The sequence below is a fragment of the Nansenia antarctica genome (assembly GCF_963989245.1).
Source record: "Nansenia antarctica genome assembly, chromosome: 6".
In the NCBI taxonomy this organism is placed as follows: Eukaryota; Metazoa; Chordata; class Actinopteri; order Argentiniformes; family Microstomatidae; genus Nansenia; species Nansenia antarctica.
In genome coordinates, this window is record NC_137676.1 from 46492164 (window position 1) to 46563404 (window position 71241).

The 71241-nt window shown below is 42.1% G+C and overlaps 6 protein-coding genes across 7 annotated transcripts; 4 read left to right on the forward strand and 2 right to left on the reverse strand.

The window, feature by feature from the left end:
* Positions 1 to 2212: 2212 nt before the first annotated feature.
* Positions 2213 to 6489, forward strand: atp5pb (ATP synthase peripheral stalk-membrane subunit b). The gene is made up of 7 exons (XM_080535324.1): positions 2213 to 2326; positions 3174 to 3210; positions 3329 to 3474; positions 3693 to 3856; positions 4138 to 4263; positions 5709 to 5888; positions 6244 to 6489. Exons 1-7 carry the CDS (start codon positions 2299 to 2301, stop codon positions 6316 to 6318), a joined length of 756 nt encoding a protein of 251 aa, XP_080391450.1. The 5' UTR covers positions 2213 to 2298; the 3' UTR covers positions 6319 to 6489.
* A 375-nt stretch (positions 6490 to 6864) lies between these two features.
* On the forward strand, positions 6865 to 14952 carry eps8l3b (EPS8 signaling adaptor L3b). 2 transcript variants are annotated; one of them, XM_080535271.1, is made up of 21 exons: positions 6865 to 6994; positions 7154 to 7190; positions 7673 to 7737; positions 8312 to 8382; positions 8494 to 8558; positions 8720 to 8878; positions 9184 to 9333; positions 9557 to 9714; positions 9840 to 9976; positions 10267 to 10400; positions 10540 to 10660; positions 10786 to 10856; positions 11199 to 11273; positions 11444 to 11589; positions 12040 to 12256; positions 12483 to 12514; positions 12654 to 12747; positions 12881 to 12997; positions 13314 to 13399; positions 13499 to 13631; positions 14067 to 14952. In XM_080535271.1, exons 3-21 carry the CDS (start codon positions 7697 to 7699, stop codon positions 14106 to 14108), a joined length of 2049 nt encoding a protein of 682 aa, XP_080391397.1. In that variant the 5' UTR covers positions 6865 to 6994; positions 7154 to 7190; positions 7673 to 7696; the 3' UTR covers positions 14109 to 14952. The 2 variants fall into 2 exon arrangements, with proteins under 2 accessions (XP_080391397.1, XP_080391398.1); XM_080535272.1 differs by having other exon boundaries at positions 9223 to 9333.
* Positions 14953 to 15002: 50 nt separating this feature from the next.
* On the reverse strand, positions 15003 to 18400 carry LOC308159520 (glutathione S-transferase Mu 3-like). The gene is made up of 8 exons (XM_080533326.1): positions 18254 to 18400; positions 17865 to 17940; positions 17627 to 17691; positions 17423 to 17504; positions 16177 to 16274; positions 15979 to 16074; positions 15763 to 15873; positions 15003 to 15571 (listed from the first exon to the last, which is right to left on the reverse strand). The coding sequence occupies exons 1-8, from the start codon at positions 18287 to 18289 to the stop codon at positions 15476 to 15478; spliced, it is 660 nt and encodes a 219-aa protein (XP_080389452.1). The 5' UTR covers positions 18290 to 18400; the 3' UTR covers positions 15003 to 15475.
* Positions 18401 to 19970: 1570 nt separating this feature from the next.
* On the reverse strand, positions 19971 to 33514 carry ampd2b (adenosine monophosphate deaminase 2b; the record flags this gene model as incomplete). Its single annotated transcript, XM_080534554.1, has 18 exons — positions 19971 to 20186; positions 20327 to 20437; positions 20665 to 20838; positions 20974 to 21094; positions 21342 to 21505; positions 21640 to 21766; positions 21929 to 22092; positions 22226 to 22357; positions 22508 to 22702; positions 22840 to 22969; positions 23317 to 23406; positions 23641 to 23782; positions 24387 to 24573; positions 24744 to 24849; positions 25375 to 25443; positions 25584 to 25714; positions 25879 to 26003; positions 33421 to 33514. The coding sequence occupies 18 exons, from the start codon at positions 33512 to 33514 to the stop codon at positions 19971 to 19973; spliced, it is 2478 nt and encodes an 825-aa protein (XP_080390680.1).
* A 22-nt stretch (positions 33515 to 33536) lies between these two features.
* LOC308160610 (pyrin-like) lies at positions 33537 to 36909 on the forward strand (the record flags this gene model as incomplete). The annotated part of the gene is made up of 4 exons (XM_080534555.1): positions 33537 to 33583; positions 33724 to 33868; positions 35587 to 36547; positions 36707 to 36909. The coding sequence occupies 4 exons, from the start codon at positions 33537 to 33539 to the stop codon at positions 36907 to 36909; spliced, it is 1356 nt and encodes a 451-aa protein (XP_080390681.1).
* A 3247-nt stretch (positions 36910 to 40156) lies between these two features.
* Positions 40157 to 42470, forward strand: LOC308161285 (methyltransferase N6AMT1-like; the record flags this gene model as incomplete). Its single annotated transcript, XM_080535277.1, has 6 exons — positions 40157 to 40284; positions 40377 to 40463; positions 40766 to 40856; positions 41333 to 41416; positions 41552 to 41693; positions 41946 to 42470. 6 exons carry the CDS (start codon positions 40157 to 40159, stop codon positions 42050 to 42052), a joined length of 639 nt encoding a protein of 212 aa, XP_080391403.1. The 3' UTR covers positions 42053 to 42470.
* Between the last annotated feature and the right edge of the window lie 28771 nt (positions 42471 to 71241).

Consider the following 71241-nt stretch of genomic DNA (forward strand, 5'->3'; position numbering starts at 1 on the left):
CTCTACTCATTAAGGATTCAGGTGTTATCTTCCATCTATTAAGATCTTCTCGTATTTTATTTTCAAGGGCTTGATAATTGTCGGTGTATAATGTTGTTATATCTCCAGTGAGGTAGATTCCTAAATATTTGATTTTCTTTGCATCCCATTTCAACTTGTATTTTTCCTTGATTTCCGAATCTATCTGTTCTCCAATTGTTAATACTTCACACTTACTTTCATTTAGTTTATAACCAGAGTGTTTACTATATTCTGTAATTGCTTCCATTAGGCTTGGTAAGGATTGGGCTGGTGATGTTAAATAAACAACCACGTCATCTGCATATAATGCCAGTTTGTGCTGTTCCTCTTTTATCGTTATGCCTTTGATGGTATTATTTTTCCTTATACTTTCTGCTAGTCCTTCCATGCATATAGCAAATATAACTGCTGAGAGTGGGTCTCCTTGTCTTGTACCTTTATAGATTGGAAATCTTCTGGATATTGTGCCATTTACTTTTACTCTTGACACTGGATTTTTATACATTCCTTGAAGCCATTTATTAAAATTCTCATGAAATCCATGGCAGGCCTTGTAAGCTATTATGGTGTAGTGTGTAAAAACTGCAATTACACATGTCAAAGAGAATGTCTTTTCAGTTTAATTGAGCACACCACAAATGAAGCCCTTGACAACTACTTGATAACCACTTCCGTACATGAAAGCACATTGATGGTGTAGAGGTGGACAACATGTCATGAAGAATGTGGGGCCTCAATCAATTAGTCAATGAAAGACACCTGGGAGCAGCAGGTGAAGGTATTTTCTTTAGATAGGCCTACTCATTAAAACATTTTCACGTCTATCAAATGTTTGTCTTCTTTGATGAAGAAGGACCAAGCAATTTTGCATTCATTTATAATAAAATGAATTTAAAATAACAACCATAAACAAAATACATAATTAGTATAGTTATGCTATATCCAAAACCAGCTCAAATGCTTAAACTATACACTGATCAACCTATCTCATAGATAAGAGATGGATATATATTTTGTGATATCAAGTCAGTCTTTTAAGCAGCCTATGTGCATATTCAATATACAAATGTGCCCACTCCGGTCATGATATCTTGTTTGATTCCATACAATATCTGAGTGAGCAGCAAATTTGATCAAATGTGGCCTATATGTCAGTTTTACTATGCAGTTGATAAGACTGTAAGTTGTCCTCCTCAAACTTGAGAAATATTTCAATAAAGTAAGTCAGTGCAAGCATTACCACTGAAGCAGTTGTCATCAAAGGTAACGTTTTGATGCCTAAAGCAATCTTCTACCAACAGTGCATTTCTAGCTTTGGCACATTAGATAACATTATGGAGCTTTGGAAGAGAATGTAAGCATGGAGGCATTAAGATAGAGGTTTTAGATACAGTAACTGTCAAGTTATTGTATAGTGCAAGTTACCTGTTCAGTCATTAAGATGGTCCTGTCGGTGTCTTCTCTGACATGTAGCTTTTTCTGTGTTTTATATTTGACAGGAAGTAAGGGGAACGCCGCCAGTGTGTTCCTTATCTCACCACCCACCCACATTAAAACTTATGCCACTCTAGGTTGGGCCCTCAGATTAGAGATAGACCTTGCCAGTTGCCTCTGTAATTGGGGATAGAATGTTTTTAAGGATAGATTTATTTTATTTTACCCCAGCTAGTGTTTTGGATATTTTATGCAGACACAAAGTGCAACATTAAAGGTGGTTTCTTATGCAAATAATTGCAGTACTTGATTTGAAGTAGGCTATAATCTAGTCAATCAGTCTAAAGCTAAACATCTAACCCAGTGTGCATGTGTGTGTGCATGTACTGAAGTTGTTATTTGTTGTTGCATAGCCTATAGGCCATCCCTGACTCTTGGCTCAGAATAATTTAGTAGTGTATATAATAGTGCAAAAATGTTAATATTATCCTGATTTCTGAAGGCCATACAAGATTTTTTAAGTTGTCGTGACATGACAACAAATACATGAATTAACGAAAAATAAAGACACATTTGTCACAGACAATAAAGAGACAATTTTGCACTTCCTTTCATATTCATCAAGCTTATTAAAGTCCATGCCCTCTAGAAATCTATGTAATTTGTGCCATCTAGTGGACACAAGTTTGAACAACAGGATGATGAACTAGAGGTCAAAGTCACACAATCTCGCGTTATTTGACGAGCACTCCTCCATCTTTGTGGCTCTGAGCAGAAGAAGGGCACGGAGAAGCAAAGGTGCCCAGTAAAGCAGCAAAGGACTTGGCACTTCTTCGTTCAACCATGCTGTCCAGGCTCGTTCTCCTTTCAGGTAGGACATTTTATAGCTTTGAAGATACGAATGAAATAGTCATTGTAATATCATTGTCATTGTATGTATGTCTGGCTGTTAGAAGTGAATGTGAAGCTGAAGGGTAAAGTGCAGGCCTCATACATTGAATGACCAACACATGCTAACCAAGCTAGGCAGCTAGCTATTTAGCTAGTCGTAGCGAATATAGGCTACAAGCAATGAACACAGAGAGCGAAAATCGCATAGATCTATCTATACAAATGAATGTCATTCACAGAAGCTTTGCAGGGTATTGTTGTTGTAAGGCTAGTTCCCTGTAGCTAGCTCTGGTCTTGGCCAGACAGCAGTAATCTGCCCTTGCACAGTGTGGAAAGCTGCTGTGACTCGAGTCTAGCGAATGCAACTTGCGAGCTCGCAACTGCACTACTGTTAACATCACTGAGTGTTTGTAGCTCAATTGCAATGCATCTGACAGTCACGTCAAAAACATGAATTGTTTCAAGCTTATGGACAATCGAATTATGTTGGCATGCTAACTAGTTTAGCAAAGCTGTCATCTCGCGCTTGACAGCTAGCAGCATACCCAGCTAATGGACATTGCACACAAGTCACAACCAGACTGTTTGATTGCATACGGTGACATTAATCATATATTTATCTCTACCACTGTTGATGGATTTGTTGTTGTTGTTGCGAATTATGACAAAGGGGGTAAAGACACTCCCCGACCTTTAACTAGATAGCTATCTTGCTGGCTACCATGCTAATGTCACCTGTTTCCTTGACAGTCACTTGTCATTGACATTCAACAAATTTGTACTTATCCTTTTAAATTATTGACAGATTTGTTTTCCTCCTTTTCCAGCCAATGCTGTCAAAAGCGGTGGTCCCCTTGGAGCTGGGTATGTGCCCTCATCTCTTTTTATAAGTTAAGCTTGTTTGTCTGAGATATTTGCTAGACTTTCTGCATTCTCTATGTATCATTTCTATTAATGCATGAATGTCACTGTTTTTCCACAGCATGGTCCAGTTGTCCCGTTCTCTCCACGCGTCTCCTCAGAGCTTGGCCCCAGTACCCCCTCTGCCAGAGAAGGGAGGCAAAGTCCGCCATGGAATCATCCCAGAGGAGCTCTTCCAGCTTCTATACCCAAAGACTGGTGTCACAGGTCAGTAAAGCTCTCCCAAACCACATTCCACTCTCTGCCTCAGATTTGAGTATAGTCTGTACCTAACTCCTATGTGTCTATTGTATGATTACTAGCCAATGACCAGCTTTCCCTGTTGCTATGCAGAGGAGTATTTGGGTAGAATGGTAGGCTCTTGGGCTCTAGTGCTACGGTGTCTGCATCAGCCATCATGCTCACTCCTGTTCTGTGCTCCCCAGGTCCCTACATGCTGGGCACTGGCCTCCTCCTCTACATGCTTTCCAAGGAGATATACATCATCAACCACGAGACCTTTGCTGCTGTTTCCATAGGAGCTGTCATCATATACGCTGTCAAAACATTTGGCCCAGACGTTGCAGCTTTCGCTGACAAACTGAATGAGGTGGACCATCTGTTTCAGGAGTTTTGCGCTGATCACAAAATACTATACTATTATTATCTATTTTTTAAAATAAATGTTTGTACCTATGAGCTATTTATAGAGTATGAATTTAGCCATTCCAAGCACTTTTAGGTGTTTTATGTAGTTGATGTACAGTAACAGGTCCACGCTGTTACTCCATATATATATATATATATCCCCTTAGTTCCCTCCAGTAAGAGTTATGTTTATAGAAGACTTCTGGTACCCTGCCCCTCTGACACAATTGTGTGGGTTTGCAGGAGAAAGTAGCCAAGGCTCAGGAGGTGAAGGACCTAGCCATGACAGGCCTGGCTCAGGCCATTGAAGAGGAGAAGAAGGAGCAGTGGAGAGCAGAGGGACGCCAGATGCTCTTCGATGCCAAGAGGGTGAGTAGTGACCAGGTTTACGGTCTGGTTTAAGTAAGACGTGTGTCAAAAATGTCTCACAGGCGGAAACTAAATCCCGAACAACAGTTCCTTCAAGTGTCTTTTGGGAAATATTAGTTATTTACGAGATAGATATTTTGATGGATAGTGTGCTAGATTGATAGACATACCTATTTTACACCTTTTTATTTATCTATCTATCAACTTGCATCGACAACGTCACAATGGTGTGTTTGGCGCAGGGGTTAAGGCAACCAGCCAGCTAGAAGTCCGAAGGTTGCCGGTCCGATACTTGATTTAATTTAATGTTGTTGTTTTTTTACATTTGACCGAAGCCTTCATGCAAATCGATTTACAATATATCTGTCTAAGTAAGTGAATCATCTATCCATCAGTAATCAATCAATCCAGGGTCCAGTTAGAAGAACATCATTTACTAGTCAGAAAGGCTTCAAACACTATTGTAATCATGTCAGTTCTCGTAAATTAGCCTACACCATAATTTTATAGCCTACATACATTTTTAGATTAGATTCAACTTTATTGTTATAGAGTACAAGCATCAGACAACGAAATGCAGTAAAAAGTGTGTCAGAAGAGGGATTTGAACCACCATCTTAAAATGACAATTTGATACCATGGCAGCAGTTAATACCACTATGCCATCGTGACGATATGACCGTATATAGCCTGCAGCTGATATCACCACAGTAGTGAATATTCATTTATTAAAATATGAACATAAAACAATAGGTAGGGGCTAGTATGACCTACGCATTTAATCGGTCAACAATTTCTTGCCAAACCATTTCCCTCGCCTTGTTAATTGCAGCAGTATTAAACTATTTTACATCTTATTTTTCGTCTTCATGAAGATCAATAATTAGGACCGCTGCACTTTCACTTTCCAGTCTAGTATCTTCTTTAGTTCCAGTCTAGTATCTTCTTTAGTTCCAGTCTAGTATCTTCTTTAGTTCCAGTCTAGTATCTTCTTTTCGATATCGGCTCTTCTGGGCTCCTTTTGCCTGCGAGCACGTGCCGAAATCGAACATTTCCAATTCGGGCTTGTGTGTAAATTGATGACACAAGCCTGATTCTCATTCGAGGAATCACTTGAGGCTTGAATCCCAATCGAGAGTTGCCTGAACGAGGCTTTCCTTTTAATCACGAATATACTAATCAACGTACGTGGAATACCCCCCAGGGACATCCTTATTTACCAGTTTTCATAGTGCAGGTAAGAGTTTATTATTGCCCTCACTTTCACACCCGTCTAACCGATAAATCCTTGAAGAAAAATAAAATACAAAATTCAGTCAGATTAGCTAAGTTTCAGAGTTGAGAACATTGTTGATTGGGGTTCAATTGGGTTCTTCTCTCATACTGTACATGTTCAAGACTACATGACCGTAGGTTATGGTTTGCTAATGTTTTTTCCCCTCCAGAACAACGTGGCTGTGCTGCTGGAGACCAACTACAGGGAGAGGATTCACATGGTGACCAATGAGGTGAAGAAACGCCTGGACTACCAGATCGCCATGCAGGACCTCAACCGCCGCATGGAGCAGGAGCACATGGTCAACTGGGTGGAGAAGAATGTCGTCGGTAGCATCACCCCCCAGCAGGTGAGTGCCACAGCCACCTAGCTTAGCAGCTGTACCCGCTGTTGTGTAAATAATGGAAATGTTGCTATTCATAGTATTCAAGTTCCCATTTTAAGAAACTTTGTTTGACAAATGATTCACCAGGGGGGTATTCCATCAACATCGCTAAAGGAAAATCCAGGCTTATTTTGATATGTCTTGCGAGAGTTAAACAATAAGGCTGGATTTTTTTTGTAAATCTTGCAGGATTTATCAAAATAAGAACTATTAGACACTTAGGTACATTTCTGCGAATTTTCTCAAAATTCCCTTGACTCTTGACCTCAAGTTTTCGTTTTGATATGGACTGACTCTGTATGTGTTTTCTATCTTTCAGGAGAAGGAGAGCATTGCAAAGTGCATCACAGACCTGAAAATGCTGGCTAAAGCCTCCCAGGCCAAGGCTGTATAACGATCAGTCTTCAACGAAGACTCCCCATAATCCCCCAACTCATTGTCCTTGAGACACCAACTTTTCATTACACAATAAATAACCTATTTCCTCCTAAAGATGGTCTCTGTCATATTATGAATGTGTATATACAGATCAGCTCATGGTTAAAATAAATGGATTGCTTATTCACTAACCTTCTAGTTTGGTGTTATTTTCAACCACATTATGATAACATTATTATCCTAAATCGGTAACTTTGTCTGCATTAAATATGTCCTTTTCTTATCAAATTTGGAGATGGTGGTCACACTTACAAATGGCTTGATAAGACTGTCACCTGTGGTAGGTGTACAGGTTACTTGTACTGTTGATAAATCAGAATGTTAGAAAATTGCAAGACAGGTTTATGCTTTTGCGTATTGTGATCCACTTATGACCAACTGAGATCAACAGGATATATTGCCAGGCGTTCCCAAACCTTTGGACTCATAAGGACAAGCACAGAGATTTGTTGCTTTCATTCCAACCTTAATAACCCATCTAGAACAACATGCTGGACTAGACCGTGACGGTCAGATGAACTTTGATCGTGGCAGTTCCAAGCAGGAAACCAAGGATATTTGCTCTCTTCAGCTGAGAGCATGAGAGGGTTAACAAAGAAGCAATTAACTGAAGACATACACCACTTTCACAGGTAAAGGGGAAATGTCTGGTAAAGGACCATGTAAAGAATGAGCTTTGTAACAACTGTGTTAGTCATTTGCGTAGGGTGATATTGCTGTGGTGGAACGGTGGGACTGTGAGTTGGTGATCCAAATCTTCGCTTTGTTCTGTGTTGTTATCCATTTTAAAGGAAGACGGTAGTGCTGTCGTGATCAAAACAATTTAAGGTATGTGTTCTGAGGTTTCACATGCCCTTTTTATAATGATTAATAATCAAGATACCACCTCTTCTGGGATCAGTCACACACTCCTAGTAGTCACTAGTCAAATATTTTTACCGCTTTGGTATTAGATACTACCAGTAGTGATCACTTAACAGTAACTCATGACATTAGAAATCAGTTGCTTTATACAGCACCTTATCCGTAACCTGTTCTATTTGTATAATTATGTTAGCGATGGTATGAATAGATGGGATCGTAAGTGCTTATGCTATGGTGCTCCAAGCACTTGGCAGCCCTAATATCCTCATGAGTATTCTATGTATGATTTGTACAACATTGATTTGGATGTTCCTTTGGGACCATTATTTCAATGGAATCTGCATTTTTTTGTAACATGAAACTCAGGGGATTACTCAGAGCGTAGGGTGTGGGTGCTTTCAGTGAAACACTGTCATTATGTATCCAATGACCTTTGCCTTTTGCAGACTTGTGACATCGCGATAAAAAAAATGTATGGGAATAACGCCCCCTTTTCCTATCAACAACCAAGGTAGAGTACCAATAACGTTTTCATAATGTTAAGTGGTAGGCAGCACAGTGATACAGCAGAGATTTGATCAGCCTGATATTGTGGACATCTGAATCAGAATCAGATTCACTTTTTTATTACACTCCGACCCCCTTACTTATTATTAATAATAAGTAAGTAAGTAAACGTTTTTTATTACACCCGACCCCCTTACTTATTAATAATACCGTAATAAGTAACATAAGTAAGTAAGTAAAAAAAAAAAGTAACCCTACATTGATAAAATAATAAAGTGAACAAAGTAAAACAAATAAATCATAATTTGTTTAAGATTTTACAGTGGCTTCATGGCTATAAATACTGTAGTGTGGTAATCATTCATCTATCTAAAAAATGTGCTGACCTGAACTCTATGACCCCCTTATGATGTTATAATGACTATTGGTTTTCTATTACTTAACATGTTTACATGTAATGGAATCAATGGAATAGTCCCAAAAGTCATTTAATGAAAACTATACTACATTGATTCAGGTCTGATACAGTAGGTACACAATGGTACTGTTTGACAAGATGACTTGGGTCTGTGTTATAGAGGTTTCCCACCAGAGGAGACCCCCTCACAAAGGTCCAACATGTCCAGGCCCAGTGGCAAATCCATATACAGTGAGTTCAGACAGCAATCACTTTTACTTGTGGATACACAGCATGACCGTCATATTTCTATAGACCATGTTATCAGTCTTATAAGCAGTAATGGTTCTTTCACATTTTCAGTGCAAAGGAGGGAGTATTCCGAATCAATGAACAAACAACCTGACAACTTCCAGTATAGAGTGGAGGTAAGGGCCCTCTACTGTATGTTTTATCCAATAAAATGGCTTAAAAGACTATACATGGTGAATACTTAATGTGGTCACTGTCCGTCAATACTAGCAGCCCCATTTAATGATGTTCAGTGAAGTTGGTGGGTTTCATGCTGTCCTGGTGTCTCTCTGGCTAGCACCTGTTCACATGTGAGCTGGATGGCCAGGAAGTGAGGAGCCTGGATGACTGTGTGAAAAGGCTCCAGCGACTGGACGCCAAGGGCCGTTTGTGGGGCCAGGAGATGATCCTGGAGGTCCAGGGGGGCTACCTCCAGCTTACTGACATCGAGACCAAGGTACTGTGAGCAGATTCATAGTAAAAAAGAGAGATCTCTCAAGTGATGTCATAGCCAAGCTATCTGTATGCTGAAATCTGGTAGTGCAGTGGTAGTGCAGCTAATAGTATTTGGCACATGCATGATCCCAGAGACCGGGCTTGATAGTTTAATAAAGTGTTATTAAAGTGCTGGTTGTAAATCTTAGATTTTCAGCTTGACCTCATCTGTGTCTAGGAGACTCCATAACATGGTCATTTTCAACCACCATAGTTCTGTCAGTCTTCCAGTAAGTTAACTTCTCCCTCTGCTTTGTGGTCCTGTAGGCAGAGTTGGAGTCACTGCCTCTGGGCTGTATTTTGCAGACCAAGGCTGTGTTGGACAGCTGCGTCTACAACTCCCTGCTCACGGTCACGGTGCAAGAACGCAACAGACGCATCCCTCAGGTCTTTATGTTCCAGTGTGAGGAGGTCGGGGTGAGTCAAGTTTCGCCATAACCTCAATTTATATAGACAGGCAGAGATTAGTGTGAATTACTGAATTATTAAGTGCCATAGTAATTATAGTAATTCATAGCTTATCATCCCCCACATCGCCTGGAAATCTTGGGGACATTTTGAGCCAATCGATGTATTTCACATCCCTTAGGGAAGATAGTCTTAGATAGATGTGTTTTATTAAGTCATGTTGTTCTTCCAGGCAGAGACCATCACGGGAGACCTGGACAAAGCTGTCCAGCACAAAGGGGGGGATGTTGAACCTCGTAGAGATGTTCAACACAGAGGGGGGAATGTTGAACCTCGTAGAGATGTTCAACACAGAGGGGAGGATGTAGAGCCCTACAGAGATGACATCAGGTAGAGTATCACACATAATCACGTCTATCCCATAATAGGATAAATTCATTGATATATTTCTTGGAAAACATAAATGTGTTTCCAAGACCTAATGCCACGTTGCAAGCTGTTTCTTTGTTTCTCAGGAGCAATCTGGAGAATATCATTGGCCAGCAGGTTGCTGGAGGTTTCCGGCAACCCGGGCCTCCTCCTCGTATGCAGCCAGAAAGAGACCCCCCTCCCCTAGACCGCCCCGCCCCTCAGTGGGACAACAGGGAGTATGGTAAGGCTTGGTCTGAAGCCAGAGTCCCTTCAAAATGGAGGTAATAGGAGATGCTGCTTTAGAGGCAATCCTACCGGTTTCTCCCTAGCACCTAATTCATCAATAAGTCATAGATGGCTATAACTCATCTGGTTACTCAGGTCTACACCAGTCCGTCAGCCATTCTCACTCAACATGTTTGGGAGCATAAACGAATGCACGTGCGTCCTTTATATTGAACTGAAATGAAACCATCCAAATTGTTTGTTGCCAAACGGTAAGATGGCCTTTATCTTTTTGTGTATGTCCAGAGAGTTTTTCTCCCCCTCCAAACGACACTCCCCAAGAGGATCCCATCTACAGTAGTGAAGTGTATGGGTCACAGTTCAGGCAAGAGGAACCTCCCCAGCCCCAGCTTCAATACACAGACACAGAGAGGAATGTGGTCAGTGCTGCCTCTGTTCCCCCAAAACACATCAATGCTTTCTATGTTGATGTACCCCCTTAAAATAGTATGTTTTCAGTAATTTGATATAATATAATAAAGAAGTATACATATCTACAGTATGTATTTCTTTGTACAGGATATCTTTAACCATGTGCTGAATGATGTTGAGTTATTCATGGGGAAAGTGACAGCTGCTATGTCTAACGAGGAAAACATCAAGAAGAAGAAAAAGAAGTGGAAAGGCGCAAAGAAAAACAGTGGGTTGTCAATTTATCAATTTGGGAACGTCAGCTGTTAGTTAAATGAGAGAGACTAGACAATTAGACAATCTGTTGACAGCAATCAACAGGAAAACACGTGATAAATTTGCTCTTTCCTGCAGCTGTCAATTTGCCCCCTTGGGAGGAATATGTCTTGTGTCTCCAGAAAATTAAGTATGGATTCAATCTGCTGGTAAAGTAATCTCCTCACCAAACTCTAAATGTTTACATGAACCTATCCTCCGATTTCCATAGAAATTATTTAAATTAGTAAAATATGCTTACTGATTTAGTAACTCTTAATAATAAAACTTTAGTTTTAATAAACTTTAATAAAAGTTTCTTGGGGTTGCCTCAGATGGTGATATCTACAGTATTTCCCACAAGCCAGTTCATTATTGCAATGGTTACAAAACAGCATACAAGTATTGATTTTGGTTCACTTTGTGTGTTGCTGGGAATCAGTGAGATATACTTTCAGTGGTAAAGAGTGTGCTGGATCAGCTCTGTGATCATTGGTCCTTTTCTGTGACAGGGCGAGCTGGGTGCTGAGCTCAGCAACCCAAGTGCTTCTGACTTTGTCCACAGCCTCTTCTCCATCGTGCACATGGTAAGTGTCCCTTTCTAAGACAGTCATTGACTTATTTCGAAATAATTGATTATAGATTTCTTATTCAAGGCATAAGTCACCTCAGTTCACTTTGTATTTCAATACAAACACTGTATTTATACAGCTGATTGCCACACTAATTGACAGTTGCTTCATTGTCGCTGTTCCAGTTGGTGTCTCACTACCCGCCTGACCTGCCACCCTCGGTGCTCACCCCTCTGCTGACAGAACCAACCCTCATCCTCCTCAGTCAGGTAGTCAGCCCAGAGGAAGACCAGCTCTGGAGCTCTCTGGGGGACTGCTGGAACCTCCCCAGGTAGGCTGCCCTGACATCCCTGTATCTCTGCCCTGAATACCCACTATCCCTGCCCTGATACCCCCTATCCCTGCTCTGAGTACCCCACTATCTCCACCCTCAGTACCTCTATCCCTGCCCTAAGTACCCCGCTATATCCACCCTCAATACCTCTATCCCTATCCTGAGGACCCCCTATCTCCCCTTCAGTACCTCTACCCCTGCCCAATTTTGGTCACATTGTACAAAATTAACCCACTCACCATGATTATCCTCTACATCCACCCTTATCCCGAGAGGGTATCGCTGGTGTCCAGTAAGTTTATCAAAACCAAGCAAAATCACAAAATAAGTGTTGGTACCCTTCTACAACATTCCATTTACATAAAAAAAAAAGATCTGTTTAAACAAACAGATCTTATTCTTTAACAGGAGAGAAGACAAACAGTTTGGTTTCTTGTATTACCACAGGTCTAAATGGCCAGATGGCAACATGATCCCACCCTACATCCCAGAGTTCTATGACGGCTGGCAGCCCCCCATGCCTGTCCCCACCAGCCCAGCCTCCCAGAGCAGGCCCATCAGCCGCAGCAATAGCCAGCACATCCCACCTGCCTCGCAGAACGGACAACTGAACAGGAGTAACAGCCAACACCACCCACCCAGAGGGGACATGCAGAGGCAGGAGGTACAGCTGTGACAGGGGACTCACAGTCCAGCAAACATGCAAGGCCAAATAACTAAATCATCTAGTGGCCTAATACCTAAACTACTCTAATAATTCCCATACAGTAGACAAAGATGTGTCTGAGTGACAATGACCATATAAAAAAACTACTTAATTTAATGGATTCTCCAAAGGCTGTTGTATGCTATCCTATTGTCTAATTGTTGAATTTCTATTACTTTTGTAGCCCATGATGAACAATCAATGGGGTCCTACACGGTATGTTTGAAAAAAGGAAGTCCAATTGTTATTCCATGTACTCCAATAGTGGAAAAGTCAGTAATGGTATGTTTTTTTTTTCCTTCTCATTGAGCATTTGGATTTCTGTCACATAGTATTTGTGTCCTCTACATTTTAGCCAACATGAGCCTCCCCTCTACATGCGTGTGATTTACGATTTTGTGGCCAGAAACCACCAGGAGCTGAGTGTCTTGAAAGGTGACGTGGTCCAGGTGGGTCCAGGAGGGGGACGTAAAACTAAGACAGGAAAAGTCGCTAGATGGGTTGTACCATTTGAAGATACAAGATCAGAGAAAAATGGTGATGATACAAAAAACTTTTTTTCCCCTCTTTCTGTGTTTATAGATTGTGAACAAGTCCAAGCAGTGGTGGATAGTACGTAATGTTCGGGAAGAGGAGGGCCACGTGCCTCAGAATGTTCTGGAGCCCCTGGATGGGGGAGAGCCATGGGAGGATCCCCAGGTGAGCTGTGACCTTGTCAGACCTGCAATCACTAGTCTGCACTCAGACTAGTGATACACCCTTACCTCCTGTTACCATTCTGTATCCGATAATGACTGATCCCTGTATTACTTAACCATGAGTTGCGAAGATGAGTGTCTCATTGTGGAGTATTTTTAGTATGCCGATCGTTGAGCTGAGTGATATGGCTTTTGATATTATAAACAGTCTGTACTGCAAACAGGGCAGCTGCTTAAGTACATTTGAAGGAATGTAGACTACTTTAAGGGATTTGAATGTGGCCCACTTCTCAAAGTTGATGTTCCCTCTAATTCAGGAAATGCACTCCGCTCCACCCCTCAACATGATGTCCAGACCTGGAGATGTGAAAGCTTGGCTTGAGTACAAGGGCTTCTCAAAAATGTGAGATATTGCATAAAAACTTTCTTTTACCAGTGGCTATTGTAGGTTGATGTAATAAATAGATCTGTTGATAAATCCCATCATGTCTTGTATTTCCAGGACGGTGCGCAGCCTGGGTGTGTTGACCGGAGGGCTGCTGCTAGGGATGACCAAGGATGAGATAAGGACAGTGTGTCCAGAGGAGGGGGGCAGGATCTTCTTCCAGCTTCAGGCCATCAAGTCTTCCTTAGCAGTGAGTCTCTTTCATACAAATGGTGTTAGCAATCAAGAAAAACAGTAAATCACCCAAAATATGCAGACAACAAAAATGTAATTACGAATTGTCAGTTGAACAGTTGAGCAATTAAAGTTTATATGTATGGTGTAGAGATTCACTATAATTGGAGAAATAGCTATATGCTCCAAGGATTTTTATTTTATTTTTTATCTTACTTAATAGATGTGTTTGTCTTATGTAGAGAGCTGTTAGCTGTTTGGCAAAATGGTGCTTAGCATTTGCATTAAGTGTGAAAGCAATGAGAAATGAAGAACTGTTCTGCTAAAAATGTTACTGTTCTGCTCATGTATGTTATTGTGGTGGGCATGTGGACTCATACAAATTGAGGAAAAACTGCAATGAAAGCGTTTAATTAATGATAACCTGTCTTTGCTCATTCATCCCTTGCAGCTTGCCAGTGAAACAGGACATGGCCATTATAATGGACGTTAGACTCCTGAATGAGGAAGCTACTTGTCTCCTAGCAAATTTACAATTTGAAGAAGAAATGGCTTCTAATAAATTGACTGCCATTCAAAATGACAACAATGTATTTAACTTTAATTATTGAATCATATCATTTGTTGATTCAAAGACACTATACTGTACCTTCCCTAGAATATGCCATGCGCACTCAAGAGTAGACACTTTTAAAAGGGTAATATCTGTGTGTGATTATTTACTTTTGTATTGTTGTAGTTTGGAATTTCTTTCTGCTTCCCTTTACTCAATCTTGCTGATCAGATGAATGCGGTATGTTGTATTATAGTTTGTTTCAGTAATTCTGAATATTAGCCTCATGGGGAGTTTTTCAGAACATTTAATTATGTTTCCCTATTAGATTTATTTTATACACCATTTTAAAGCTATCATTATCAATTGATTCATTGATCGTACTGCATGAAAACTATATTGACTGCAGCATATGACATGGTAACATATAGATTTAGTTCAGGTTTGTCAATTGTATATTTCATAATTCTTATTTAGAATATTCTGGTTATATTGCCCTGAAAATAAAACACATATTGTGCACAATTACATTTTAACAATGGAATTATTTAATATAAATGTTCTGGAAAACAGTATCAAGAGTGGAATGCTTACAAATGTGATATTGCCCTGAAAATGAAGTACATACTGTGCACAAAAGTGTTTAATCATTTCCTGAAAACTTGTTTTCGTTAATTAAAAAAGAACATGAGTTTTCTCTTCCACTCAGATGTTTGAATATTAATATTGTGTATTATCTTGTTATTTTTGCACCTCATATAATTTGTCCTGGTGATGTGATATACCCTGATAAATAAAGTATATTCCTTGCACACAAGTGATTCATAATTTCCTTTATTTAAAAAAAGAAAATAAATCATACACTCATCATACATTTAGGGTCTGTAAGTGTAATTCACTACTTAACTTTTCACTTGTCTCACTTTGAAACAGTACACGATTAAAAATCATAAGTCAGGAAAATAGGTGCTTTTAGTCATGTAAATAACTAAGGATTATCAAAGACTGATTTACATAAAATTATTTGGACCTGTCTAACATTTCGATTCACACTTCCACTGATAGAATATAGTGGGTTTAATGTATATTGGCACACTTGTTGGGCTAGTGTCCTCTGAAATCAAAGAGTATGTGATTCGTTTTCAGTACCTAATCGTTTCCAACTGGTTATTATTATTATTATCATCATGTCCTAGATGTATTAGTCACAAAACTGAGTGCAGAACTAACAAATTATTCAATATCCATTTATCATCTAATAAAATGAAATGGACTAATGTATAATAATGTTTCCTATTCATTGGTCTTCATTCTTTCTTGTTTCCCCACTTAGCCATCTTGTTATTCACAGGTGTCTTTATGAATCTGCTTGATTTCATGTAGGCTGCAATCTTCTCCAGACCCTGTTATGCAAGACAAAGTAGTTGCTGTAGTTATCAATACATAGGGCAGTGCTCTCAATATAGTATACAAGATGGGGACTTTCTTTTACAATGTTGGATCTAGCTGAAAATATTTTCTTTTTTTAATGAAAGGCATGTGACAGCATTATCATATATAAATTCAACTGCCTGTAGCTGAACAAGATCCTGACCTCAAAATGGTCCAAGAGTTCCTTGAGGTTCTTGAAGTCATCCAGGCACTTAGAATCGAACATACGGTGTTGATCCAACAGCTCATACATAATGAAGTCTACAAATGTGATCTGTTTGAGGGGAGCAACGATAGGATGTGACCTTCGATAACAAAATATTCCATCATATTTAGTGAGAATATAACTCTGCACTGGAAGATTTGAAGAAATGCATACCTTGTCACCTGCAAACCACTTGTTACTTCCCAAGAACTCAGAGAACTGCTTCAGGGTACCTGGCAGCCTCTCCAAGTATCCTGGCCTCATTTTGTCCTACGGTCATAGTGAAAACAAGGGTGGGAACATATATAGCAGTATACTATTAGTATCAGATGTGTCTTTGAGAGTCAATAGCAAAGCTATTGCAGTACTTACAAAGTCAGTGTAGCACAACATCACAAAGCCATTGCGGAAGTCCATGGACTGGTTCTCTATGAGATCAACCCGAATCTTCTCATCCTCACTCTCCCCACCTAAAAGAAGATGAGTGCAGAGCTATAAAAAGCTATTGAGTAGCCTGAGACTACTCAATTCAGTATATGTGTGATCAAACATGCAGCAGTGTTTTCAATAATACTAGAACATCCATTCTACTTTTGTGTTTAAAATAGACATCAGTTAATACCATTAGGTACCGTGTAGCCACCAATTCAGTTGGTATTGCTTGAAATTATTATCGGTCTTATACCAGCTGAAGCCATTTAAAATCTAAAGATTTATGTGGAGCGTAATAGCACTATGAAACTAGAAAAAGAAGTTCCAGAAGAAACGTTGTGGGCTTGCAAAGTCTTATTTTGGTCGTGGAAAAGGTTTAAAGATGTGTCGATAGATAGATTAGCTGGGTAGTAGAAAGAAAGTGAGTGTCTTATTATGGTAGTGGATAAAGTTAGATGGTTTGGTTGGTCAATAGATGAGAAAAGGTTAGTTAGATAGATGAGAGGTTAGATAGATGAGATAGGAGAGTAGGGATCAATGCGAGTGCGGTAAGTATAGATATAAACATTTGAAGGTAAATTAGTATGGGTTAGAAGGTTAGATAGAATGTTGTATGGTTAAGAAGTTCAGTGAAGTGGGTGTAGAGTTGTTTGGTTAACCGGTTTTAAGAGTTTTTGGAGTTACAAAAAGCATAATTGTTTAATAGATATCAGAAAGCTTTTATCAGGTTTGATGATGTTTTTCTTGATAGTTGAAAGAAAGTGAGATAGGTTGGTTAATTGGATGGATGAATGGATAAATGAAAAAGAGGATGGATAGAAAGATCAAAACAATTAGGAGGTTAACCAGTGTGGATTATACTGAGTGAAGCAGTATTGACTGGTGAAAGGAAGAAAGGATGATGCTAGGTAGTTGAAGCGTTAGATAGATAGAAGGTTGGAAAGATAGAAGGTTAGACAGATAGCATGTGAGAAGGTCAGATAGATAGATATAGATACAGTATATACAGTTCAAGCTAAAATGATTAGGCCAATCAATAAAATCAAATCAATAAAATATCCTAATCAAACTTAGTGGACATTTTGTCTTTATTATTTAGGAAACAAGTGCACTATAAACACTTGGTCATTTCCATGGAGAAATCAAGGGTTTTGTCTGATCATTTAATGTAATTACAGACACTTACAGAGGTTGTGCTTGCGTGCAATGTATCTCATGATGGCATTGCTCTGGACTATCTTCTTGTCCCCATCCTCCAAATAGGGCAGCTATAAAAAAATAAAAAAGAAAAAAAAGAAAAAAAAGAAAATAAATCAGTGGTGGTATATGGTAGCAGACAGAATCTCCTAGTTCAATGTAGCCTACTTAATACAGGGGCTACTGTACTTACATTTGGAAAGTCCATTCCAAGTTTGTGTTTTTCATCAAACCAACAGCTTTTATCATAGTTTGGAGCTGTGTTATTAGAAGAAAAAAAAAAGTAATACAAGTCAAGTCTATAATTAAGGTTCAGTCAGATAGAGCCAATCCATTCTAAAACATGTTTAGTACGCCCATCAACCAGTGCATTCAATAAATGTGTATGTAATCTACAGAATGCTTGAATGCCTTATCAATTAAACAAGTACCTTCACCACATGCGTACAATTTGTCCTCATATTTAGAGCCAGTGTACTCCAAAAGAAAGCGGATAGGCTGAGCAAGCTATGGAGGAAATTGAAAGACCAAATTTCAACAAATTGTAAGGACGACTATAGCTAGAGAAATGAATGAATGAATGAATGATGCTCTTAATTGAACAATGAATGATAACACGTGTTTGTTCTTATCGACGGCTACAACCCGGTTACATAACATTGCAACCGAGTTGTTGCACAATCTGATTCATAAAATGTTAAATGTGTGGTAAATCATACATAATATACAGCATGTCAGTCTAAATATCTATCAAAATATAGCCTAACGTAACTGCATAACGTTGTTCATTGACTGTGCAGCAACATCAAACTATTCTTACCCCTCGAATGTCCCAATAAGCCAATTTCATAGCCATTTTGTATCTGCTCAATGCCTGGAGCGAGAAAGAGTTGATTCTGTTATCAATAGACGAGAACAGAGAAGTAGGCTAGGCTAGGCAGCTCCTGAATCGTGTCGTTTTTTTTTCTTCTCGGTGGAATCTGTCTGTGTAGGCTAAAGCACCGCCCCTTTAGGAAAGTTATTTTAATATTTGAAATGTATTTTAATTTAACCTTTCGCAGCGCACCCTAGCGACGTGAAGGCTCAGACAACTACTCAATTTCTATTATTCTGGAAGCTCGAGCTCTAACTGCAGGATTTCATTAAGAAAGTTGATGATAGTGCATAAGTAGGCCTATTGTTACCGCATTATTGATTAAACAGGAACCAGAGGCATATGGTGCAGTGTTGCTGCCTACTAGAGTACATTGGTTATCACAGTCCAATAGCCTAAGGTCATTATTAAGTCATTCCACCAGGTCATGAATCAGTGACGGTTTCTATAAATAATACATGATGCCAGGATGTCAATTTGCCTTCTACATAGGGGTTTTGGACATAGCCATAGGACAATTAAGTCTAAGGTCTAATTGCTAGCAATCATGAATGGATCTCTCACTGATATGAACATACAAACAGCAAAAACTAATCAGCAGGAGAGCACAATGCCCTTGAATAAAGAACCAAATCCAACGTTTTTCCGTCAACATTTACTGGGAAAGTAAACAAATTACACAACTTGGGGTGTGAGGTTAATTTATAGGAAAATATGTCTCGAAACGGTTATTGTCGTATTAGTATCGCAGTATTGACCTAATAATGTCACTACTGGTAATACAAAGCTTGTGATCTTCATTATTATAGGGGTTGGCACTGTCTGAATTTGAGTCAATATTATCATTGGGGTCCTGGAAACACACAAGATGATGATGATGATGATGATTATTTTTACAGAAATCGACAAAATATGACGTAAAAAAAAAATGAAACTACATTTGCAGTGTGTAAAAAAACAACAACTAAATTTGCACTGCATAGTGTGTTAAACCGGATTCAAAATCAGATATGGAGTGGGGAGAGTTCAGGGAGTGGTGTAAAATGCAACTATATGACAGCATTTGATGATAGTCATTACATATAATGAGATGCTAATGTCAGGATGAATCAGAGCCAATAATGTAATACACAGTAGCAGCTTAACACTGGAAACAACACAGAGTAAAGTGCCTTTATGCCACCCATGAACATGAACACATGAACACCATAAAGACCAAGGAAATATTGCAAATACAGAAACATACAAGCAATCAGAAGGAATGTTGTTGTCAGTGGTAGTGGTAGTAGTTAATGTTGTAGACATTATTAATATGTTACTATAGTTATACAGAAGACACATAAAGAACATATTCAATTTAAAATAAATACAAAAGATATCACAGTGTCAAGTAAAAGTTTAACAGTTGCAATTATGAAATGAAAGATACAAAAAGAAAGTAAAAACATTGGGTAGCACAAACCTAATCAAAAACAGGTAATTCTAGAAATAGGTCCTTTCTCGTATTGCCACGACACACACAGAGTCCTTCATAGCTCACATCTGCCAGCAAAGTCTCTGCAAAATGTTTCCTTTCAAAAGTGAAATATATTCCCTACAATCTTCAGGCTCTGGGTTTGATATGAGGAGATATGAAGTGAATGAAAGTGATTAGGGGACATCCTCACATCTGCCCCTGAACAGGCACCATACACAGGCTGCCCTCCTCTTCAATGGTCTCCAGCTCGTCTGTGTGGATGGCCTGGGTGATCAGGTTCAGCTCCTCACACATGGTCTCATTCCGGTACGCCAGCCGGATATCAGGAACATTGGTGCGCCTGATGTCGTTGCCCTCCTGCCCCTCTTTAATGTAGTGAGGGCCCAGCCAGTAGCTTTTTACCTGAAGAGAAGAGGGGCAATGAGAAATGTTAACACTCCTGGTGAGAAATTATGCCCAGGGAAAAGTCAAAGGACTATCTGACTGAGAAGGAGGCCCAGTTAGACAATTTTAGAGAGCCAATAATGTGCAGTATGCTGTACCTTATGGGAGAATCCACTCATCAGCACACTGTTTCGTGCCAGCTCACACATGTCGCAGGAGCTCAGCTTCCACACCTGAGCAGCAATGCTGTACTCCTCCATCAGAGGCTCCTGGAAAGTGTAAAAACACCATAAAAGAAAGTCCTTCAGACATAGTTGTACTGTAGTTCTGCACATTTGCAATATCTTCCCAATACTTATTTTCCCTATCTGTTGCATATTTTTTGGTAGAATTTATAGTATATCCATCTACTATTTCTTACTGTGTGTGTACCATGGCACTTACCGTATTTATTATTTGTATAATGTTGAGCTGGCATTGACATGGAGACACATACCTTTGTGAAGTGGAACTGCAATGGGTCATCTGTGGACAGAGAGACCATGAGGCCCCTGGACAGATACTCAGGCAGAGGGTTCCGATGGTAGCTGAGGAACAGGCTGTTGTTGCTGAGGGGGGACATGGCAATGCCAATCTGGGCCAAATAGTAAAGATACTGCAGCACAGGAGCCTGGAGGGGTGGAGAGGATATGTTTTGTATTAACTAACTAGTTAGGTATTGATACAAAGCACACTAAGACCTTATCCTCTAATGATTATAAGTGTGTGAAATGGAGTCTCTGGTGTGAGAGAGGGCCTACCCTACCTTTCTCAGAAGTAGGCCATGGGAGATGTTCTCAGACAGCATGAAGCCAGAGACGAGATGGTGGATAGGCCCTGCCTCACCACAGTGCGGACGCAGCACAAGTGTGTGAAAGCCCCGCTGCCTGGAACAGTAATAGAGGTAGGGTGTGTATGCATTGTTATGTCAACATGGTCATGACCTTGACAGAAATGTACAAATATATAACTGTTGGTACATACAAACCAATGCCATTTCTACCAATCTAGTGGCATACATGAAACAAGGTAGGCTGTGACACATACAAAGCCTAGTTTTGATGGTAATCATATGTAATTATTATCAGTGAATCTGTGTAAATGGTGAGTTTACATACCAGTGCAGTTACATACCTGCGCAGGTGATTAAGCACAGTCATGTTAGCATACATGTAGTAGAGGTAGTAGGAATAAGGAGGGTTATCCTCCTCAATCCAGTTGACTGGTAGAGGACTATCCAGGTTGAAGATATGATGCTCTGGTTTAGACTCATCATCCACACTGTCAAACCCCACAACCTGCATACACACAATCATTATCATCACCATTATCATCATCATCATCATCATCATCATCATCATCATCATCATCATCATCATCATCATCAGTGTTTCAGTATCCTGTGAGCCTTTAAACCATTGAGTCCTCTCACATGTTCAAGGAAGAGGTGGAGCTCTGGGTGGCTGCTCGGATTGATGGTGACCTCAATCAGTGGCATAAAGATGTTCTCCAGCATCTCCTGAAAATTTGAGAGCTGCTTCTTGGTGCGATAGACATCACTGTGAAATGGAAAATGCAAGTCTGGTCACTTTTATCTGACAAAAACTCCATCTGGAGTAACTCATGATGATGCATTGAAAATGTGTTTCTTTGGATCTTTGAACAGTTCAGCCATTTTTCAAGTAATTGGAGAAGCAAGACAAACTATGTATTGTACTCACAAGAGTCGTGGCACCTGCACCAGCCAGCGCACGTTGGTTGAGTAGACAGCATGTTTGACTGCCCACTGTGCCAGTTTGTCCCACTCATCTCGTGAGCGTCCATAGATAGACAGACGCAGCTCCACGTTCTGGTACTTACTCTCTTCTAGGTCGGCCATCACCTCCTGAGATGAGAGACACACACTGGTCAGCAGAGGGCGCAAGTATACTACAAAGTTACTATTCTAGCATTGGTGACAGTTTGGGAATTTAAATTAGTAGAGTCTGTTTATTGTAGATTATGCATGTAGCGGGTACCTTGATAATATGACCAAAGTATTTCCCCTCAACGTGGTTGTCAGTCTTGATGAATATCTCTCGCAAGATTGACTCGCCAATGGGGTTGTATTTGGCATTGAACTTGTCAAAACGATGAAAAGTGTTGCGGTCCTGTGAAGATAAATGGAACAGTTCTCACAGTGAGCTACTCAATCTATCTCATCTTGATGTTACTGTCAAGCTAATACTTCTTATTTGTCTTGAAATAGCAGTATCCTCACTGTCCCCTTAGCATCTTCTCCCATTCCCTACATTACTCACTGCATGCATGTCCAGAGTGTCCACACTCAGATCGAAGGCTGTGAGATTCATGGTCTCAAACACCTCCATGAGTGTCTGACCCTTGCCCCTCTCCACGTGCACAATCTCTCCAGGGTACTTCTTCATGGCCCTCTTGATGAAGCGCAGCAGGTGTTTCTGGTTCATGCAGGATGAGGCGTGGATGTGTGTGTCCACCTGTGCAAGAAATCACAAACATGTTACAGATGTCCCCGATAAGGATTTGGATGCCATAAATCCTCGTAAATAATTTGAGGTAGAACCAATAGATACTAGATTATAATACACCAATATATCTGCGGTGGAGGGTTCACCTTGCGTATGTTGTAGAAGTCCCGGTGTGGGACTTTCTTTTGCTCTGCCAGCTCCTTCATCTCATTGAGCAGGATGTGCATCTGGAACTTGGAACTCAGGTACTGCAGCCGGCGATAGCAGAAGGACTTTCTGTGGCAGTGAGTAGGCATGAATACTTTTGTCAGCTCGACGGGTAACAGCTTTGTTAATAATTACTTAGTACTTTTTGATACTCTTAATCAAGCCAGTACTCACACTTCAGAATGGTCATATTGATGCATCATCTAGGTACCACATGCCATTATTAGAGGTTTATCAGAATTAGAATATGTTGCATTTTGCGTACCAGCTTCGCAGCACTCTACAGTTCATGTACTTTCTCAGAAGTACTATAAAGGCTTCTGGTTAGCTGTTTGACTGAATAGGTATCTAGACAACACACGATGGCTCTGAGTGGTGTTAGGGCCTGACCCATATTTGACCGTTTGTTTACTCACACTGGTCCGTTGATGATGAGGGCCATCATGACGTTCATGTCAGCGATGTACTCCTGCAGGTTTGGGTAGGGCAGGTCCAACTCTGTGCTCCTGACACAAAAAACAGATCCATAGTCAACATTAACAACACCATGACCATTCCCCTTCTATATTTAACATAATATAGTTTATATTTTCTAACATACAGTGTCTAGTTTTTGCACAGTCACCCTCGCAGTGTAACATTTGCATTATACAACTGAAGGCATATTGCAAGACATTGGATAAAATGTCATTATTTTTTTAAAGTAATTTGTTTGGTTGGAAGGGAAACTAGTGTCTCACTTCTCCATTGGGTTCTGCTTGGTGTAGATATGAACCACACCATTCACCATCTTGCAGCCATAGCCAATATCAGGTGGCATGCTGACAGGGTCTTGGTTTTCATAGGGATGTGTCGCTGAGACAGGCGGGTGCACTGTGGCATCTGAAAGATAGCCAGAGAGAAGAACATTATGCAATAGAACAGGATGCATTGGGAGTGCGACCAACAATGTGAAATGTTTCACATGAATTTCAATTCATTCTTACATTAGGAAATTGAGTGACAGTCTGTGTTGGGTGTTAAAGGGAGAGATGGAATGTGAATTCTATTTTAACACGGCTATCTTGTACTACCATTAATTGTCTAATGTGAGTTTATGATAACAGTGAATCCAGTTCTTCATAGTCAAATGTCTCCCCATTACTAAGAATTACAATGGATGTATTCCAAATGGTCAGTCATTCCTTGCACAGGGCACTATTCAACCATTTTAATCGAAACTCAAATCCATAGGGAATGACAACCTGAAAAACGTCTGAACTAATAAATGTTTCCACTCAGTGCACTACATAGTTCCCTGGGCAGATACACTGTGTAGGGAATCGGGTTTATCCCTATGGATCAGAACACAGCCTTGTCAATTATCTTGAGTTTGGAAAGTTGGAAAACAAAATGCAATAATGGCCAATTAGATGTAAAAATGTTGGTATTGTGTGAGTTTATACAATGCTGTCCTGTAAGGCTGTGTTTCCCTCTGTATGCGTACCTGCAGTGACAGAGGTTTCAGGGATCTCCTCGTAGACACCCAGGTCGAGCGGTCTCTCGCTCATTTCCTGCAGGTAGCGAGCGGTGGTCCTGCAGAAGCTCTGCAGGGACACACCTATGTACTTCTCTCTTATGAAAAGAGCCTTCACCACACACTTGGCAGCATCAAGCAGATCAGTGAAGGGAACCTGTATGGAGGGGAAAAGATACAGAGATGGTCGCTTGGACCAATTCCACGCCATTGAGTACAGCGTACCTGACTGAGGTGAGGGAACTCTCTTTTAGTGTTAACCGTGTTGGCGGTAGCAGCCATTGTATACAGGAAGTGCTCTCTGGGGGGATAATGACTGTGACCTACCCCACATTTCTCCTCCCCAGTAATGGTGACACGCTGGTACTCTTTCTCTGGGACTGCCTCTTTGGGGAAGAGGTCCATGAGTGCTTGGTTCTGCTCTTTCAGATATCTGACAATGGAATAAAAAGAAAGTAACACAAGTTCAGAAACGTTATTTCGGTCGATTATCCTTATTACTGTGGGAGAGTGCAATCATCCAATCCACCAAGCAACTCAAAACAAGAGTGAATACCAACAGAAGAATATTGCAGGGGATTTTGTCAAAATGTTTTGGGCCGCTACCCACACGGTTAGCTGTGTTGCTCATTCCACGAATGCATGATCCTTACAAGTTGTACCTCGTTGTAAAGGTGACTAATCAGGCTTTCTAACAATATACAATATTAAAGGGGAGGAATAATCGACTGAAATAACGTTTCCGAACTTTTATTATTTTATAACTTTTTTTGATGAGTTTATATATACAGTACTTTCAGGTCATGTAGAAATGCTTGAGGTGGAGTGAAGTGAAAGCTATGTGGTGCAGTGGAGTAAAAGCTGCATGTTATTTTCCACCGGCTCATGGATTAGACACTGACTACTAACAATCGCCTTATCAGTTATTTGAAATTGACAACAAATATATTTTACTCACTCTAGGTCTGTAGCACTCTCAGTTTTCATGAACTCCTGTTTGGCTCTGAGAAGGATATCAGGCTCAAACCTAGGGATAGGGGATGGAAGAGTTAAGAAACCTGAACTTTACTACTTACAATGATCCCAACAGAGGCAAGAGAGGAACTATTATAGATAAAGTGTTGCTTTCTCCCTCCCCTTCTTCCCCTCTTCTCTGGTGTTTCTCACTTCACATCCTGGCTGATCTGCCTCTCTAAGCGCTGGCGTCTTTCCTCCAGCTGCTCGATGGGGCTGTCCTCAGGGAACTCATAGGGGGCACTGAGCATCTCACTCTCTGTCAGGCTGCGTGAGAACAGCTCCTAAACATACACATAATCACAGAGAGGGAAGGGAGCATGAGGCATCTTGTAAGTCACACATACTGAATGTTACTATCTATTAATGCACAATGATCAATATTGCCAGCAGAGACATCGAATTGAAGTTTTTTTCTTCTTCTGTAGTGAGGTAGTTGAGCTCTCACCTCAGCAATCTCCTTGTACTTCCCATCCATGGAGGTGCGCAGGTCAATGGGGTGTTTAAGGGCCACAGGAATCCCTGGTAAGGAATGCTGGGAGGTAAGGAGGTGACGGGCACCACGGAGATCTACTGGAGAGATTTGAGGGGAAAAAAGGAATGGAGGGAGGAAGGGAGAGAGAGGGAAATTATCAATTTTAGGAAGGCAGTTTTATCAGATGTAATAGAGGCTATGAAACCCCGACCATGTTCTGTCAGTATTATTCTTACATTTTTACTCCTTTGAGTTAGTAAGGAAAAGATAGACAAAGTGAGAAGTCAAAAAATTAAGTCAGACATAGATAATAATCAGAAAATGAGATGCCAAATCAATTCAATGGATGCATTTTTCATGTTTGTCAGCCTGCCCATTCCACAACACTGAGGCCACAGATGCCTGTTGTTCCTCAGTCTGAGGGTCAGTTGCCAGTTTACACAGCCGTGGAGGGACATAGCGCTGGAGGTCTGAGCTCAGAGACTGTTTGTGCCTCTGTACACAATGGAGCATTCAGGTGGAGGGCCCAGCAGCCGATACACCGGTAAATGCCCTCCATTGTTGCCACTATAAGACTCAATGTCTCAATGTTGATCCCAACCCATTTCTCAAGCAATTGCAGACATAAGAAAAAATAAATACGCCCCCCAAAGAGACTTTGGCTGAGAAGGCTGTGCAGGATGGAAGGATCAATGAGAGATGCATGATGTAAATACAGTCTGAGAATGGCTCCACCAAGCTCCCAGACAGAGGGAGGGTAGCTTCAATCCCCAGAGTATATTTAGCGGTCAGTTCATCTCTGTGTAACAACAATAAATTGCCCCTTGGAACCGCACACTCGTCTCTGAAATATTCATCATCCTGTTGAATATTTCATCCCTGGCCTTTAGCCCCTGTGTGCTAGAATGTCTGAGGGAGTGCTGCCCACTAGTACACACATACACAAACACACACTCACACTCACACTCACACTCACACTCTCACACTCTCACACTCTCTCACACACACACACACACACACACACACTCACACTCACACTCACACTCACACTCACACTCACACTCACACTCACACTCACACTCTCACACTCTCACACTCTCACACTCTCTCTCACACACACACACACACACACACACACACACACACACACACACACACACAACTAGAAGTTTGATATGACAGAGAATCTAAGCTCCATCTGTGTTACAAGGGTAGCATAACGAGACCCCTGTGGTGAAACAGGCAGACACTGTGGGGGAACACAGGAAGTGAGGGCATAATCAGTGGCCTAACTCCAATAACACACCTGATGCTTCACACCTTCTGCATAACGCCTCCCAATCGACACCTCCCACTCCACATACTGAACCACATTTGCATGCAGAAAAACATAGGGGTGTACATCTACGGCAATCAAATGAATGCACTGTAAAACTGAGGAGGACTTGGCTTAGCTCCATCTAAGGGAATAGGAGTTGAAGCATACTGTAATTTACACAGCACCTCCCACAACAAACTGTTGTTTTGAGGCTACCATGGCTGAAGTAATTTTGTCAAAATGACTTAAAACTGTTTGACTGTTGTCATCTGCAATACACTGTATGTGCAGTCTGTCTTATCTGGAGTGGGTAGATTGGTGTTTGTCCTGACAGCAGTGGGCATGCCAGGCAGGGCAGGATGCGGCCAGCAGCAAAGACAGCTGAGCCCACCGGGTCTGGATCTAATCCCCTAATGGCTGCTATATTTGGATCTGCAGCATCTATTGTTATGTAACCACTCCCCACAGATGAAAAACATGTCAAGGAGAAACTGAACCAAGGCATATTTCACGCATACATAATGCATTGTACAGAGCAGCCTCCGTTACAGATCCAAAGAGGACTGAGGACTACTGAGTGTAGTCAATATGGGCTGCAGATTCTGCTAGCATGATATTCAATTGTTTTGTGCAGGACTTGAAACACCTGTCCCACAGTTAAATTAAATATGTAAAAGCTAATGTGTAAAAGTTTGTCTGGAAAAACATTTTAAAATGTTTCCAGTTAAAAACACAAACCCAGTTCATCTTTCGGTGGTTTAAACGTACTGAAAGGAGGTCAAACATATCATCTTACTTATTGACTTCCACTGCATGCATATTTTAACAGCAATACACAGCGTATACACTCTCCCCTCCATCTCATCTGTGGCTTGTGGGGTGTCAACAGTCCTCAAAGAGCAAGTGGAAAATCATCTGATCTACACTGGGAGGAGAGCAAGTTCAAGGGTCACGACTTCCTGTGGGATGAACCTCCACTGGACTGGTTTCCTGTTGTATTTAGGATTTCTTTAACATATTTCAGATTGTTGTGTTAAGTACATAAAGGCTCACACATTGATACTTGGTCCCAGTGGATATCAGGCACACTGTGTAATTTTGAATATTGCAGATGGAGACTAATGAGAGAGATTATAAATAAAAGGACAGTATAAAGTAGTGTTCTTGAGCAAGGAAGCTCACAGAGAGGGATAATAGAGGGAGGATACAGTATTGATGCACAAGGTACTGTATGATATCAGCAGTAAAGTACGTGAGGACTCTCTCAATCTCTTCCTCTCTAACCCTATGGCCTGCTCAGCACACTGCTGGCTAAACCTGTTTTCATTGACCATGTTAAATTTGTGCTTGGCTTCAAAAATGTGCTTTGGCATGAAGTGAATCTCTGGGGCTTTTCGCAGTAATACACATGAAGAAAAGAGGGCTGTGTCACTGCGGCTTAGTACAGTAGCACGCAGAGAGAAGACAAGAAGGGGGGGGGGGGGGGGTGTTACAGAACGCTTATTACCACAGATAGGCCTATATATCGTATAACATCAAAATACATAGCATGTTTGATCAATCATTAGAAGTAATCTACAATATTTTGACGAAGCATTTTATCTGACATTATTCTTTTTGTTGTTGTTCCTGCTGTTTAGTTTACTCCAGGAAGCAGCGTGGGAGAACATGGATCACAACATAAACTCATTACAACCTGTCTGCCATACTGGAGGTAATACACAGGCAGTGGCGATGCTGCAGTGACTTTATCCCTCTACAACACACAAGCACAACACTGGCCTGTAGCACAAATACATACATCCTCACCTCCAGCATCAATCACACCGTCTGTGCAGTAAAAGTCTCTCTCTCTCTCTCTCACTTTCTTTCTTTCCCTCTCTCTGCATGTCACGTGTTGTCAACACTTAATACATATATGAATGATCCATTATCCCTTCTATTTAACTCCATGCACTCAAAGACAGTGGAAAGCCAGTCTCAGGGACTATCAATTTACACAAATTCTATTCAAATTCAAATTCTAACACACATATTACTCTGGGGGAATTACACAAGGGACTACAGGGAGTTGAGGGGGTTAGACGAGAGAGATAGCAATTGTTTTGTTTGTATGGTATTAGGATAGTGAAGCGTACCTCTCTCCTCTATGCCTGCACAACCCAGCAGCTACTGGGGCTGGATGAGAAACTCTTCCCTGCCACAGAGATGGAACATGCCAAACAGTCCGGAATGGCGTCTGTACTCCTTTCCAGATGGGTTAGAAAGATCCAGATGGGTTAGAAAGATCCAGATGGGGTTAGAAAGAAAGATGGGAAGAGAGAGAGAGAAAGGAGAAGCGACCGAGAGAAACCATATTCACTCAGTCAAATAAGAACACTGACACACATCAACACAAACCCACTCTCAAAGGCGACTCACTGTCCTCTTAATCTCTCTCTGTCTATACATACTGTACATAGAGCTGGTCCAGTAGATCCATCCACTCCCCCTTTATCCCAGTCTCTGGCCCCCCTGCATGCCTCCTGGTTCTGGCCAGCTGTCACTGCACTTGCAGCCGCTGCAGCTGATCCTCCTCATTTAAATGCCTCTGACATCGATCTGGAACGTACCACGTGGGGTGGAGGGGCAGGGGTGAGATGGGCTACATCAGTCATGGAGGCGGCTCTTCCTCAGTTTAGCCGCGTGTCAGTTTTTCCTCAAATCACCCCCCCCCCCTCTCCTTTGCCCATGTTTTGCTCAAGGGACTGCTCATTAAAGATGAGTGTGTGTGTGTGTGTGTGTGTGTGTGTGTGTGTGTGTGTGTAACTGTGCTGTCTCAGGCATAGGCTCCACGGCAGCAGTTTTGAGTGAATCCGCGATGATTTGATATCATGCACCTCACCCCCCTTGTCTCCACCGATTTTGAGAGCTGACACCGCAAACTTATAAAAACTCTGTGAGGGAGTTTCCGTCAGTACATCTCAAGGTTAAATAACTGCACCTGCTCAAAATGATCAAAAGCCAATTTCACAGTGTCAATGAATAGCCATCAAATCTATCTTGAGGGCAAACTGCCACCTCTTTGTGTTCTGACCACAGATCACTAAACACACTGCATCACTGAGTCTGCTTGTGTGTTGTCAAATAGATTAATTCCATCATAATCCCTCTAGTCTAGTGGGTACAAGGGTGAATGTATCTTCAAAGCATGTTCCAAACTCAGACATAAGACTGTCCAAAACATGGCAATCAAGTAATTCACATACCGATAATACAATTAAAATAAACACAGAATAGCAACTTCAAGACCTGGACCAATCAAGACCTGGACCAGACCAGTTCGTGGCCTTTGTGATTGCATGACTGTTACGTATATATAAATATCCCTGTCTTCCCTATGTCATGACATTTCTGAGGACGTTTGACTGTCACACCTTGTCTGTCATGCTTGTAAACTGTTCTCCTTTTGCAAAAGAGAATTAAATACCTTTTCTATACAATCTGAAGAAAACTGCTATTTTATATTTAGATACTTAAATATTTCCATAACAATGTCTACACCTCACCCCTCTATCAGCAGCAGGGAAATACATTAACTCATCTATGGGGCAAAAGTCCACAAGTAATCAAACACGCAGTGGGAATTGCAGTACCAGTAGTGGTTATGCTACCCTCTCTGAGATGTATATATACCCACCCAGAATGTGGACTGGTAACTGCAAAAAGTTTTGTAAGTTCAAAAGGTAATTAGCCTAACACTAATGACCATGTCATTCCATTCATTCATGAATGAATCACCATGTCATAACATAGGGTGCCGTGCCACTATTGCTGTACCTTCCTCTGACATAACCTTACAGGAAATGGCACGAGGCCTACATTTCATAGCCAGCCCGTAGAGACCAGGCTAACCCTACCCTAACCCACATTATGAGACATTTCCCAACAGATTAATCAGCATCATCAAAACCCATTATCAGTAGGTGTTTTCGTGTCACTCACCAAGCCCTTTCCTTTCTTTCAGATTAGAACAAATTCTTAACAAATTCCGATAAACGATGATGACCTGGCAAGTGGGAGCAGAATACATAAAGATCTAACATGACACCAGTTTCAACAACAACCATTGCTAAGTGGTGTGTGGGTGTAGCGTAGGCTATATTACACAGTCCAGCAGTCTCACAGTCACACTCATAAAGCTGTGATTCATCCACAGTTCATCCACACTGTGGCTTATACAGTTCCACTCTGTCTAATTGGTGTATAAGACCCTCTAAAAAAAGGCCCATCCTAGGCGTTCACTTCGTAGACATTCTTTTAAAGCAAAAATGACCAAAAGAGATGGCTGGAAACCTGTGTGACATATTCCACTGTCTATAGTTCCAATGTGTGGTGTCTGAATTGAGCACTGGAGTGAACAGGAAGCGGTCAAGTACCTAAGCCTTTTCAGCTCTGATGACACGCTATTCTAGCCAGGGTACCATCCTGCTTACAATCTACAGTATTCACTAGCCTTTTCAAATTGATCGGAGGAAAGTCTAAGATGTTTCATTTTCATTCATTCACAACAGTAGCTTTTACGTCATATTAGTATACACATATTCATATTATTTTCTACTTATTACAATATTTGATTATATACCCAACATAGACACCCATCCACTGTACATACAAATATCATATAGATACACTGTTATACAGTATAGTTACTAACTGAGTGAGTCATCTAAATACATGTTATACATACAGTAGTTCCTCAGTCTGCTGTGTACTGTCTCACAGGCTATTACCAACATAATGATTCTGCTCTATCGGTGTGTGCTGCAGAGCCTGTCTAATTCAGACCCCAGGGCCATCAGACTGGCATCAGAGGGGGAGTCCTCCCAGCTCAAAGCTCTGTCACCGATAATGACAAAGATTGGAGCCCATAAGCCTTGCACTGCTGGATAGATGATTCACTTACTTAGACAAATGAATTTGATGTAAGTCGCTTTGGATAAAGGTGTCTGCTAAATGCCAAAAATGTAAATAAAATGTAAATGTTCTGCACGTCTCCCAATCTGACGCACTTGATCATCTCTGTAATAGGCACTGTTCAGATTTGAATATATTAGGTTTTTGCATTTGAGGTCATAACAATATGAAAAGACCTATGTAAAATAGTTCATTAGGAAGTCATGCTGTATCACAATGGGGTTCAATGAGCAATGTATTTTCAATGTTATGTAAGTATGACATAATTTATATCTGACCAGTGTGGTTAAGTTTTGACAGCTGATATGTTGACTCAATCATAATGAGTGTCTGGGACAGCAGGATAACCAAAGACAACCTACATTTCTCACATTCTGTTTCTTAAAATTCTAATGGTCATGCACAAAAACATTTTTAAGACATAATTGAGCTGTATTTTACCAGTCTGGTAACATATGTATGAATTACTGTAAACATAGTTGGGTTTCATAATGTTGCAGCCCTAGATTGAAATGCATAAGAATCCTCCTCTTTTATGTAGTCTTGATGCTGGTCTGATCTTTGAACGCAGTACAGTATGGATAATCCTTTCATTCAGTACAGGATCAAAGGATCACAGTCACGGATATAGTAATAATACTAATAAGGCACTAAAATGTTTTACTTGAGAGAAACTGGAAATATTAAACTCAAATGACATTCAGTAAAATTAATTGATGAATCCACATAATGCAAATGATTAGGGGTCGACAATAATGAGGGATATCACAGTAAAATACATTCAAGGTTCTGTCTATATACAGTGTACGTTTTTCATAAAATCTGTTGGCAAACCTCTGAGGAATTCAAGGGCCGAAAGCCAACACACTGATCTACAGGGAATCAACGGTGGCATGAATGCTAAAAACAACAAGGGAATTTTCTCCCGAACAACAGGTCTTTAGATCCCCAAACTATTCAACAACAGAAGTTGCTCAGACTTTCAGCCTTATGCATTTCTCCCATTTTTCCTTCGTGTTGATGAAATAAAAAACAAGAAATCAATCAATCATAGCAGAGTATCAATAATCCCATGGTAAATTGTTGTGAGTAGCTGAGAAGCAGCAACATCTGTCATTATCATGAGCATCACTCATGCAGTCCATACAACATCCTTCCATTCTCCTGCCTCAGTATGTGTGATACACAGATTACTGTACCTACCTACATGGTATAAACCCCCTTCTCCACCCTCAACTTACCCGGACTGGCTGTGTATTGCAGGCTGCCCCTCTTCCTGAAGGGGGACTGGGGCTTGGCTTTTGTCCCAGCCCCAGGGGGCAGGTTGGAGGACATCTTCCCAGCCTGTGTTTATGTGATGAGCTGCAAGTCAGAGCTGCAGATCGAGCCTCAGAGAACCACAAAGTGAGAGAGTGTAGAGGAGAGACGCAGCACAGATGCTGAGTCGGGGGGGGGGGGCTGTGATTGCGGTAGGGGAGTCGGAGGGTTGGAGGATGGTCCAGCGTGGAGCTGCTGGCGAGCATCACTGCTCTCTCATGCTGCAGTGGGTCTGGCTCCGCCTCCCTGTGCCTCTCATCCCTGGCTGCAGTGTTGACGGAGACTGGGGGCGTGGCAGCTCTACTCTGCTTCCCCCTGCCGCCTCGCACACTGCTCCAGCCTACACTGTTGCCCCGGCAACCACAAACCCAAGTGAGGAAGAGCCAATAGGGAAAGGAGTATTGATCTCAACAACAAAAAATTAACTGGTTCAGTTTTTCAGTCAAATAAACTCATTGTGGCAGACATCTTGTTGGAGGAGGCGTGGAGAAGAAGATTAAAGATGTGAGAATTGAAGAGAGAGAACTCTTTTTGAGGGAAGGCAGAGTGGAGAGACACAGAGCAGACTGGGAGAACAAGTCACTGGACTGGAAAATCTCTCAGGGGAGGGTGGGTGACCGGCTAGACTTGAGATCATTGTAAAGGGCTGACAGTGTTTATTATAAATAAAGTTTTCTATTGTACAGAGCTTGGCTGTTGGAAGTGTGGTGATCTCAACAAGTCAATGTCACTACAAATTCCAAGAGTACCAGAACATGGGAGGTACCATGACATAAACTGACATTAATAGCTACATATATATAATATACTACTGATATCTGAAATCCAACAAAGTCCTCACATTTTTCATTGATAGAATCAAACAGGTTGTGCACTGTAAAAAGTAAAAGGGTCTCAGTCGATGGATCGTTTCTCTGCTATATGGAATCTCAGCTAATGTTACATCACTCCCCAATAGACACTCACAGGAAAGCCTCATTTGATAAAGATAAAAAGGTCTTGTGTCAAAAAAGCATCCTACAAAGGGAAATATTTGCTTACATCGTGGCACTTGGGCATGAATGAACAAAATATGTCTAACATCCATAACACTGAAGTCTGTCAGTGGTCTGGCCAGAAATGCAGATCACAGCAAAATGTGGAATCCCTCCAAAAGCTCCTCTCCCACTGCAGGCTCGGAGGGTTTTTACATCACAAAGGAATTCTGAATACTGCCTGACAGCCCGGGGGGAAATAACAGCCCAGTGCATGATGGAACTGCTCCCATTGAAATCTGAGAAAAAAGGGGTCAGCTAAATGCATCAAAATGGATGAACTACAACAGTGCCATAGGTATGAGATTATTCCTAAAATGACATTTTATTTAGAATTAAGTGAGAAAAAGACAATTGTGATTAAAGGTGATACCAAAACAGTGACAATTAGTAGAAACAGAATCTTACATACACATTGACAATTTACACGGAACAAAAATATAAACACTTTTGTTTTTGGTCCTAATAACAAAGAGTGACTTTTATTCTGCAACTTTTTTTTTCTGAAACTTTTTTTTTTCTGACTATTATTCAAAAACTTTTTTTTATTCTGACTTTATATTCTGAAACTTTTTTTTTTAGGACTTATTCTGATTTTTTTTTTTTTTTTACTGAATGGCCCAAATTCGTCTGTGCTGATCTCTCTCAAGGTGAACAAATTATCAAAATGAGTTTTGTGACACTCGATGGTAAAGTATTTTTCCCTAAGATTTTTCTTAGTTGAAGTAGGGTGATATTCTGGGTCATATCGGACTAGTCATGATATAACTTGATCTGGTTAATATCAGGGTCTGTCCATGCTGCTCTCTTTCAAGCTGAAGAAATGATCAAAATGAGTTTTGTTAACACATTTTCAAACAGCTTGTAAATCAGCGCCAATTGTGACGAATTTTCATCGCGTTGCACAGAAGTCGCAAACGGGAAAGGCTTCAAATCAAGTTGTTCAGAGCAAAAAAAAATCTGATTTCGTTTTTTTGTCATCAGACTTGAACTTTTGAACTACCCACTCGTTATTTTTTCGAGCAGTTTTACGATAGTTAAATACGTGTACTTAAGTCCTGCCTGGTGTGTCTGGCCTCCTACTGCGAGAGTCACCTGGAGCCTCATCGGAGAGTGGCCACCCTCCAGAGACACAAGCTGATCGACCCTGTGGAGAACCTGGAGGACAGGGTGTGTAAGAAGCATGAGAGACCCTTGGAACGGTTCTGTAGGACTGACCAGACATGTGTGTGTCAGTTCTGCACTGAGACGGACCACAAGGGTCACCAGACTGTCCCCATCGAGCAAGGGTTTGGAGAGAGAAAGGTCAAGCTGGGGGAAACAGAGAGCACCGCGCGGAAGATGATTCAAGACAGACGTCAGAAGATTACGGAGGTCAGACGCACCGTAGATCAAAACAAAAGCGACGCAGAGAGATTGACGGTGTACACCGTGCAGATCTTCACTGACCTGGCGAGCGCCCTAGAGAGAAGCCAGTCGTTGGTCGTCAGGGGTATCGAGGAGAAGCAGAACGTAGCAGAGAGGCAGGCCGAAGGGTTCGTCGAGGAGATGGAGAAGGAAATCACCGAGCTAGAGAGGAGGAGCGCTAAGATAGAGCAGCTCTCACACATTGAGGACCACTTCCACCTCCTCCAGAGCTCCCAATCGCTCTTCACCCTCCCGGAATTCAAGGACTGGTCTAGGGTCAAGGTTGACAGCGGTCTGTGTGTGGACGCTGTCAGGACGGCCGTGTTTGAAGAGATGGAGAAGCTGAGACGTGGAATTGACCTGGTGATGGCGGAGCAGTGTGCGGTGGACGTGATTCTGAACCCCAGTGAAGCACATCCTAGTTTGACCGTGTCTGAAGACGGGAAACAAGTGAGACTGAGAGAGAAGTCTTTCCCTAAAGGCCTACAGTGGTTTGACGGTGCTGCCACTGTTCTAGGAAAGACAGGGTTCACAGAGAGATTCTACTTTGAGGTGCAGGTGAAGGAGAAGACTAGGTGGGTTTTAGGAGTTACTAGCAAGGGAAAAAGAAGTACAACATGGAGTTGTTGCGATTACAATCTCCAAATGACTACTACCCATTGCCCTAGATGTCTTGAGAACAGACAGAGTACAAGACCGAGTCCTCAGGATGGACTGTGGACTGTGAGACTGTGGAATGGTCGGTACCGCGCTCTTGCATGTCCTGAAGTGCTGCTCGGCCTGAAGGAGACACCTCAGAGGGTGGGGGTGTACGCTGATGGCAAGAAGGGCGAGGTCTCCTTTTACGACGTGGAGGCCAAGTCTCTCATCTACTCTTTCACTGGCTGCAGCTTCAACGCAAGCCTCTACCCATGCTTCTATACAGGGGACTCTGTCCCTCTCATCATCTGCCCTGTCGGAGAAATCAATTGATGGATCGATTGTAAGATAACGAACATAATCAATATAGTATGTACAGTACATGTCTAATGATGACTTTTCAGTTTGAACAGTTCGAGCATAAACATGTTGTCTTGGAGAAAAAATAATCGAATAAAAACGTACAACTGTTAAACCTGTACGGTCAGATTTCTGTTTAAAGAACACGAGAGGGTGATGTAATTTTGTTTATTTTCTTTAATCGTTTTCTATTCTAGTCACTAATGTAAGGTGAAAGATCCCCAAGTTCACTCGCTATTTTTTTCTTTTCTTTGTTTGTTTTTGTTTTACTTTACTTAATATATAAAAAAAGATATAAAAAAGGCTTTGGTCATAGGAACTGTGTTGATTGTGACATGTTGAAACCAATGACAATAAAAAGAAAGAAAAAAAAAAAAGTACAAATGTATCCCGTTGGTGGTGGTGGAGGCGGTGAGTGCATGTGTGTGTACCTGTCTGAATTACTTAAAAACTGTGAATGAAGAAATCAATTGACAGAATGGTAAGATAATGAAAATAACCAATGTAGTATATATATATCAGGGGTGCAAACGTGTCACCTTTCTGCTAAATTAGCCGTTTTTATCTCAAAATATGTCATCCATTTGAATTGTGTAGATCTGCAAAAAAAATATTTTTGGGGGGGGTCTAAGTCTCATCCAAGTCACATGATGTGCGAGCTAACTAATCTCCCTGTCTGCTGAACTCTGTTGCTGTTGAAATAACCTTACGCTTCAGGCAGCTATAGGTACAATTCCAGACAGCATAGAGAACACAGTCACAGTAAACTGTTTTCGAAGTAATTCTGCAGCTGTTAAGGTCAGGGCTGCCGCTACTTACACATGCATCATTGTTAGACCACCGTTAGTGCTAGCGGTATCTATTTAACACCATTAGTGCTAGCGATATCCCCCCCTAAGGTTAGCCACACAAAAAAAATGGGTCACCTTTTTGGGCCATCACCAGTTTGCACCCCTGTATATATGTATATACACAAGTTTGCAGGATGTTTTGTTCATCCTGCAAACTTTTTTTTTGAAAATCACTGAATAAAACATTCAAACAGACCAGGTTTTGACACCTCTCATGTCTACCTAGTGCCAAAACTGTGGGACAAGAAGCCGGTGCAAATAAAATATATGTACAATAACATTAAGTTACTTAATAATAGATTTCACTGACCATTTAACCATCGTTAAAAAGGGTGGGCGAGACGCTCGTTCACGTGCGCAAAATGTAGGGTTGATTGGGATTTATAAAGGGAAGCGGGCGTGGGACTGTGTGTGTGTGTGTGTGTGTGTCCATGATATCAAAATGCACTGTTAGTATGTATGTCCTTTAGAATTGTACATGTATGTGGACATAAATAAAGCATTTAAAATGTGTGTGTGTGTGTGTGTGTGTGTGTGTGTGTGTGTATGTGTGTGTGTGTGTGTGTGTGTGTGTGTGTGTGTGTGTGTGTGTGTGTGTGTGCGTTTGTTTGTTTGTTTGTTGGTTGGCTGTCAGAGGGATGCAGAATGTGCGTTTTTAAATACATTTTAGACTGGGGTGACTCGAGATTTTGCATACTGTTAAAGGATGCCGCGACTGAAAAAAGGTTGAGAAACTCTGTTACGCCTCGAACTACAACTCCCACAATGCATTTCAGCACAACAGGAACAGGTCAACTCAAAAACTGACGTCAGCTACCAGAACACGTGTTAAGTCCATCACTTATGTATCACGCCAGGCTAAAGGTATTATGCTACTGTACGTTAAGTTATGCTACGTTTTATATTGAACAATGTTTCTAAGACATTGTGGTGGGTTTGAATGGGGCTTCTGTCAAACGAATAACGTGCCAGGCTGACCCTCTAGCAAGATAACACCAGTTAGCACGGTGCTAGGCATGCTGTTATGCAGTCAACACTGCATCGGTTTCATGTTTTGGCTTTATGATCGAGGTTGATTGGGTTAGATGGCCTCATAGAAGGTTGTGTGGCAGGCTCTGGTCAGTGGCACTGAGCCCAGCACATACAGTAGTTGCAAATAGGTTGCTACTTTACTAAAAGGGCTAGGAAAGTAGTAGCTAGATGATCATACGCCTATTACCATAGCGTGCAGTGAATTTATGACACTTATTAGACATTGTAAATCGTGTCCATAAACCCAACTTCATCCTTTTGTTAAAGCGTTTGTGGCACTCTATAAAAAACTGTTGATGTAATGCCGATATGCGATATATATAGACCGTAAATGTCTTACTGCGGGGTGAAGGATACTATCCGACGTCTATGTCCATGTAGTAATACATTTCATCACAATCCATCAACTTCTAGGTAGGAAATACGTGAGATGGGCCATGTCTGAAAGTTCACGCTGCAACCTATTTAGTAGGTGTTTTCAGTATGCAAGATCATAACGTTTTTACGAAATTGACTATAGGCTACTGAGAATGCCAGGTTGCCATACTAGATTGGCCTTTACAGTTTAGTATGAATTAAATGAACACTATTTAGGAAGTCCTACAATTCAAAGAAGCAGGTAACGGTCCGGGGGAGATTAGCGAAATCTGACCAATTCAATTGCCATGAACATAGTGAAGCTACAGATAACAATTTATCAGTATGAATGATGTGTAGCAGAGTAGTATGTTGAAATGTGTCGCTTGCTGAATACATCAACATAGTGATGTTCCACAGTGGCCACACCACAACCCAACCCTCTATCGGGGTGTGGAAGTGTAGTTTCCAATGAGGCTCTGTTGTCTTTTAACTATAATGCAGATGATTGATGGTGATGACAGGTAACTATTTTGATAATGGCACCCCTAACCAATGTATAAGTTTATTGAAACATTAAACAACAACAGTGAATGTGGAAAAAGTAAGATATTTGTAGTGGGGTCAATGTGGAAGCTCGACTTCCATACCCCAGTAGAGGAGCATGGCTTCAGATGTATGGGATTTGAAAGCATCCAGTGTGGGCGTGAGTCCAGGTGATGAAAGTTCAGGTGATGAAAGTTCAGGTGATGAAAGTCCAGGTGATGAAAGTTCAGGTGACGAAAGTCCAGGTGATGAAAGTTCAGGTGATGAAAGTCCAGGTGATTCTGCGGCATCGCACTAGAATGACGATCGATACCTGAGACCAATAGCGTTCAGTAATGCAAAAATGAGAAGATCACCAAGTTTTCATCAGTGTGTCAGTTGTTGCTCTCTACTGTCTGACTGTTGACGTTTACGTGCAGCTGCCAGTGGTCTGAATGTATCCGACACCCTTGTACTCGCATGCGGGGCGAGGTCCCTTCGCTGACGTCTACGAGCCAGCAGAGGACTCCTTCCTCTTGATAGACGCCCTGGAGCAAGATGCTGAAAAGCTGCGGCAAATGAGGTGAGAGAGGCTCCTGATACCCTACCTGGCGGTCCTCCTGACATGATGTCAAAACATGTATCTGATGACCCTTGACCTCCTCTCCTATTCAGCCCCTCTGTGTGTCTGGAGGTTGGTAGTGGCTCTGGGGTGGTGTCTGCCTTCCTGGCATCAGTGGTTGGACCTACAGCCCTATACCTGTGAGTAGTCGTGTGTGTGTGTGTGTGTGTGTGTGTGTGTGTGTGTGTGTTTGCACTTATGTGTAGGGGTGAGGCCATACAAATCTGATTGGTTAACAGATGCCCTGCTTCACTTTTGTCACGGAAAAAAATATGCTTAAAAAAAAAATATATATAAAAAAATATGATACATTATTAGTAATAGGCTTATCGCATACCGGTAGTTTTCTGAGACCCAAAGCATGGGATTGCATTATGAAATTATTTGTGTGTGGGGGGGCACGTGTGTCAGTGACTTGTGTTTGTGTGTATTCTCTCTCCAGCTGTACCGATGTGAACCCCGCAGCTGCTCAGTGCACCATGGAGACGTCTCGGTGTAACAGTGTCAGTCTGCAGCCGATCATCACTGACCTGGTACAACTCTCTCTCTCACACACACACACACACACACACACACACACACACACACACAGTTAGTGTTCCTTCAGTGTTTGTGTAGGGCACCCCACTGTAGCTATGTGCAGTGTAAGGTTGTTTTTTCCCGTTTTTATATAACCCTGAGAGCTTGTGGAAAAATACCCTGGCAACAAAGACAATGTCCTTTTTAAAATTGTTTATATTATAATAATGTATGTTTGATATACATTGGTTGTTAATAAAGACTCATCATGGGAAACAGGGAATGTTCAGCAGTGCAAGTTTAATGCTAGGACAGATAGAAATGCCACAGTTGAGGCATTTTTCACTAAGTGTTATCCAGATACATACAGTGTCAGTCTGCAGCCGTTCATCACTGACCTGGTACAACTCTCTCTCTCTCTCACACACACACACACACACACACACTCAATTTGATCAATGTTCACCCTCATGCCTATTTTCTGTTTTAGGTGGACACAATCTCACCAAGGTTGTCTGGAAAAGTGGATGTTCTTTTGTTCAACCCTCCTTACGTGGTCACGCCATCAGAAGAGGTACAACACTGGTCCGGTTGATTGTCGCCCTGTCACTGTAAGCGTGTGTATATATTTGACATAATCACATTGATTGCGCCCTGTGTGTGTGTGTGTGTGTGTGTGTGTGTGTGTGTGTGTGTGTGTGTCTCTCAGGTTGGTAGCAGAGGCATTGAGGCGGCCTGGGCTGGGGGAAGGCGGGGCAGAGAGGTGATGGACAGGTTCTTCCCCCTGGTTCCACAGCTGCTTTCCAATAAGGGGTTGTTTTACCTGGTCACCGTGGCAGAGAACAACCCAGGTACACTTTCTACATAAGTCATTTCGGGGTACATCTCAATAGTCTTGAGTATGCTTCCTCTCTCTTATGTACACCGATCTAAAGAGTAATATAATAATAATAATAATATAATATGGTACCAACATGTTTTTTTTTATATAGGTAAAAGTTTAATGCAAGTAGTTTAATGGTTTAGATAGTGCCCTTTCCATTTGTTCCAGTTTCAACCTATACTAGTTGGAGCACAGTGTTAACTGACATCTCTGCCCCTAGAGGAGGTCATCAGTGTGCTGGCCGAGTCAGGCCTGCAGGGGGCGACGTGTCTGTCCAGACGGGCAGGAAGGGAGAGCCTGTCTGTGCTGTGCTTCCATAAAACGTGACCACGTCTTTCGACCGACACAGAACCACAACTGGACTATGGGATGAATTCGGATACCCTTCTGAACTGAAGGAATCATCCTTTCTCCATACTTGACATGGAAGCTTCTGACCAGCAGCCATGGAAGACTGTTCAAATTGTACCAGGCATGAAGTTAAGGCGCTTTCAGATGTCCTTTCGTCCCACCTTTTACAGAATCTGCTTGGATGTGACTTTTGCCTGAAGCGTTTTGGGAAATATCGGCCCACAATGCATTGCTCAGATAATGTAATATTTTGATGGGTTAAAAATACTAATAACATAATTTGTTATGTTCTTGGACATGTTTATGAACCCAATTATATGTCCACTCTACTAATACTGTACTAGTACGTTTATTTTTAGAAAGTTTGACGAATGAATAAATCCATACAAATGTTGCTTCATGTCATGTGACATCAATGTGAACGAGGATTAGTCAGATGAATGTCAGCACTGCTCTTTCTTTTACCTCTCGTCCTTACTTTGAACTGGCAAGGTAAGGAAAAAAAGCTGCATCTTCACAATAATTCAGAAGCAGCTTAGGACCACAGGCTTGCAGTGTTGCAAGCCTCATCAAAACTACAGAATTGGTTACATGACCCTCCCCCCTCCCCCAAGACAAGCCCATGGGTCCATTGCACTGTTGGTTGAAAAGAAATGGCTGTCTTTACAACATAAAGAAGAGACTTATGCACTGATAATGCCGAGTAGGACAGTTAGTTTTCCTTCAGTGTTTGTGTTGGGCACCCCACTGTAGCTATGTGCAGTGTAGTTTTTTTTTTTCTTCCGTTTTTATATAACCCAGAGAGCCTGTGGGAAAAATACCCTGGCAACAAAGACAATGTCCTAAGCATCTAAAAAATATATATACAGTGGGGAGAACAAGTATTTGATACACTGCTGATTTTGCAGGTTTTCCCACTTAGAAAGAATGTAGAGGTCTGTAATTTTTATCATAGGTACACTTCAACTGTGAGAGACGGAATCTAAAACAAAAATCCAGAAAATCACATTGTATGACTTTTAAATAATTAATTTGCATTTTATTGTATGAAATAAGTATTTGATCACCTACCAACCAGTAATTCCGTCTCTCACAGACCTGTTAGTTTTTCTTTAAGAAGCCCTCCTATTCTCCACTCATTATTACCTGTATTAACTGCACCTGTTTGAACTTGTTACCTTTATAAAAGACACCTCTCCACACACTCAATCAATCAGACCCCAACCTCTCCACAATGGGCAAGACCAAAGAGCTTTCTAAGGACATCAGGGACAAAATTGTAGACCTGCACAAGGCTGGGATGGGCTACAGGACAATAGGGAAGCAGCTTGGTGAGAAGGCAACAACTGGTGGCGCAATTATTAGAAAATGGAAGAAATTTAAGATGACGGTCAATCTCCCTCGGTCTGGGGCTCCATGCAAGATCTCACCTCGTGGGGCATCAATGATCATAAGAAAGGTGAGGGATCAGCCCAGAACTACACGGCAGGACCTGGTCAATGACCTGAAGAGAGCTGGGACCACAGTCTCAAAGAAAACTATCAGTAACACACTACGGCGTCAGGGATTAAAATCCTGTAGCGCACGCAAGGTCCCCCTGCTCAAGCCAGCGCATGTCCAGGCCCGTCTGAGGTTTGCCAATGATCATCTGGATGATCCAGAGGAGGAATGGGAGAAGGTCATGTGGTCTGATGAGACCAAAATAGAGCTTTTTGGCATAAACTCCACTCGCCGTGTTTGGAGGAAGAAGAAGGATGAGTACAACCCCAAGAACACCATCCCAACCGTGAAGCATGGAGGTGGAAACATCATTCTTTGGGGATGCTTTTCTGCAAAGGGGACAGGACGAATGCACCGTATTGAGGGGAGGATGGATGGGGCCAAGTATCGCGAGATCTTGGCCAATAACCTCCTTCCCTCAGTAATGCTATGTGTGGGGATAGTTCTTGCAAAGAAATGTTGCTGCTGATAATGTCTGTGTCGTGTAGTGTCGTGAACTATCCCTTTAAAACTACCCACATGCTAACAACAACATCCTGCCTCCCCAGAGCTCCCCACCATCCTTCTGTGCCGCGGGGAGGACCGAAGACCTTCAGTCCATCCTTAGTGTCATGGAGGACGCACAGCACTTTGTCTACATTGCTGTCATGAACTATCTCCCCACCACAGAGTTCTCACACCCCAAACGGTCAGTCAGCCTCCTAGGGAACTTCACTGCCACTTTAAGTTCAGGGAGACTGGGGAATTAGCCCTTATGCAGCCATCTAAAGTCAGTTTTGCTTACCGTTTTGCTTAGGAAGTTACATTCTAGAGAGCCTCCGCTCTTGAGCCAAAAAGGGAAATAATGCCCCAAAATGATCTCGTTGCTCACCGAGAGGCATTCCTCCCAATGCCCATGAACTCATTAACAGCTTCTTTTTGCAGTAAGTAAGTTTGCAGGCCTCAGACTCAGGAATGTTTAGTCTAATAAAGCCAAAATTAATAGATTGATATAAATATAAAAATGTGTGACAAACAATTGCCTAGTAGTATTGTTCAATGATAAGTGTTCTTGGAGGTAAAGTTGAAGTTTTGGAGAGGCAAAGCTGATGGAGAGTATTATTCTAGCTCATTAGTCTTACTCTTGGGGCGGCTGTGGCTCAGGAGGTAGAGTCGGCGTCTAATGATCACAAGGTTGGCAGATCGGCGGTTCGAGCCCCGGCTGGCCACATGTCGAAGTGTCCTTGGGCAAGACACTGAACCCCAAAATTGCTCCCAGTGAGCGGGACGGCGCCTTGCATGGCAGCTCGCCGCCATTGGTGTGTGAATGTGTGTGTGAATGGGTGAATGAGAGGCCTTTGTAAAGCGCTTTGTAATAAGGCGCTATATAAGTCAGTCCATTTACCATTACTCTAGCTCATTGGTCAGATGGCTCTACCTACCAGCATGTCTTGTAAAAAGGCTCCTAGAGCGTTTGTCTGTTATGGAATTAATAAAGCCCCATCTCTGGGCCCTAACCCTGTGGGTCTGGCGCCCTCTGCAGGTACTGGGCCGACATTGACACTCAGCTGAGGCGAGTGGCATATGAGAAGCGTGTGCGCGTGCGTCTGCTGATCAGCTGCTGGGCCAGCACACAGCCTATCATGCTGCCCTTCCTGCGCTCCCTGGCCTCGGTCCAGGAACCCAAGAGAAGGCTGGACATCCAGGTGGTGAGTAGGCCTAGACTTAAGAGTTGCTTTCTTATTTTGTCACTTTACTGTACGATAGTTTTTAGACATAATCCTCATGTTGATGATTCATCGACATTGTTTTGTTTATGTTGTTAATAAGCTACGTCCAGAAAGGATGGAGGTGTTTGGGTGTTGAACAGTGTCTTCTTTAGGTTGTAAGCAGAGATGTATGTGTTGGTTGCTTGGTTGAGAGTATGACACGTTTAGGCACAATATGGGCAAGTCATTGGGCACAGGATATCACATTTAAAAAGAGCTTATGGTACCATTTCTGCTTCTCTATTTTCCAGAAAATCTTCGTTGTGCCAGCCAATCCCAAGCAAAAGGAAATACCCTTCGCCAGAGTTAACCACAACAAGTACATGGTGACAGACAAGGTTGCCTACATAGGTAATACACCTCTCTCCTAGACTCAACAGTAGTGAGATATATCAACATTAGTGAGATCAAAGTCATCCTTAAGTCATCCTTAGGAAGCATTGTGAATCATTGTTAGACCACTGATTCACTCTCTCAAAAACAGGGTTAAGGTCAATTAGAATTTGTGAAGTGATTTGAGTTCACAATTCCAATATTTGAAAAAACTTCCTTTTTTCCAATTTATTGAGAGGTCACTGAAAATGAATGCCCTTTTAGCAATCATTGATTTAAAAAAATAAAATAAAATGTACTTCCTGAATCAACTGCATTGAAATTCAACTGTCCCCAACCCTATCTGAAATAAAAACCTGTTTGCTCAGATATCATTTGAAGCATCACCCATTGTATCTCTAGGCATAGCTGTTGAGGGTATTTTATGTGTCGACTTTACACAAATAGGACATTTTCATTTCATTTTTCATTTTACGCAGATTCTTTATTGAAATCCAGTGTAACAGATCCCATCTATCAGCTCTAAGGCATCTTGTTTCCTTGTGTTCTCAAGGTACCTCTAACTGTTCTGGTCTTGTGTTCTCAAGGTACCTCTAACTGGTCTGGTCTTGTGTTCTCAAGGTACCTCTAACTGGTCTGGGGACTACTTTGTGACCACTGCCGGGTCGGGGCTGGTGGTGAACCAAACTGCGTCCCAATCGCTTGGTGGCACGTTCCAGTCACAGCTGCAGGCCGTGTTCGAAAGGGACTGGGAGTCCTCCTACAGCAGCCAACTTAACCAGCACACTGACCTCAAAGACCTCTGTTAGACACATACACGTACAGAGTTAGATGAAGTACCACCACCACCACCACACTTCTCCTGCCTCTAACAGTGACTCTGACCTCCAATCCAGCAGAGGGTACTTACGATGTACATTTCGTCTCTGGGACGATTTTAAAGATTATAGCGTCGTGTTAATCATTATTATTTTTTGATAAATGCTGATTTAATAAAATTTAAAAAGCCATCTATCACTTATCAATGATCAAAAACTATCAACTAGTTTCTAGAATACAATAGATGTATGGTTTAAAGGGTACATTTTCACAGTAGCTTTGGGAACTCTAAATCCCAATCAATCTCAGGGAGAAATGTATAGTATCTGTAGAGTTTTTTGATTGATGTTTCTTGGCATGCTGGTTTCTTCTTTTTAAAGGTGCAATTCTTAATTGGTTTTTCAGCCACATTTCTGGCAGCTTCTAGTTTGGGTATTATACAGTGGGGTGGGCACCCCTAGTCAAAATGCCTTTTACAATTAATATCTAAGTGAAAAGAAGCAAACCTAACCTCTAAATGGTACAAAGTTAAACATGACATTTTCATCACATTTTAAAGTAAGATACATTTTTATCTTACAGTTTCAAAATAATAAAACAAGGAAAAAGGCCTTGTGCAAAGGTTTGGGAACCCTGTCAGCTAGTAGTTTGTAACTCCTCCTCGGGCAACTATAACAGCTTGCAAACACTTCCTGTAGCCTAGTAAGAGTCTTTCAATTCTTGTTTTTGGAATTCTTCCTGGCAGAACACCTCTTGCTCAGAAATATTCTTCGGCCTTCTTCCATGCACGGAATGTTTGAGATTTCTCCACAGATTTTCAATAATATATACGGATACTTTAGAAGGCATGGAGTTACTTCAGAATATATAGTTCAACCCTAGAATTATATTCACCTGACTCATTGAAGCCGAGTAAATCACCTTGGAGTAAAACGTTTTTTATTATAATAAAAAAGAAACCTTGCTTTAAAATTGGCAGAAAGGTGTCATGTTTAACTTTGTAGCATTTAGTGTTCAGGTTTGCTTTCAATCACTTGGAGATTAATTGTACCAGACATTTAAACCAGGAGTGCCCAAATCTTTGCACCCCACTGTTTGGCAGGGGAAGGGTTAGTTAACTTTTGATTTTGGATGCTATTAAGGTAAGACAGTTGTACTACGCTCATTAGACATTTATAAGTAATATTCTGCCTAAACATTTAAATGAAAAACAAAACAAAACCCAGGTTGTGCCTTTAATGCTTCATTTGTGTTTCTTGCTTTCCAATGCAGGCTGGATAATATGGGCTTTTAATTCATTTTAAATCTTCCCTTTTAAAACAAGTGGATGTTTCCCATAGGAATACATCATGGCTGAATTTACATCCTTGAATAATAATTGAGAAAGTCCAGAAATTCCCTTTAATTTCCACCATGTGGAGTGTGTCTAAAATATAAGTACAGTGGAGATAGTTGTTGAACAGCAGTAAAAAAACGAATGTATTGCATATTTGACAGCAAGCACTGGAATTAAATTCCTACACCATCACTCCCCTCTACCCTTTTTGGGTAATGTTCTTAAATTGAATTCATAAAGTTATAAACCACTTTATTGTTAGTGGTTTTATGCAGAAGTGTGGATAATTATCTTTCCTCCAATTTGCATGAATGAATAAAACCACGAATAAAACCATGCAACCTCTTGCTAATGATGAATTGATTTATTTCCAAAACCGTATTCACTGTGCTGTCAATCAAAACAATGAGAAGAACACTACTTGTGTACTCATGTCATCTTTGAATTATTAGCAGAGTGTCTTGTGGCGAAAACATCCCGTTGGATCAGAGAGACTGCATCTATGAGTTTCAATTCATTTTCTATCACTATTTCTGTGAACATCAATTTTCATTATGTTTACCGCCGCTATTACGCTCTTACACAATCAGCCTACACCAAAAATAACGCTAATTCACAGACTTCAAACCATTTATAGGTACTAACGTTCTGAGGAAATGAAGCATGTGAGTGAGGGAGTTTTTTAGTCATGTAATAATAATAATAATAATAACTTATTTGTATAGCACTTTTCCTATATCAATTAGACTAGGTCTGCTAAAGGCTCTTGTCCTCGACCGCATTTTGAGAATAGACTCAGACCAACTGAGGCAAATATGCTCAATGACCAGCTGATGCGCAGGTGAGTGTATGTTAGTTAATAACTGTAATTAATTAGGGAGAATCTATTCAAATGAAATTGATTTGTAGACCCATGAACCGAGCGGGGGGCGTGGTTATGTCAGAAATTGGTTGTCAAAGAAAATGACGCGTCACTGGCGAAATTGGCTTTATGACACATTAGAATTAGAATCATATTTCTGTTCTATTGTAGCCTATTGCTGTGTCGTTCTTCTTTGAGATCACTCTGTTGCAGACGACGATCAGTTAGAGAGATAGAAAATATACTACTACTGTGTCATTACATATCTACTACAAGAGAGAGCATCATTTCAATGCCCCCTACTTTACAAACCAAGAAGACACAGCTGCCTTAGAGGAGGTGGCCAGTGGCCTATCATGGATACCACTCCCGTGAGTAATCAAACCTCAAACACTGACTATAAAATGGGGGATATATTACTTAAAATAAGCTAAATTACCTGCCAACAGAACAGGACAATTTAAAACTAGTGCAGTCGGACAGAAAACAAGCATATTGCCTTGATTTAAGATATTTCATCTTACTTAGATTTACTTTTTGCAGTGTGGACGGTGTGGACGGTGTCCTGTTGACGGGCAAAGCAGAGCACGTAACGCTCAAAACCACAGGAGACAAGACGATGTTGGAGGTAAGCATTACACACACTACTCCTGATGAGTCTTAATTAAGCATTATCACACGAGAGGGAGTGCTGATATTCAGTATAACAGCACGACCACAAGTGTGATATTGCTTTTATACTTGTTTTATTTTTTAACAGTTCTAGAGCGCAATTTATTAGTTAACAGTAATAAGCGACAACAGATTATGATTTGTTTGTTTATTTAATCATTTATTTTGGCTCCGCCAACAAAAAATTGTTCCGCAACTGAACGTCAACTGCACTGTTGCCTAGTAACCTGAACACAAACATGTAGTCTAATTATAACATTTAGTAGAACACCTGTGCGGCGGAGTGATTAGTTAAAAGTCCCAGTACTGTTATACTGTATATCGGCACTCGTGGAATGCCTCTTGTCCAATCAAATTACTTAGTCGGAACTGACTGTTATTATAATGTATAATGATTGATACCCCCTTATCTGAAGACTGAGTATCAACCCTCTTCTCTTCTTTTTTACAGGGAGGAACCAATGGAGCCAGACTGGTGGGGGTGCACTGCAGAACATCAACCATAACTATGGTGTGATCAACAATCATTACCATTATTATTACCCAGTGGCCCCTGGGAATGAGGTACCGTCTGGCCAGCCTACTGGTCCTTCAGTCACGCCCCAAGAGTCTGGAGGACAAGCCTCAGAACGTGGAACATCAGGGTTAGAGTCGATGGACAGTCTGCTGCTCACCTGGCTAAACGCCCTTCAAAAGGTAGTCAGATGAGTCTCATACAGGATATGTAATTTAATGTAATGTCCTAATAGCCAGACATGTCAATAACAATGTCAATAACTCTGAGTGTAATTATCGTGGTGGTGATATTGATAATGGTGACATTTGTATGTATTGCTACATTTTGGACTTCAAAATGGCACAAGTAATGTATAAAGTAAAAAATAAGATGCTTCCAGACTGTATCCAGAGACTGTTTCAAGTTAGACAGAGTAATTACGAACTCAGAGGAATATGTATGTTTATGAAAACAAAGATTAGAACAAATGCAAAACAAAGATGTATAACAGTTAAAGGAGTTAACTTATGGAATACTTTTGAAAAGGAAATGAAAATGTGTAGTACACTAAAAGGATTAAAGAAATTACAAAAAAATAAGATGATTAACAAGTATAAAACAGAGGTATAAATATAGTTTTGTTTGGTATTTTTGAAAACATGCTTAAGTAAAAATGTGTTTATAAATGTTTCTATGTCTTGATTATGCACTCATAAGGGGAAAACCACTAATGTAAAAAGGTTAGGTGCATTAATATAGTTTTTTGTTTGGTACTTTTGAGTTTTCTGTTAAGATGCGTAAGTGAATTTTTGTTTATAAAAGTTTCAATGTTTTGATTATGTACTCATGGGGAAAAACCCATACATGTAAAAAGGGTAGGCGCAATAAGCCATGGCTTCAGCCTACACCTTTTTGGTCCTGGTGTTACGCATTGTGACTGTGTACATTTTTAATATCTGTATTATGAATTGTAAAGGGACCAAAATAAACATTCTCAATCAATACAGCATGCAAATATTGTGTGCAGGTTTTTATCATAATATGAGTGTGTCACTTACTATGATATCAACTGTATGTTTCATTGTTTTGGACTAATTGTTCTTATTTTTGACTTTGACCAAAGTCTGTCTCAAATGAGAACCACCCACAGATAATCTCTCTAGAGAGGGATGAGGTGGAGCTCTCCTCAGAGCCCCTCTCCATGGTGAGGACGCCTCCCATGACAGGTGAGGTGAAGATCCCCAGTGTCCTCGTGGAGGAAATGACCCTCCACCAGACCCTCCAGTCTGTTGATGAGGCCAAGGCAGAGCCCCAGGACATCATGACAGCCCCTGAAGTTGTACCCCCTCCTCAGAGAGAAGAGGGCCCCAGGGCCAAAGAAGCATGTATCCCTCCACAGACGGATGGTTATGAGCCCCAATCTACCCCTCCACAGAGGGATGAGGTGGAGCTTCTTCCAGAGGCCCTCTCCATGGTGAGGACACCTCCCATGACGGATGAGGTGAAGATTCCCTGTGTCCTCATGGAGGAAATGACCCTTCACCAGACCCCCCAGTCTGTTGATGAGCCCAAGGCAGAGCCCCAAGACATCATGACAGCCCCTGAGGTTGAACCACCTCCTCAGAGAGAAGAGGGCCCCAGGGCCAAAGAGGCATGTACCCCTCCACAGAGGGATGAGGTGGAGCTCCTTCCAGAGGCCCTCTCCATGGTGAGGACACCTCCCATGACGGTTGAGGTGAAGATGCCCAGCGTCCTCATGGAGGAAATGACCCTTCACCAGACCCCCCAGTCTGTTGATGAGCCCAAGGCAGAGCCCCAAGACATCATGACAGCCCCTGAGGTTGAACCACCTCCTCAGAGAGAAGAGGGCCCCAGGGCCAAAGAGGCATGTACCCCTCCACAGAGGGATGAGGTGGAGCTCCTTCCAGAGGCCCTCTCCATGGTGAGGACACCTCCCATGACGGTTGAGGTGAAGATGCCCAGCGTCCTCATTGAGGAAATGACCCTCCGCCAGACCCTCCAGTCTGTTGATGAGGCCAAAGAGGCATGTACCCCTCCACAGTGGGATGAGGTGGAGATTCCCAGTGTCCTTGAGAAAATGACCCTCCATCGGACGATGATGAGGGATGAGGTGGAGCTCCTACCAGAGGTGGAGATTCCCAGTGTCCTCCTCTTTACCCACAGGGATGAAGACACAGCACCGGAGGTTGTTACCCCTCCCCAGAGGAAAGAGGTGGAGCTCCTCCCAAAGGCCCTGTCAGTGGTAAACACACCTCCCATGACAGGTGTCAACTCTCAGGCCAAGGCAGACAGCACGACACAGTTTGCCTTCTATACAACATTTAATCCCCAACAGAGGGACCAGGGGGACATCCTCCCTGACGCCGACCCCCCATCAAAGTGGGATCTGGAGATGGGTGCTGTGGGTGTGGCTACAGGTGTGGAGGAAATAACCCTCCACCAGACCCTCCAGTCTGTTGATGAGGCCAAGGCAGAGCCCCAGGACATCATGACAGCCCCTGAGGTTGTACCACCTCCACAGAGGGAAGGTTGGGAGCCCCAATCTACCCCTCCACAGAGGGATGAGGTGGAGCTTCTTAGTCAGGAGGTTGAGCCTCCACAACAGCTTGACACTAAAACGTGCCTCTGGAAGGTGGAGCTCCTTCCAAAGGCCCTCTCCATGGTGAGGACATTGCCCATGATAGTTCAGGTGGAGCCTCCTAGTGACCTCTTCGAGGAAGTTGACCTTCTGGACAAGGCAGTGGCCAAAAACACTGTGACCCCGACACAGTTTGCCTTCTTGAAGGCATTTAATCCCCAACAGCGGGACCAGTGTCACCAGCTCCCTGACACCAACCCCCTATATAAGTGTGATCTGCTGGAGATTGGCGCTCTGGGTGTTGAGCCTCCACAACAGCTGGGAGTTCGACCGAAAACCTGCCTTGAGGTGAGACCCCAGATTACTACACACAGGGGTAAAACATGCGCTTCATCAGAGGACAAGGGGCAGGATTTAGATCCAGCTACACCTTAAGGTCCACATTTAACTATCATCTTACAGCAGTCATATTCTAACTGTACAAGCATTGCTTTTTATCCAACTCATTCAGGTTAGTTTCATTGAGCAGATTTTATTTATATAATTATTTTTCACAGAGCATGCCCTTTCCATCACCTCCACCAATGATGGCTCCACCAACGACAGCTGCCCTTAAGATGGTTCCCCTCATGAAGCCTTACTGTCTGTGGGATCCTCCATCTACCACTCCAGGACACATACACTCTAGGAGTGCAGGTAATTACTGCTGTGGCTTAACTCCTTACACCCAGTCAGTCTGTAATGATTATAATGACTGTGGTGATGATGGTGATGATGACGATAATTTGATCATGGTTTTTTTTCAGTCTGTAATGACTGTAATCAGTACTCAAGTTGTAAAAGAAAATCAGGGGGGGATGGTGGATTTTATCATATGGGGACAATTTTAGCATCCCCACAGGTAAAATGTAAAAATGTTGGTAAAAATGTCAATTGCATGTGTGCGCGTGCCCCCTCGCCCACAGTATTTTACTCAATATGCGCAAAACTAAATGTTGAAATAGCAGTAATACCACGTTCATTGATAGAATGACATAAGGGATGGAAAGGGGGGATGGCAGTTTTAGAAGGGGGATGATTTTTACTGTTTTTATTTCAGAGGGGATGCCATCCCCCCTCATCTCGAGTGCTGACTGTAATGACTGTGGTGATGTTGATGAACATTTTATCATGTTTTTTCCTAGTAACAATATGTCCAGTGAGGAGGTCCCCCGAACTTCTGAACCCCAGTGTAATGGCCTCCACGGGTCCAGGACAGGGACCTGGAGCGCTGCTGGACCCAATGGACCCCGCAACAATGATGGACCCCGCAACAACCATGGCGCCCATCCCCAAGACACTGGAGAGTCAGTACTTATTTGAGCCATTTGTTTTCTCTCTTCTGCGTTGAGTTACATTATGGTTATGACTGCTTTTAACAGACAGAGAGTAATGTGTTTTTTAATGTCTCTACAGCTACCAAGGAGAAGGGCCATGGTCTTCTGGGAAATGTTGTGTCCCATATCAGGAGAGTTGCCAGTTTAGGTAAGACCCTCCCAGCTATTTTAAGACCCGTTTTAGACATTTTCACCTTTGGTTTACTGCTTTCTGTGTAATGCAGAAAACATACTGTATATATATTCATTATTTCCTGAACTTAAAATGTGTTCTTTACAGTAACATGCAGCTTGACTGAAGTAACAGTGTAAATGACTTTTTTCTTTCTTTCACAGGCTATGATAATCCCCAAAGGAGCCTTTTCACTGATACCGATTATTTTAAAAAAAAAAACTAAAAAAATTCCCAAAACTTCTCGGCATATCAAATAAAATAAAAAGCATTCCCACCGCTTCTCTCATTCATTCCTTAAATCAGATGGACTTGTGTGTTTTACCTTTTATCTTTCCATAGTGTCATTTGCTCTCTGAGTTTAGACAGGTATGTTGGAGGTGTACAACATTGAAATGTGCTATGAAGAGCTTTGCATTTTTTTTTACTGATTTATTTGCCCTGCAATCAACTTGTCAGTCAATTGTTGGAATTTGGTATTTTTGCTCTAGGCACAGAGTCACCCATATTCGGCACCCCTAGAGCAATTAGGGGTTAAGTGCCTTGCTCAAGGCCACATGCAAGCTCCCTCCTGAGGCAGGGATCAAACTAGCCAGCCAACTGCTAGCCAGCCTCTCTAACCTCTAGGCTACCTACCAAAGCATTGATCCTTCCCAATGTGAACTGGATCTACTCTGACCAGTGTCAAACATCAAATTGAGCAAACACCGCAACATAAGGTTGAACTAACCCTTATCTTCTTTGCAAGTGGCATAGATTGTTACCAGGGCCGTTACCAAAACGTATAAGAGGAAGTTACTGTAATTTAGCCGCTAACACGCTCGCGACATTGCAAGCTAAACTCCAAAATGCTAGGTGACAGAGCAATAGACCCAGAATTTTTTTTAAAGGATTTTAAAAATACTTTTATTGACAACAAGAAATGTTTGATGAAAAAAAAAAGAAAAAAAGAAACACACATGAAAAAGCATAATCAAAGTTAGCTCTTTGCGCAACAGCATCCTTACACATAAGGACAAACATGGTTTGAGGAAACATCATTAAGGCCCCTTCAAGTGAATTGTCAAAACAAATAGTATATCAACTCTTCAATCCAACATGGTGTTTGGCTTGCATCATGGCATTTTTGTAGAACAGGAAAAAACTGTCAATAATATGACCACGTTGGTGACTTGTAAGAACTTGAACAGGCAAAAACATAGGACAATAGGGAAGCAGCTTGGTGAGAAGGCAACAACTGGTGGCGCAATTATTAGAAAATGGAAGAAATTTAAGATGACGGTCAATCTCCCTCGGTCTGGGGCTCCATGCAAGATCTCACCTCGTGGGGCATCAATGATCATAAGAAAGGTGAGGGATCAGCCCAGAACTACACGGCAGGACCTGGTCAATGACCTGAAGAGAGCTGGGACCACAGTCTCAAAGAAAACTATCAGTAACACACTACGGCGTCAGGGATTAAAATCCTGTAGCGCACGCAAGGTCCCCCTGCTCAAGCCAGCGCATGTCCAGGCCCGTCTGAGGTTTGCCAATGATCATCTGGATGATCCAGAGGAGGAATGGGAGAAGGTCATGTGGTCTGATGAGACCAAAATAGAGCTTTTTGGCATAAACTCCACTCGCCGTGTTTGGAGGAAGAAGAAGGATGAGTACAACCCCAAGAACACCATCCCAACCGTGAAGCATGGAGGTGGAAACATCATTCTTTGGGGATGCTTTTCTGCAAAGGGGACAGGACGAATGCACCGTATTGAGGGGAGGATGGATGGGGCCAAGTATCGCGAGATCTTGGCCAATAACCTCCTTCCCTCAGTAATGCTATGTGTGGAGATAGTTCTTGCAAAGAAATGTTGCTGCTGATAATGTCTGTGTCGTGTAGTGTCGTGAACTATCCCTTTAAAACTACCCACATGCTAACAACAACATCCTGCCTCCCCAGAGCTCCCCACCATCCTTCTGTGCCGCGGGGAGGATCGAAGACCTTCAGTCCATCCTTAGTGTCATGGAGGACGCACAGCACTTTGTCTACATTGCTGTCATGAACTATCTCCCCACCACAGAGTTCTCACACCCCAAACGGTCAGTCAGCCTCCTAGGGAACTTCACTGCCACTTTAAGTTCAGGGAGACTGGGGAATTAGCCCTTATGCAGCCATCTAAAGTCAGTTTTGCTTACCGTTTTGCTTAGGAAGTTACATTCTAGAGAGCCTCCGCTCTTGAGCCAAAAAGGGAAATAATGCCCCAAAATGATCTCGTTGCTCACCGAGAGGCATTCCTCCCAATGCCCATGAACTCATTAACAGCTTCTTTTTGCAGTAAGTAAGTTTGCAGGCCTCAGACTCAGGAATGTTTAGTCTAATAAAGCCAAAATTAATAGATTGATATAAATATAAAAATGTGTGACAAACAATTGCCTAGTAGTATTGTTCAATGATAAGTGTTCTTGGAGGTAAAGTTGAAGTTTTGGAGAGGCAAAGCTGATGGAGAGTATTATTCTAGCTCATTAGTCTTACTCTTGGGGCGGCTGTGGCTCAGGAGGTAGAGTCGGCGTCTAATGATCACAAGGTTGGCAGATCGGCGGTTCGAGCCCCGGCTGGCCACATGTCGAAGTGTCCTTGGGCAAGACACTGAACCCCAAAATTGCTCCCAGTGAGCGGGACGGCGCCTTGCATGGCAGCTCGCCGCCATTGGTGTGTGAATGTGTGTGTGAATGGGTGAATGAGAGGCCTTTGTAAAGCGCTTTGTAATAAGGCGCTATATAAGTCAGTCCATTTACCATTACTCTAGCTCATTGGTCAGATGGCTCTACCTACCAGCATGTCTTGTAAAAAGGCTCCTAGAGCGTTTGTCTGTTATGGAATGAATAAAGCCCCATCTCTGGGCCCTAACCCTGTGGGTCTGGCGCCCTCTGCAGGTACTAGGCCGACATTGACACTCAGCTGAGGCGAGTGGCATATGAGAAGCGTGTGCGCGTGCGTCTGCTGATCAGCTGCTGGGCCAGCACACAGCCTATCATGCTGCCCTTCCTGCGCTCCCTGGCCTCGGTCCAGGAACCCAAGAGAAGGCTGGACATCCAGGTGGTGAGTAGGCCTAGACTTAAGAGTTGCTTTCTTATTTTGTCACTTTACTGTACGATAGTTTTTAGACATAATCCTCATGTTGATGATTCATCGACATTGTTTTGTTTATGTTGTTAATAAGCTACGTCCAGAAAGGATGGAGGTGTTTGGGTGTTGAACAGTGTCTTCTTTAGGTTGTAAGCAGAGATGTATGTGTTGGTTGCTTGGTTGAGAGTATGACACATTTAAAAAGAGCTTATGGTACCATTTCTGCTTCTCTATTTTCCAGAAAATCTTCGTTGTGCCAGCCAATCCCAAGCAAAAGGAAATACCCTTCGCCAGAGTTAACCACAACAAGTACATGGTGACAGACAAGGTTGCCTACATAGGTAATACACCTCTCTCCTAGACTCAACAGTAGTGAGATATATCAACATTAGTGAGATCAAAGTCATCCTTAAGTCATCCTTAGGAAGCATTGTGAATCATTGTTAGACCACTGATTCACTCTCTCAAAAACAGGGTTAAGGTCAATTAGAATTTGTGAAGTGATTTGAGTTCACAATTCCAATATTTGAAAAAACTTCCTTTTTTCCAATTTATTGAGAGGTCACTGAAAATGAATGCCCTTTTAGCAATCATTGATTTAAAAAAATAAAATAAAATGTACTTCCTGAATCAACTGCATTGAAATTCAACTGTCCCCAACCCTATCTGAAATAAAAACCTGTTTGCTCAGATATCATTTGAAGCATCACCCATTGTATCTCTAGGCATAGCTGTTGAGGGTATTTTATGTGTCGACTTTACACAAATAGGACATTTTCATTTCATTTTTCATTTTACGCAGATTCTTTATTGAAATCCAGTGTAACAGATCCCATCTATCAGCTCTAAGGCATCTTGTTTCCTTGTGTTCTCAAGGTACCTCTAACTGTTCTGGTCTTGTGTTCTCAAGGTACCTCTAACTGGTCTGGTCTTGTGTTCTCAAGGTACCTCTAACTGGTCTGGGGACTACTTTGTGACCACTGCCGGGTCGGGGCTGGTGGTGAACCAAACTGCGTCCCAATCGCTTGGTGGCACGTTCCAGTCACAGCTGCAGGCCGTGTTCGAAAGGGACTGGGAGTCCTCCTACAGCAGCCAACTTAACCAGCACACTGACCTCAAAGACCTCTGTTAGACACATACACGTACAGAGTTAGATGAAGTACCACCACCACCACCACACTTCTCCTGCCTCTAACAGTGACTCTGACCTCCAATCCAGCAGAGGGTACTTACGATGTAAATTTCGTCTCTGGGACGATTTTAAAGATTATAGCGTCGTGTTAATCATTATTATTTTTTGATAAATGCTGATTTAATAAAATTAAAAAAGCCATCTATCACTTATCAATGATCAAAAACTATCAACTAGTTTCTAGAATACAATAGATGTATGGTTTAAAGGGTACATTTTCACAGTAGCTTTGGGAACTCTAAATCCCAATCAATCTCAGGGAGAAATGTATAGTATCTGTAGAGTTTTTTGATTGATGTTTCTTGGCATGCTGATTTTTTAAAGGTGCAATTCTTAATTGGTTTTTCAGCCACATTTCTGGCAGCTTCTAGTTTGGGTATTATACAGTGGGGTGGGCACCCCTAGTCAAAATGCCTTTTACAATTAATATCTAAGTGAAAAGAAGCAAACCTAACCTCTAAATGGTACAAAGTTAAACATGACATTTTCATCACATTTTAAAGTAAGATACATTTTTATCTTACAGTTTCAAAATAATAAAACAAGGAAAAAGGCCTTGTGCAAAGGTTTGGGAACCCTGTCAGCTAGTAGTTTGTAACTCCTCCTCGGGCAACTATAACAGCTTGCAAACACTTCCTGTAGCCTAGTAAGAGTCTTTCAATTCTTGTTTTTGGAATTCTTCCTGGCAGAACACCTCTTGCTCAGAAATATTCTTCGGCCTTCTTCCATGCACGGAATGTTTGAGATTTCTCCACAGATTTTCAATAATATATACGGATACTTTAGAAGGCATGGAGTTACTTCAGAATATATAGTTCAACCCTAGAATTATATTCACCTGACTCATTGAAGCCGAGTAAATCACCTTGGAGTAAAACGTTTTTTATTATAATAAAAAAGAAACCTTGCTTTAAAATTGGCAGAAAGGTGTCATGTTTAACTTTGTAGCATTTAGTGTTCAGGTTTGCTTTCAATCACTTGGAGATTAATTGTACCAGACATTTAAACCAGGAGTGCCCAAATCTTTGCACCCCACTGTTTGGCAGGGGAAGGGTTAGTTAACTTTTGATTTTGGATGCTATTAAGGTAAGACAGTTGTACTACGCTCATTAGACATTTATAAGTAATATTCTGCCTAAACATTTAAATGAAAAACAAAACAAAACCCAGGTTGTGCCTTTAATGCTTCATTTGTGTTTCTTGCTTTCCAATGCAGGCTGGATAATATGGGCTTTTAATTCATTTTAAATCTTCCCTTTTAAAACAAGTGGATGTTTCCCATAGGAATACATCATGGCTGAATTTACATCCTTGAATAATAATTGAGAAAGTCCAGAAATTCCCTTTAATTTCCACCATGTGGAGTGTGTCTAAAATATAAGTACAGTGGAGATAGTTGTTGAACAGCAGTAAAAAAACGAATGTATTGCATATTTGACAGCAAGCACTGGAATTAAATTCCTACACCATCACTCCCCTCTACCCTTTTTGGGTAATGTTCTTAAATTGAATTCATAAAGTTATAAACCACTTTATTGTTAGTGGTTTTATGCAGAAGTGTGGATAATTATCTTTCCTCCAATTTGCATGAATGAATAAAACCACGAATAAAACCATGCAACCTCTTGCTAATGATGAATTGATTTATTTCCAAAACCGTATTCACTGTGCTGTCAATCAAAACAATGAGAAGAACACTACTTGTGTACTCATGTCATCTTTGAATTATTAGCAGAGTGTCTTGTGGCGAAAACATCCCGTTGGATCAGAGAGACTGCATCTATGAGTTTCAATTCATTTTCTATCACTATTTCTGTGAACATCAATTTTCATTATGTTTACCGCCGCTATTACGCTCTTACACAATCAGCCTACACCAAAAATAACGCTAATTCACAGACTTCAAACCATTTATAGGTACTAACGTTCTGAGGAAATGAAGCATGTGAGTGAGGGAGTTTTTTAGTCATGTAATAATAATAATAATAATAACTTATTTGTATAGCACTTTTCCTATATCAATTAGACTAGGTCTGCTAAAGGCTCTTGTCCTCGACCGCATTTTGAGAATAGACTCAGACCAACTGAGGCAAATATGCTCAATGACCAGCTGATGCGCAGGTGAGTGTATGTTAGTTAATAACTGTAATTAATTAGGGAGAATCTATTCAAATGAAATTGATTTGTAGACCCATGAACCGAGCGGGGGGCGTGGTTATGTCAGAAATTGGTTGTCAAAGAAAATGACGCGTCACTGGCGAAATTGGCTTTATGACACATTAGAATTAGAATCATATTTCTGTTCTATTGTAGCCTATTGCTGTGTCGTTCTTCTTTGAGATCACTCTGTTGCAGACGACGATCAGTTAGAGAGATAGAAAATATACTACTACTGTGTCATTACATATCTACTACAAGAGAGAGCATCATTTCAATGCCCCCTACTTTACAAACCAAGAAGACACAGCTGCCTTAGAGGAGGTGGCCAGTGGCCTATCATGGATACCACTCCCGTGAGTAATCAAACCTCAAACACTGACTATAAAATGGGGGATATATTACTTAAAATAAGCTAAATTACCTGCCAACAGAACAGGACAATTTAAAACTAGTGCAGTCGGACAGAAAACAAGCATATTGCCTTGATTTAAGATATTTCATCTTAGATTTACTTTTTGCAGTGTGGACGGTGTGGACGGTGTCCTGTTGACGGGCAAAGCAGAGCACGTAACGCTCAAAACCACAGGAGACAAGACGATGTTGGAGGTAAGTTTCGTATATATTGGTATCTGTTACTACTAAAAATGAAGAAGAATTCTTGAGCAAATTTAAGACTTGTTTATTCAAAAAAGCAGGTTACACAGCATGGCCCCTCAATGGAGCTGATGGTCCGAATCGGTCACAGGATGGATGTGAAGAAAAATAAAGAGGCCGAGTCCATTCTGCGTAGAGGGCTTTATACCCTCTCACTATTATTTCGCTGAGCCAACTAAACAGAGTCCACGTCACTTTAATTTGGTAGTAGGTGAGGCCATTCTCCGTCCTGCAAATAGGATGTCATTGTCTTATTATAATGCAACTCACCCTATGGTCTAATACAATTCCAATGTAACCTATGTTATGGCCGTCTTGCTGACTCGGACCCCAATGCAATTATCCTCCCATGATGACATTCCATCCTCTGCACATGCATTGTCAAAAGGCCACCGTGTGTCTCTCCCTATCTCTCCTAACAGAAACAACACAAACGGACGGTTATCTAGTGAATAGGGGAACGAATCAGATAAATGACAAATATGTTTCTGCCCTCAAGCAAGCCCTGGATGAGTAAAGAGGGAGTCAAACAGAGTCTCCTACTATGTTGCTTTCACTACGTGGCCGTTGGGTTGCCATGGCTACGTCATATGAAAATACACTACACAGCCCCCCTCGGAACACGCAGAGTGTGTTCCGAAACTAAACGACAGACAGAAAAACTACATCAACCCATCAACTACATCAACACATCAACACATCAACACATCACTCAGTTCATCATGCATAATACAAAAACTGAGATACAGAAATTTCCAACGACCGATGTTTCCCTCGTCCGAAGCGGCAGGGTCAGAGGTTGCTAGCACATGGCCCCAGTTGGAGAACAGCCTTTACCGCTGTCTCAGATTGATAACACTTTCATAGTCAGGAGCTTCCATTGTCGCGTAACCATTACATCACTTCACAACCGACATCAATCACATGATATAGAAAGAAACAAACAGGAACCGAAGCAAACAATCACAAAACATCACTTAATAAACAAATCATCAAAAGAGGAAACAAAATCAGAAAGCAAAGCAGAATCCAGCTTTTGCTCATCAGCTATGTCGGCCATCATTAAAGCATTAACCGGAACATCAGAAATACACTTTCCAAAACATTTGATTAAAATACCAAGTAACATAATACAGATGATAATGACAACAAGAATAATAGCGACGGACCTGATCATATTACCAATACCTGAAAAAGCAGAATCAAAGAAATCCAATGTATTCCAACCGTGTTCTTTATGTAAATCCTCTATACCCTTCTTGTTAGATTCATGGAAATCATACAGAGCGTTACCAGAATCCGAAATATAACTGCAACATTCACCGCCTATCAAAGCACAAGTACCACCCTGACTGGCCAAAATAATGTCCAAAGCCATTCTATTTTGGAGAGCTACATTCTTAGTTTCAGTCAATTCAGTAGCCAGGGCAGATACTACAGCATCCGAAGCATTAATGTGTTTTTCAAGAACGGATGATAGGGCACTTAATTCAGTCTGAGAGTTGTAGACACCATAACTTGGGAATATTAGGCCAAAAAACTTCTGAGCGGTAGATAACGCCCTACGACTACGATGGGTTGCTTGTTTGTGAAGTACAGACATCTCTTCCCGAGTAACTTTCCTAATCAAAGGTATCAGATGAGCTAAATAACAAAGTCCCTCACTCAAAGCAGGAAGCTTAGAGAATGCATTATTATCACACACAAGAAACACACCCTCCGGAAGTTGAAGCTCCGTACCAGGATACGGGAAAATGACACCACCTATACAAGACGCGGCCCCTAGCTGACGAAGCGCGCTGCCCTTGGGCCGAGATTGTATGTCAATACAGGTTGTAATATTTACGAGAGGCATGACCTTAAGCTGCGTGGTGCCTTTCTGCCGTCTGGTAGTATTGGTATCATGTAATTTCATTTGAGGCACCATAGCACAATCAACAACTTTACATTTCAATCCAGAAATAACAACTGAACCTCTCCACCGTGTAGAAGTCACACTCCCAGAACATAACAGATGAGGACTCAATGCAGTACCATTCAATTGAACGAACATAGCTTGGATAATATATATCTTCTTCGGACCTGTTGGTTGTGACAAATGTGTAAGCCTATCAATAATAACCTTCCCCACACCGCTAGGCCTATGGTGTTCGTTAACTGCTGCTGTCAGACGTTCCAACACACCAATATCCACACCTGCATAGGAAGAATTTAAAGGAACCAGAATCGTGCTGGGCTGACAAGAAGAGCTCTGGTTCTTGCCCTGTAAAACAAATTGGGCTAAACCCTGCCAATTATAATGAAACCATTCTGCTTTAGTTAACGGTATGGGGAAAAACATAGGAGCAGATGTACTTACAGGGACCTGTTGACAAATCCAGCAATCAGAATAATTCATTTTTGAAGCAAAATCTTTCATGATACTAGTGGCAGAATTAGGGTGGGACCGTGTCCCCAGGTGATTAGAATCATACAACAAATAATCGTCAGTAGCGACTACAATCGCCTTCGTAGAAGCCTTTACAGCAACATTTTTAACCTTTCCTGGTAACTCAACTGGAAAAATATATTCATGCACAAATTCCCTACAGTCCACCAAAAAGTCGTGTGGAAAGTCAGGAATGTTACTACAAACTTTGTCCTTGAAATTGTTGGATTTGTCAAACACCTGTTCACCGATATTACGTCTAGCACACCAATACGAGTTCACCTCATTGTCAACATTAGTTAATGTCACAAGTGTTGACATTAACTGTTGTGTAAGTGTAATATATTTGGCATCCAGTAAGTACCACTCAGCCGCTTCAGTCGAGGCATAGATCAAACAATCATCAACAGTACAACGTGAATGTGGGCAAATAAAAGCTCTACCTAATGTGATAAATCTTTTCTGACGTCCAGGCATAACAGTGTGTGAGTGAAGTGTAGCATTGTCCAAGGAAGTCAATGGGGTAGGAACACTAAGGGGTATATTAGTCTCTGAAACGGCATGGCTTGAGTTTCCTCCTAATTGGCCTCGGTGTATCACGGGATCTGTCTGGTTGGGGTGTATCACTGACAGGTCTGTGTCTCTCAATGGTACCTTGGTCCGGGCAGCCGCCCGGGTTGCTGACATCTCCGTCTGGAGCATTGTCAGGGTCGGAAGGGGTGACAACAGGGGCAACACCAGGCTTGGTAGAACCCCCAAGAGGGGTGTCGCAGTCACTGGATCCTTCACGATCTCCCTTGGCCCACTCGTCTCTGGGCTGGACAGGGTCTGGGACGAGGCCCCCCTCATCATCTGCATCACGGCGCAGATACTCACCAACATCTTCGTCAGCCTGGATGTCCAAGCTGTGGACTTCCTCGTCCCCAGGGGTCTCCTCACCATCCTGCTGAGGCTCTCCCTCATCGTCCTCATTGGGTGCCTTGATGCAGTGATGAACGTGGTACCAGGTGGGGGACCCCTTGATTTGGATGGCAGTCCCAGTGCACCGAACGACCTCGTATGGTCCTTCCCGTCGAGCCTCATGCCACTTCCGTCTGTAGACCTTCACGTATACTTTGTCACCCGGTTGCAACGCGTCCTTCCTCTCCTGTGCGTTCACCTCCTCTTCACGTTCCTGTTTGTGGAGCACATAAGAAGAGATACTCTTTTGCCGGTTAGTCATGTACTGTACATAGGCTTTCATGTCACTCTCCAAGAGAGCCAAACTTGGCCCTTTCCCACTGGTTCGTGCACAGGGAGCTGTCATTATTCTCCCCATAGCCAGTTCATGGGGAGTCAAGTGCAGCCCTCGAATCTCACTGGAACGACAGGCCATCAATGCAAGAGGGAGTCCTTCCACCCAATTAAGACCTGTATGCTGACAGACCTTAGAAAGACGGTTCTTAAGGACCCCGTTCATCCTCTCTACCATCCCCTGGCTTTGAGGTGAGTAAATACACCCAAATCTCTGCTTGATTCCCAACTTTTGTAGTATAAGCTTTACCGTCTTATCCACAAATTCCTTACCATTGTCTGACGCTATCCTATCTGGAATTCCAAACCTAGGTATGAATTCCCTGCATAGGAACTTTGCTACAGACTGAGCATCCTTTTTTCGAGTGGGGCATGCTTCTACCCATCTGCTGAACCTGTCCACTACAACTAACATGTACCTGTATCCTGCAACAGGACGAATCATGTCCACATAGTCAATCACCAAGTGTTTCATTGGCCCGTTTGGGGTAGGGATATGCCCAGTTCCCACTGGTATTCCAGGTCTGATATTGTTTTTCAAACAGACCACACATTGACCAAGGATATGGTCTATTTGTTCCAATAAATATGGAGCCCAAAAACCATATTCCTTGGTGATCTTGCGTCTTACCTCCCCCCTGGCCACATGAGCTAATCCATGGGCTTCCTGTATCAGCATGCCTAATAAATCTGGGGGTGCCACAACCAGTCCCTCATGATTTCTCCATAGACCTGTGTCATCCTGACTAGCCCCCCTTGTTAACCATAGGTTTTTGTCTAGCGCATTTGCCCCACTCTGTAACATCAACAAATCCTCAAGCGTGACCATGCCCTGTAACTGTGCTTCATGTGTGACCAGCAGAACTTTACCTGCTTTGTCTGCTCCTGTAATGGCTTTGGCTGCATCATCTGCAGCCCTGTTACCTTGTGTGACATGTGATGAGTCAGATCTGTGTGCGGCACACTTCACTATGGCTAATTCCCTTGGTTTCATCATGGCTTGTAACAGCTTCATGATTTGAGCGTGGTGCTGAATAGGCGAACCATCAGTTTTCTTAAAACCCCGTCCCTTCCATACAGCTCCATGTAGATGACACACATTATGGGCGTAGGCAGAGTCGGTGTATACTGTCACTCTTCGTCCGGTTCCCAAGTTGCATGCTTCTGTGAGGGCAATTAACTCAGCCAATTGAGCTGAACAAGGCTGAGGAACAGCCTCGGCTTGTTCCACAATGAACCCTGAATTTTGGGATCGGACTATGGCATACCCAGCACGTAAACTTTCTCCTACCCGGTAACAAGATCCATCAGTCCAATACTCAACGTCAGCTTCCTTTAAAGGCAAAGCTAGTAGATCTGCTCTAAGCTTAGAGTACCTCATAGCTTCCTTCACACAATCGTGTGGTTCCCCATCTTCTGGGGTTGGCAAGGTCTCTGCTGGGTTAAGTGTGTTACATCTTAGTAATGTTACATCTTCTCTTTCCAACATCCTGTAATAATTCCTAATCCTAGGCATCGTCAAAGTATACTTGCCTTGATTCAAAAGATTCCTTAGACTGTGGTGGCAGAGAATGGTAATTGGGTACCCCATTGTTAAGGTTGTTGCCTTCTCGTACATAAGATATGCCCCGGCCATTGCTCTGTAGCATGGCGCGAAACCCATTTCTACCTCTGAATATGCGACAGAGTAATAGGCTATGGGCTGTGGACTAGGTCCAATGCCTGTTGGTTGCGTAAGAACAGCGCAGGCATACTTCCCTTTGGCTGAAGAAGAAACATACAATCCAAATTCTTTGGAATAATCTGGAAGCGCTAAAGCTGGCGCTTCTTGTAATTTGTGTTTAATTGTCTCAAACGCCAAATCAGCTTCCCTTGTCCAAGTAATGCAACATTGGAGTTTATCACTACCTGTTTCCTTAATCATCCCCCTCAATGGAGCGACCAGTCTAGTGTAATCCTCCACCCATGCTGAACTATACCCAGTAATGCCCAAAAACATCATCATTTCCCTAACCGTTCGTGGTTTTGGAGCCTTCTGAATAGCTTCCAAGTGTTCGTTAGTGACACTGCGATGTCCCTGTGTAATAGATTGTCCTAAGTAAGTTACCTTTTCCTGGCAATACTGTAGCTTCTTTTTAGACACCTTGTGTCCCTTCTCCGCCAAAACCTTTAACAGTTTAACGGAATCCCTGTGACATGTTTCTTCATCTGGGGCACAAAGGAGTATGTCATCCATGTACTGAATGGCAGTACTACTTATCGTCTGCCCTAACCCGTCTAAGTCCTCCTTCAAGACCTGATTAAAAACATGAGGACTGTGTTTGTACCCTTGTGGCATTCTGGTATATTGATAATGTTGACCTTTGTAGGTAAACCCAAATAACCCTTGACTTTCTACACTAAGAGGTATAGAAAAGAAAGCCCCGCATAAATCAATCACTGTAAATACTTTGGCTGTAGATGGAATCTGAGTCAACAGCACATGAGGATCAGGAACTTCGGCTGGATAGCTAACAACTACCTCATTCACAGCCCGTAGGTCATGTACCAGACGATATGAACCATCAGGTTTCGTTACTGGCAGAAGAGGTGTGTTACTTAACGGATATTGAGTTATCTTCAAGACTCCTGCCTCTAACAATCCTTTGATCTGTGGCTCAATTCCATCAATTGCTTCCTGCTTCAATGGGTATTGGTTTTTCCAAGGGGGTTTTGCACCCGGTATGAGTTCAACTCTCAATGGACGAGCTGATTTCACAAATCCAATGTCTGTACTGTTCTTTGCCCACAGGTCTGCTGGCACATTCTGTATCATTTCTTCTCTGAGGTCTTTTTCAGGTTGTACAGGAAGGATTAGCTGGTTCATTAGCTTCACAGTCTGCGGATGTCCTATTCCTTGAGCAGAGATCATCAGTTTTGTGAACTGTCCATCAATGCTCCTCCAGATAGCAGGGTTTTCTTTTGTCGTTACAAATCTGGCTTTTTCTGAGTCTGCCATCATTGCCCCTAAATGCTTCTGTTTATAGTGTTCAGATATCATAAGTGTCACATGAGGGATGCTACCCTCAATCTTATGCTCCTGATCTAGATAAGTGTCACTGTTTATCTTCATAGCCACTCCCTGAGGGCCTAGGATTATACAACTTGTACTAAGCTGTACCTGTTTTGGCTGATGCTTCAGCCACTCATCTGGGTTTGCATCTGCAACTTCTCTAAAATACTGGAGTGTACAATGCAATGGATCAGTAGGCCTTCTGGCCTCTGACATGTGTGCCAGGATATAATTGTCCCACATCCTTGCTGGTTCCATTAGGTCTGGGCTAAGCCCTCCCACCCAATACACCATAGATGCGTTGTTGTCCATCATGACAGACAGCTGTCTGTTCTCTTGTGGCACTGTCACCCGACAGCCGTCAGGTGTGCATTTCACTGTACAGTTCAATTGGCATAGTGCATCTCTCCCTAGTAGCCCTATTGGCGTGTGTTCTGATACAAGTATTGACAGATCTGCTCTCTGTCCTTTGTACTCTAAGCTTACAAGCTCAGTAGTAGGGATCAGCTGTTTAATTCCCTCGAATCCGATTGTCTTCACATATTTCCCAGACATAGGAAGGTGCGTGGCATCTTCAGGCTTCAGACAGGTGTAGGCTGCTCCACTGTCCACCATCAATTCTAATGGACGTTGGTTGACCGACACCCATATGGTAGGTTCATCTTCAGGCCTGTTCGTCACCACCAGCTGGCACCTCCCTCTCGGATCTTCTGGGCACCCCTATAGCCCAGCTGCTGGGCCTCCGTAGGGGTTCATCACTCCTGGAGCCGGTGTAGCAGGGGGCCTATATCTTCCTTTTTGTTTCCCCCCTGCGCCCCCCTGGTTCTTCTTCCAGCAGGTACGGGCTAAGTGTCCATCCTGGCCGCATTGGAAACATGGTCCTAACATCTTCTTCCCGGCTGCGGTCCATCCCTCTTGTGGTGGTCCTTGGCCAGGCTGGTTGTATGGCTGGTACGGAACCACTTGCACCCCTGGTGGCCCCTGTGGGTATGGATACCCCCCTTGTGGCCCCTGTGGGTATGACTGGGGAGGGACAGTTTGCAGTTGCTGTGGCTGAGATGGGACCTGTAGGGCTATGGTCTGCACTCTCTCTCTGGTTTTCTTGCCTTCAGTCAATTGTACTTGAGTTAGTTTTCTGAGTGAGTCTTCGTCTTGTGCCTTCTGTATCTGAATCTTCTTTCTAAATAATTCTACTTGGTGTGCTACGTTGTCTATATAAACAGCCTTGTTCATGTGTCGTAGCCCCACCACTTCTGCTAACTTGTTCTTAACTGGGGTAGGGAGACCTTGTTGAATCTTTTCCCTGATTATGGCTTTTTCTAACGGGTTATCTTCGGCATCCTTCCCTGTCACACTTCTCCATTGAGAGTGCACACGGGCTACGAAACCCCTGGGATTCTCATCTTCTCCCAGTGGCATCACAATGATATTGTCTGGGTGAATGTGAGTAGGGTATGTCTCTCTGATTGCCTTCCACAGCCTGCCTCTGTTTGCTGCGAAGAGCTCTGGGTCATAAACTGATGTACCGATATATTTATGAAGTCCTGCCTTCGTCAATATTTCCTGCATGGTGTCCAATCCTGTAATAAAGGCTAAGAGTCTTTTCAGGTCTCCCATCGCGGCCTGCGTCCCTGTCAGTCTCACGTCCATCTCGTTAGTCCAAGGGTGACCCCCATCTTCTAGGACTGGGAGTTTTTCGATCACTTCAGACAGATCTGTATGACCCCAAGGACGATATTCTATCTTGTTATCTCGAAACAGCACCGGGAAGATCCCCTGAATTTCCTCTTCCTCCGATGCCTTCCCTCTTGGTCTAAGGCCATAATTGCTTACTAGTGGCTCCGTTCTTTCGTCCCACCTTGGTGTCGCTGTAGACCTTGGGAGGTTCGGCTGGGATGTATGATGTGATGACACTTGACGATATTCTCTTGAGAGGTTCGGCTGGGATGTATGAAATGATGTCACTTGAGCTATCTGTTCTTCCAGTTCCTCTATCTGTCGTATACAACTTTCCTCCTCTCTTAGGCTTCTCTGGAGTTTTCTTGCCCTCTTTCTTAACTCCTCCTTATCCTTTTTCACCCTTTCTTCCTCCTCTTCCTCCGACATCCTCTTCTTTTGCTTTAAGCTCTCTTTCTTCTTCTCTATCTTCAGAGACTCCTGCTCATCTTCAGAACCACTTTCTTCTTTTCCCTTTTTATAGCGTCTTGTCCTTCCCTGTTTTTCGGCCCTGGCTATTAGTTTTCTGATCTGAGCACTGTAACCTCCCTGTGCATTGCTGTCAGCACCGGAACATTCGCCTTCACCTCCACTGCCATCTTTACTGTCATCTGTCTTGTTCTCTGGTTCGAAATCCACGGTCACTTTTGCTCTTCCCCTCTCTAGTACATTATCACCCCCATCTTTGATAGTGAAGGCTCCGTTCGTACTTAGGACGGGGACCTGAGGGTAGATCCGCTGAGAATTGTCCTCCAGTATCTTGGCATAGGGAGGAGGACTGGAGATTGGAGCTGTGTGTGAGAATGGAATGTTCACTTTCTCTTCCATTGCTTTGGCCAATTCATCTCTTTTTTCTGGATCCATGTGAGCTGTTTTCTCATTCCAAGCTAATGCTACTTTCTGCCCCTCTACCTTGAAGAGGTCTAAAATAGCTAACTCTAACCTGCGTTTCTCTGATCTAATCTTTCCTTTTTGATGCGCCTTATGTGCATTGATAAGTATCTCCAATGTTGCAATTAATTGTAAGTCAAAGGTGCCCTCTTCTGGCCATGGTTGTTCAATGTCTGCCCAACGAATATTCAATTTCGTTGACATTTTGCTAATCTCCTTAACAAGAGGATTCATTTTTTCCACTATAGCCACAGGGGATGAATTTGCTAATATTCCCTTGTCTGTATTAACAGCCCTCACAATGTTACTGGGTTTGGCTCCCATGTCTGAAATATTTATACTGCTTAATATGCTGAAAATATGCTATAAGGTGTACTTTTCTTACAACCCACCTTCTGTTGCCGTATCTGCTAAACAGATGCTAGTCCAACTTTTAACTGCGTCAACTGTCTACACAGAACATTACAATTCAGAACAACGGATTGTTTCAGTGGTATTGTGTATTATTGACTTAAATGTAATCTATGTGTGTGTGTTTTAATTTAAATTTAATTAAAATTTTAATTCAATTTTATTTAAATTATTTAAATAATCATAACTAATTAATCACTAACAATCAATTATCACTATTAATTAATATTAATTAATTATTAATAATCATAACTAAATAATCATTCAATTCAAATTTAAATTCAATTTAATTTCAATTCAATTCAATCCAAATTTAGTTTAGTTTTAATCTAAATGTTTTTCCCTTATT

Bases quoted from the DNA above. Each gene is read 5' to 3' on its own strand.
- atp5pb (XM_080535324.1), top strand. From the start codon at position 2,299: ATGCTGTCCAGGCTCGTTCTCCTTTCAG. The intron at 2,327-3,173 runs GTAGGACATTTT...CTCCTTTTCCAG, and splicing joins CAGGCTCGTTCTCCTTTCAG to CCAATGCTGTCAAAAGCGGT. The intron at 3,857-4,137 runs GTGGACCATCTG...GTGGGTTTGCAG, and splicing joins TCGCTGACAAACTGAATGAG to GAGAAAGTAGCCAAGGCTCA.
- eps8l3b (XM_080535271.1), top strand. From the start codon at position 7,697: ATGTATGGGAATAACGCCCCCTTTTCCTATCAACAACCAAG. The intron at 12,257-12,482 runs GTACAGCTGTGA...TTACTTTTGTAG, and splicing joins GGGACATGCAGAGGCAGGAG to CCCATGATGAACAATCAATG. The intron at 13,400-13,498 runs GTGAGATATTGC...TTGTATTTCCAG, and splicing joins TACAAGGGCTTCTCAAAAAT to GACGGTGCGCAGCCTGGGTG.
- LOC308159520 (XM_080533326.1), bottom strand. From the start codon at position 18,289: ATGGCTATGAAATTGGCTTATTGGGACATTCGAGGG. The intron at 17,941-18,253 runs GTAAGAATAGTT...TTTCCTCCATAG, and splicing joins CTTATTGGGACATTCGAGGG to CTTGCTCAGCCTATCCGCTT. The intron at 17,692-17,864 runs GTACTTGTTTAA...CTAATAACACAG, and splicing joins ATTGTACGCATGTGGTGAAG to CTCCAAACTATGATAAAAGC.